This window comes from Rattus rattus, chromosome 16 (genome assembly GCF_011064425.1).
Source record: "Rattus rattus isolate New Zealand chromosome 16, Rrattus_CSIRO_v1, whole genome shotgun sequence".
Taxonomy (NCBI): domain Eukaryota; kingdom Metazoa; phylum Chordata; class Mammalia; order Rodentia; family Muridae; genus Rattus; species Rattus rattus.
In genome coordinates, this window is record NC_046169.1 from 14,883,211 (window position 1) to 14,942,672 (window position 59,462).

General features: G+C 42.3%; 5 protein-coding genes across 8 annotated transcripts; 2 read left to right on the forward strand and 3 right to left on the reverse strand.

The window, feature by feature from the left end:
- Positions 1-3,438: 3,438 nt before the first annotated feature.
- On the forward strand, positions 3,439-8,369 carry Dhrsx (dehydrogenase/reductase X-linked). The gene is made up of 7 exons (XM_032887217.1): positions 3,439-3,708; positions 5,087-5,194; positions 5,790-5,858; positions 6,322-6,423; positions 6,884-7,094; positions 7,700-7,907; positions 8,149-8,369. Exons 1-7 carry the CDS (start codon positions 3,468-3,470, stop codon positions 8,341-8,343), a joined length of 1,134 nt encoding a protein of 377 aa, XP_032743108.1. The 5' UTR covers positions 3,439-3,467; the 3' UTR covers positions 8,344-8,369.
- A 315-nt stretch (positions 8,370-8,684) lies between these two features.
- Positions 8,685-13,993, reverse strand: Asmt (acetylserotonin O-methyltransferase). Its single transcript, XM_032887215.1, has 8 exons — positions 13,320-13,993; positions 12,680-12,839; positions 12,282-12,411; positions 12,067-12,135; positions 11,670-11,788; positions 11,052-11,195; positions 9,726-9,848; positions 8,685-9,236 (listed from the first exon to the last, which is right to left on the reverse strand). Exons 1-8 carry the CDS (start codon positions 13,398-13,400, stop codon positions 8,764-8,766), a joined length of 1,299 nt encoding a protein of 432 aa, XP_032743106.1. The 5' UTR covers positions 13,401-13,993; the 3' UTR covers positions 8,685-8,763.
- A 286-nt stretch (positions 13,994-14,279) lies between these two features.
- Akap17a (A-kinase anchoring protein 17A) lies at positions 14,280-19,016 on the reverse strand. 4 transcript variants are annotated; one of them, XM_032887210.1, is made up of 5 exons: positions 18,226-19,016; positions 17,003-17,814; positions 16,519-16,667; positions 15,629-15,878; positions 14,280-15,425 (listed from the first exon to the last, which is right to left on the reverse strand). In XM_032887210.1, the coding sequence occupies exons 2-5, from the start codon at positions 17,801-17,803 to the stop codon at positions 14,493-14,495; spliced, it is 2,133 nt and encodes a 710-aa protein (XP_032743101.1). In that variant the 5' UTR covers positions 17,804-17,814; positions 18,226-19,016; the 3' UTR covers positions 14,280-14,492. The 4 variants fall into 4 exon arrangements, with proteins under 4 accessions (XP_032743101.1, XP_032743098.1, XP_032743100.1 ...); XM_032887207.1 differs by having other exon boundaries at positions 17,003-17,879; XM_032887209.1 differs by having other exon boundaries at positions 17,003-17,879; positions 18,135-19,016.
- Positions 19,017-19,220: 204 nt separating this feature from the next.
- LOC116885899 (probable bifunctional dTTP/UTP pyrophosphatase/methyltransferase protein) lies at positions 19,221-21,992 on the forward strand. The gene is made up of 7 exons (XM_032887218.1): positions 19,221-19,422; positions 19,528-19,659; positions 20,941-20,988; positions 21,160-21,224; positions 21,305-21,366; positions 21,470-21,578; positions 21,689-21,992. Exons 1-7 carry the CDS (start codon positions 19,330-19,332, stop codon positions 21,858-21,860), a joined length of 681 nt encoding a protein of 226 aa, XP_032743109.1. The 5' UTR covers positions 19,221-19,329; the 3' UTR covers positions 21,861-21,992.
- On the reverse strand, positions 21,989-27,454 carry Il3ra (interleukin 3 receptor subunit alpha). The gene is made up of 12 exons (XM_032887216.1): positions 27,277-27,454; positions 27,042-27,172; positions 26,586-26,752; positions 26,372-26,492; positions 26,105-26,237; positions 25,327-25,520; positions 25,028-25,143; positions 24,904-24,933; positions 24,706-24,817; positions 24,143-24,251; positions 22,195-22,261; positions 21,989-22,098 (listed from the first exon to the last, which is right to left on the reverse strand). Exons 2-12 carry the CDS (start codon positions 27,100-27,102, stop codon positions 22,042-22,044), a joined length of 1,167 nt encoding a protein of 388 aa, XP_032743107.1. The 5' UTR covers positions 27,103-27,172; positions 27,277-27,454; the 3' UTR covers positions 21,989-22,041.
- Positions 27,455-59,462: the final 32,008 nt, after the last annotated feature.

Here is a 59,462-nt window from a genome sequence, read left to right on the forward strand (position 1 = left end):
ATTAAAGGCACAAAATATTTTACAAAAAATTTACCATTTTTTGGAAAATAATCCGGAAAATATAAAGACACAGAAAATATATCAGCAAAAATTTCATGATTTTCTTGGAAAATAATCGTCAAAATATTGAAGGCACTGAAAATATTAAAGAAAAAATTGACAATTTTTTGGAATATCATACTGTAAATATAAAAACACAAAAATATTTCAGAAAACATTAAAAGATCTTTTTGGAAAATAATCCTCAAAATATTAGAGACACAGAAAATATTTAAGGAAAAAAATTGATGATTTTTGGAGAAATCATTCTATACATATAGAAGACTCAAAAAAATTTCAGAAAAAATTTAAAGATTATTTTGGAAAATAATCGTCAAAATATTGTAAACACAGAAAATATTTAAAGAAAAAATGACAATTTTTTGGAAAATAATTCTGAAAAGAAACACAGACAATGTATCTGCAAAAACTTGATGATTTTCTTGGAAAATAATCCTCAAACTATTGAAGACACAGAAAATATTTAAGAATAAAAGTGATTTTTGGGAAAATCATCTTAAAATTATAAAAGACAAGAAAATAATTTTCAAAATATTAAAGAAATGTTAAATATTTTTAAAAAATTGTCGATTTTTTTAAAAAAGAATCATCCTGAAAACATAAAAGACACCAAAAATATTTATGAAAAAATTAGAAGAATTTTTTTGGAAAATAATCCTCAAAATATTAAAGACAGAAAATATTTAAGAAAAAATTGAATTTTTAAAAATCATCCTGAAAATATAAAAGATACAGAATATATTTCAGAAAAATTTGAAGTTTTTGGGAAAATAATCCTCAAAATATTAAAGACAAAAAATATTTAATGAAAAATTGATGATTTTTGGGAAATCACCTTGCAATATAAAAGTGAAAAAAATATATCAGAAAAAAATTTCAAGATTTTTTTGGAAAATTATCCTCTAAATATTAAAGACACAAAATACTTAAGGAAAACAATGGCAGTTCTTTGGTAAAACATTCTGAAAATATAAAAGATACACAAAATATTTAAGAAAAAAATTAGATTTTTTGGAAAATAATTCTCAAAATACTAAAAACACAGAAAATACTAAAGGAAAAAATTGATGATTTTTGGGAAAATCATATTTTTAGAAATTTCCCCCCAAAATCTTTAATTTTATTACCAATGTTTTCTGTCTCTCGTATTTTCAGGATGATTTTCCACAAATCTTCAAACTTTCCTGTAATATTTTCTTTCCTCTTAAATTTCCTGGATTACTTGCTTACAAATCTTCAATTTTTTCTGAGGTATTTTCTCTGTCTTTCATATTTTCAGGATTTTCCCCCAAATCTTCAATTTTACTACCAATGTTGCCATCTTTTATATTTGCTGGGTTATTTTCTCACAAATCTTCAATTTTTCTGACGTATTTTCTGTGTCTTTTACATTTTCTGGATTATTTTCTCACAAAACTTCAATTTTAATAACAACGTTTTCAATATTAACATGTTCTCCAACATTTTCCACATATCTCTAATTTTTTTCTAAAATAGTTCCTGTGTCTTTTATATTTCCAGAATTTTTTTCCCCAAAATCTTCAATTTTTTTTTTTTTTTTCAGAGCTGGGACCGAACTCAGGGCCTTGCGCTCACTAGGCAAGCGCTCTACCACTGAGCTAAATCCCCAACCCAAAATCTTCAATTTTACTACCACTGTTTTCTGTCTTTCGTAGTTTCAGGATGATTTTCCACAAATCTTCAATTTTTCCTGTATTATTTTTTGTTTCTTTTATACTTCCTGGGTTATTTGCTCACAATCTTCGATTTTTTCCTTAAGTATTTTCTTTCATATTTTCAGGATTTTCCCCCACAATCTTCAACTTTATTATCAATGTTGCCATCTTAATTATTTTCTGGATGATTTTCCATAAATTTTCAATTTTTTTCTGATGTATTGTCTGTGTCTTTTATATTTGCTGGATTATTTTCTCACAAATATGCAAGTTTACTAGCAATGTTTTCAGTCTTTACTATGTTTACCATGATTCTCCACAAATCTTCATTTTTTTCTGAAATAGTTCTTTTATATTTTCAGGATTTTTTTTACCCAAAATCTTGAATTTTATTACCAATGTTTTCCGTCTTTTGTATTCTCAGGATGATTTTCCACAAATCTTCAATTTTTCTTGTGACATTTTCTGTTTGTTTTATATTTCCTCGATTATTTGCTCACAAATCTTCAATTTTATCTGAAGTATTCTCTCTCATATTTTCAGGATTCCCCCTACAACACACACAAAATCTTCAATTCTATTACCAATGTTGCTGTCTTTCATATTGTCCAGATGTTTTCCATAAAGCTTCAATTTTTTTCTGAAGTATTTTCTGTGTCTTTTATATTTGCTGGATTATTTTCTCACGAATCTTCAGTTTTTTCCTGAAATAGTGTTTTGTTTTGTTTTGTTTTGTTTTTGTTTTTTTAATTTTCAGGATTTTCTCCCAAAATCTTCAATTTTATTACCAATATTTTCCGGCTTTGGTATCTTCAGGATGATTATCCACGAATCTTCAAACTTTCCTGTAATATTTTCTGTTTGTTTTATATTTCCAGGATTTCCTCACAAATCTTCAAATTTTTTCTGAAGTATTTTTTCTGTCTTTCATATTTTCAGGATTCCCCACCCCCAAATCTTCAATTTTATTTCCAATGTTGCCATCTGAAATATTTTCCCCAAATCTTCGAATTTTTTCCAGAAGTATTTTCGATGTCTTTTATATTTTCTGGATTATTTTCTCACAAATCTGCAAGTTTAATAGCAACGCTTTCAGTTTCCACTATGTCCACCATGATTTTCCACAAATCTACATTTTCTCAGAAATATTTCCTGTGTCTTTTATATTTCCAGGATCTCCCCTCCCCCCAAATCTTGAATTTTATTACCTATGTTTTCTGGCTTTCGTATTTTCAGTATGATTTTCCACAAACTTTAATTTTTCCTGTAATATTTTCTGTTTCTTTTATACTTCCTGGATTACTTGTTCACAAATCTTCATTTTTGTTTCTGAGTATTTTCTTTGCCTTTCATATTTTCAGGGTTCCCCCCCCCTAAAATCTTCAATTTTATTACCAATGTTGCTATCTTTCATATGTTCTGGATGATTTTCCACAAATCTTCAACTTTTTTCTGAAATATTTTCTGTGTCTTTTATACTTGCTGGATTGTTTCTCACAAATTTTTAAATTTTTTTAAAAAGTATTTTCTGTTTCTCTTACATGTGCTGGATTATTTTCTCACAAATCTCCAAGTTTAATGACAATGTTTTCAGTCTTTACTATGTCCACCATGATTAGGACAGGACCAGGCATTCAGGTGCCATTTCCGGTTTTCCCGACGCCTGGCGACTACATTTCAGTTTTGTTTCCTGGCCCAGGAGGCGTGGCCTCGGTGACTGACAGCCGCGGAATGTCGCGTGCGTGGGACGAACGCGGAGGCTGCATTTCTGTTTTTTCCCCGAGACCACTTCCGGTTTTGAGGGGAAATGGGCGCGGCCTGCGCAGGGTCACATTGGGGTCTGGGGTCGGTGGGTGTGGCCGGTCCGCCATGTTGGCCGCTTTGTGGGCCGCGCTACGCGTCTATGCCGTGGGCGTCGCGGTGACGATGGTGCAGTTGCTGCGCCGCCTGCGCGGGGGCTTCCGGCCTCCGGGTAAGCCGGGGTCGCAACGGGGTCGGCGAGGGTCCCGGCGTTGCGGGGTCACAGCCCGGGGGTCGCGGGAAACGACGGAAACACACTGGGCCTGGCTCCCGGCGAAACCGGAAGTGGCTCGTTTGGGATCATCCGGGTGTTTCTGGGTGCCTTTGGGCGCACGGATGTATCGGTGGGGGGGGTCACCAGGGTTAGGGTGGGGTCACGCGGGAATTTCTGGAAACAGCGGGGACCGAGAAAAAGGCGGTAACCTTGTTAGCCCCGCCTCCCGGCGGAACCGGAAGTTGCATTTCTAGGGTTATGGGAGGTTCCTGGCGGTGTTTCGGGCCTGGGAGAGGTCACTGGGAGTCACGCGGGATCTGCGGGGTCGACTGTCCGACCCCTGAGCCCCAGGGACCCGATAGCTCCTTGGGTGGAGACAGGACAGTAAGTCCCACCTCTGCTAGGCAGCTATGAATATTTAAATAATAAATTTGCATATTATAATATTACTTTTCGAAAATCAGAAATCTCTTTTATACCCTGGTCCCAGGTGATGTCACTTCGATCCGGCTTCGAACTTGATTAATGTTCGTCAATATTAATGGACCCACAGCTCGATTTTAAGCCAGTTTATAGTGACATCATTCATGAATAGTAATAAGCGGCTCTGAATATCCACACTCCCCCTCCCAATGGGCGGATCCTGAGCGGAAGCCCAAGGCCCCGCCCAGCACCCAGGGCTTCCATAGGAGCCCAGGGCAGACAGGACGTTCCCTCCCCTGCTCAGGCTACACCTACAGGAAGTCCTGCCTCCCACTTCAGTTTTCACACTGGACACAAAGCCCTGGCCTGCGCTGCCTGTCACTAGGGGGCGGGGCTTAGGTCTCTGACCCTTATGTTTAACTGCTGGGCTTACCACCATGTTAATGAGTTCATTTGCATAGCAGCTTTGTGAATATTCTCGAGCTGATTTGCACATTTACCGGCTGATTTGCATATTTAAATGACCCGGACAGGGTATTGGCAGGGGAAGCCCGATCCGGTGGGATCAGCGCAGCTTGGTGTGATGGTGGCCTTGTTGCCGACCCCAACATCGCCCTTGGGCTGACATCGCACTGTACTGAAGTCCTGCCCACCCACTGTCTCCTCACCCTGATGTCACGATTATCCCGCCCCTCCTGACCCTGTTCCTTCCTGTCCTCGCCTCTCACCAAGACCCCGCCCCTCCTGGTGACCCCACCCGTAATGGCTCCACCCATGCTTACACACACACTCACACACACACACACACACACACACATACACACACACACACACCCCTATGTGGCTGATCCTGCTCCAGCCTCTCCCCTCCCCTCCCACTGGCCCTACTCCTAACTCCGCCCCCTCTGCCCAGAGCTACCCCTGCAGACGGACCGCGTGGCCATCGTGACTGGGGCAACCAGGGGTGTCGGACTGAGCACTGCATGCCAGCTGGCGAGGCTGGGAATGCGCGTCATCGTGGGTGAGATGGAGGGCCTAGGCTAACGGGGGGGGGGGGAAGTGGGTGAGTGGAGTGGGCTGGACTAACAGGGATGAGGAGTGGGGATAGGGCAGCCTGTGCTAATAGGGGCCATGGGAGGGTGGCCTGGGCTAATGGTGCGGTCCAGCCTGAGCTATTCTGGGTTAAGAGGGCACAGCTAGGGTAACTGGGAGTTAGGCTAAGCGTGGCTGTCTGGGACAGCATGGGAAGGGAAGGAAGGCCACCTGGTGCCACCCTGGTGCAGTGAAAATAACACGGGCCAGCCTGGGCTACTCCAGGCTAATATAGGCTGGCCTACATTATCCGGGTCCAACCTGGGCCACCAGGAGATGAAAGCAGTCAGGCCTGGGCTTAGTCACCCAGGGAAACCTGAAGTCGCCCCCTACCTGTGGCCTGACTGGGTCCATCCTGGGCTAACCCTGGGACAATGGGAGGAGGGCGGTGAGCGTGTTCCAGCCTGGACTACCCTGGGAAACCCAGGCTGTCCTGGGGTAACCTGATGTAACTGGGTCCAGCCCCGGCTACCCTGGAGGGGCGGTGGCCATCGTGTTCCCCTTCCCTACCCCATCTCCCGCAGCTGGAAACGATGAGCACAGAGGCCATGAGGTTGTTGCCAGGATCCAGGAGGAGTCTGGACCTGAGAGTGGTAAGGGGTGGGGCCTGTGGGGTAAGGGGCGGGGCATTGGGGCAAATGGAAGCCAGGGTGAGGCATGGGGTAGGTGGGGTTTGGGATGGTGGGTGGGGCCAAAGGGACAGTTGTAGCTTGGGTAGAGCATGATATGAGCAGGTCTTATATTGGGCGTGGCCTAAGGCACAGGTGAGGGGGGCCTTTGATGGGCGTCTGTGGGACCTGGATCTAGGGTTGGGGTTCCGGGACAGCAGGGGAGATGGGGTCAGGTAGAGACTCCTTAGGCCTTGTATGGAGGTGGGGCTTGCACGTGGCGTGGCCTTTGGGATTAGGTGGGCGGGGCTCAGTGTGGGCGGGGCTTCGGAGACAAGTGTGCATGGGAGTTGGGGGGACGATCCACAGGAGGGCGTAGCCGGGGCATCCATCCGCCCCACAGGAAGGGACATTATCCCGTGACCCCGCCCCTGGCACCCACTCCCAGCCCACTTCCTGTTTCTGGACCTGGCTTCGCTGTCTTCCGTCCGCAGCTTTGTGCGTGACTTTGAGGCCACAGCACTGCCACTGCACCTGCTCATCAACAACGGTGAGGGCAGGGCCTGAGGGGCAGGGCCTGGGGTGGGGGACAGTGCTGACTGGCTTCTGATATCTTCACTGGGCCTCTGACATCGCCCAGCTACATGGGCCAGAATCACGCAGGCCACATTTGCATATGCAAATCAGCCTGTGACTTTTAATTGCCAACCAGCAAATCAGACCGTTAATATGCATGGAGAAATCTTATCAGGAATATTTCCAAATGTGCGCAACACCCTGTTTTGTGGATTTTTTTCCACGTGGGTGAGACTACCTTTTCCCGTTTCTGTCCATCCCGGATATGTCACTTCCAGGTTGGTGGGACCTGGAAGAACTTTCTGTGGGTGTATCTTCTTGGTCCCATTGATTTTTTTCCTGGTGGGCAGGACTTCTTGTCTCCTGTCTCTACTCGTTTCCTGTGAGCCTGCCTCCTGTGTGACTTGTCCTTGACCTCACCCCACTCCCTGCAGCCGGTGTTATGCTGGACCCGCGTGGCAACACCAAGGACGGATTCGAGCGCCACGTGGGCGTGAACTTTCTAGGCCACTTCCTGCTGACTTCCCTGCTGTTGCCGGCCCTGCGGGCCTCTGGGCACCAGGGACGCAAGTCGCGCGTTGTCACTGTCTGCTCCTCCACTCACTGGGTGGGCCAGGCGGATGTGGCCAGGCTGCTGGGGCAGAGGTGAGCACTGGGGGAAGGGAGGAGAACTTTGCCCAGAGAGCATGCCCTCGGGGTTTGTCATAGCTGCTGGGGCAGAGCATGGCGGAGTTGGCAGGTGCGGGGCCTGGGTGAGGACAAGGCCTGGGAGGTGCCCCAGATGACATCACTTCTTGTTGGTTGGTGAGGTGGAGACGTCTTTCCTGCATCTTCTCCAGGCCTGGTAAGGGCCAAGATGTCCCCACACTTATTGGGGTGATTTGCATGCTCAAATGACCCAGGTAGCCATTTTAGCTCGTGCATATTAATGACTTGATTTGTATATTCAAGAGAGGGCGGCCATTGTGGTGAGTGAAGGGTGGACAGGTTGGTGATACTACCCAGGTGGTGATTGACAGGTGTTTGGGGCTATGATGTCATCACAAGTTTAACAGGTGGGTGGGGCCCAGGGCATGACTGACAGTTTGGTGGGGACATGTCATCCCATATTTGACAGACAGGTGGGTGGGACCCCAGGCTGTGGCTGGCAGGTGGACTGGGCTGAGATGACGCCCTCCCCATTCTCTGGGTGGGTGTGTCCTGGCCACCACTGCCCTGGGTACCACCCTGACCCAGACCCTGCCCCACAGCCCTGCCCCCTGTGCCCTGGCTGCATATGCTGGCAGCAAACTGGCCCTGGCTCTGTTCTCCTTGCGGCTGCAGCGCTTGCTCAGTGCCCTGGGCGACCCCGTCACTGCCAACATTGTCGACCCAGGCGTGGTCGACACCGCACTCTTCGCCCATGCTGGGTGGGGCACCCGCGCAGTGCAGCGCTTCCTGGGATGGCTGCTGTTCAAGGTGGGTGGTGCCCAGACCCTACAAACCCTGTGTGACTCCTGTGTTGCACCTGTGGCCTCTGTGTGACCCACGACCCCAAGGACCGTCATGGCCTTTCATGACTCTCATTGACCCCTAGTGACCCCCATTGGCCCCTAATGACCTCATTGACCACACCATCAGTGGTCACACTGATGAACCCACTATGACCCCAAGTGGCCCCACAGTGATCTCCGCTGTTCTCTACCCCTCTCCCCTGCAGACCCCCGATGAGGGGGCTTGGACCTCAGTGTATGCAGCAGCATCGCCCAAGCTCGAAGGGGTCGGAGGTCGCTACCTGCGGGATGAGGCGGAGGCTGAGGTGCTGGGGGCTGCGAGAGACCTGGAGCTGCAGGGGCATCTGTGGGCAGAGTCTTGTAGACTGACTGGCGCAGCCTGGGTGGCGGTCGGGGAATAAAGGTGTCATCTTCCTGCTGCCTCAGATCCTCACTCTCCTGACGCACTAGGGTAGGTGGGGCCGTGACTTCATCCCCATGCAGGCACAGGCATCGCCTGTCACTCACCTGGCCTAGGAGCCCGCAGAGCCTTTCCCGAGATGGACCTACAATGTCACCGCCCTTCCCAGAGATACACGGACAAACGCGCAGCTGCGTTTATTGCCCCCTACCCCACCATTACTGTGACATCACTTCCTGCCTAAAACTCACTGACTCCCAGCTGTAATGTAACTGTCCAGAAGTCATAAATTCCCACCCATGATGTCACTTCCTGTCCCAAGTCACAGGTTTCGGTTATGGCGTCACTTCCTGGCCAAAACTACTCCATTCCCATCCGGGACATCATTTCTTGCCCAGGATTCCCTGCCCTCAGTCCCCAGTCACTTCCAGTCTCCTTGCTTGAGGGTGCCACTTCTGGGTTCATTTCCTGCCCCGCCAACGTCACTTCCTGCTCGTGGGGCGCTGACCTCTGATTCCAACGTCTCTCCTTGTAGCATGATGCCACTTCCTGTGTTTCCAGTGCCACTTCCTGTCCCTGCAGCATCACTTCTTGCCCCAGGGACATCACGTCTTATACCTGTGACAAAACTTCCTGTCCCCGAAGTGTCACTTCCCACTCCTGTGATGATCCCAGGGTGGGGTCCCCGCCGGGCCAGCATGGCATGGTATGGCCCACCAGGGCGCCGCAGCTGTAGGCGGGGGAAGCCTGCACGAGTGGCCAGGTTGCGGTAGTCGCTGGCCTGGCGCTCCCACCCCTCAGCCTGCAGCATCATGTTGAGTGACAGCAGGAGCGACCGCAGTGGCCCAGCCCCGCCCTTGGCCAGCACTGCCTCCACCAGCAGCAGTGCACCACCTGTGGGGTAAGGGATTCGGAGCTCGCGACTCTGTGACCTTGGCCTGACCACTGTGACCTATGTGACACCCCATGATCCCTGTGACCCCCCAGGTGACATCAGCTTGACCTCTGTGACTCCCGCAGCCCACCCCAGCCAAGACACCCCCTAACCCCACCTGTCCTGCAGGCCCTGTGACACCTCCCCCCAACCCCGTGATCGCTAGAACCCCCAGGAATTCCCCCATGACCCCCAACACCACCTGGCCTGCAAGCCCTGTAACCTGCTGTGGCACACTGTGGCCCCATGACCCCCTGTGACCCTGCAGTGACACCCCTTGATTCTACCTTACTTGCAGGCTCTATGGCCCCCTCGTAAACCCTGCGACCCCACCGTGACCCCCACCCCAACTGGCCTGCAAGTCCTGTCACCATGACCCTGTGACCCTCCTCCTGACCCCACCTGACCTGCAGGCCCCAGAACATCCTTGTGACCATCTGGGGCCCCACCTGGCCTGCAGGCCCTGTGCAACCGCCCCAGCAACTCCACGCAGGCGCCATCAGCCCAGTCATGCAGGACCCGGGCAAGAATGAAGAGGTCAGCGCGGGGGAGGCGGGACCGGAAGAAGTCACCTATCGGTGGTGCCCCAGCATGTTGGAAGGGGTCCAGGGGTCGACAAGGTCAAATATGAAAGCAGCTCATTAGCATAAGTCGTCATAAAATAGCATAAATAGATTAGCATAAAATTAGAATTCGAATAGGCCAGCGCAGCAAGGCTAGGTTGCAGATTTGCATAAAGCTAACATAGGTTAACATTAATTAACATAGAATTCGTCCACAGGAACTGGAGTAATTTCAGAAGCTGGCTTGATTTGCATGAAATTAGTATATTCATGGTTGAAATGCCTGGAGGGAGCACAGCAATGAATCAGGGGCTTGGTTGGCATTAAATTAGCATAAATCTGCATGGGTTGGCATGATATCAAGACTGACAGGAATGATGATTTGCATGAAATTTGTGCGAATTAACATTGATTGAAATGGACTAAGCACGCATTTTCAAAATGAGGTTCGGCCATGATTTGTCACCTGAGTTCACTCGCATAAAATTAGCATATGCATAAGGGTAGATCTACATGAAGGGAAGGAGCCAGTGGGGATGATTTTCATAAAATTAGCATGAGTTAGCCTGGAAACGAGGGAGACTGGGAAGAGCTCCTAAGTGCAAATGAAACAAACCATAGCATGGAATTAGCACATATTAGGATCAACCAGATACTGTGAAGCAGCAGGGCTTATTTGCATAAAATCAGAATAAATGAACATTAATTAGCACGGAATTAACTTGAGTTATGGACAGTGGATCTCATTTGTGTGAAATTAGCAAAGGCATTAGCATTAACATTCAGGAATAAACCAAGGAAGATATCGGCATAAGTTAGCATAAAATTAGCACAAGTCAGAACAACAGCAAACTGGTGTCAATGGTTAGCAGAACTTATCATAAATTAGCATAGAAACTGCACCAACGTGCTCGAGCTGAACAAGGCTGTGAAGCAAAGTATAGCAGAGCTGGGTTGCATAAAAGTAGCAAGTATTTGTTGACCGACATGGGTGGGGTCAACACAATTACTCAGCCCCATGCACAATAAAACAGCTCACTGGAATAAAGTAGTATAAATTTGCATAATTGTGACGACAGAAAATGACATCACAGGAAATATTAAGAGATGCACTCCATGGTCCCCCCCCATGGTCCCAGTCAACCTCCAGTCCTGACCAACTGCAGGCCCCGCCCAGCTACATGCCCCGCCCCTCCAGCCCCGCCTACTCACCGGCGACAAACCTCACCCTGGGTCTTGCCCCTGGGGACAGGAAGTGGGTGCGGGCAGCGGCGATGACATCAGGGAGATCAAAGACACACACAGAGCTACCGGGATAGAGGCGGGCGGCCTCCTGTGCCAGCGCCCCAGACCCGCCTGTGGGGGGAGGGGTCGCCATAAGGTAGTTGTGCACACTACTGGAGATGTGGGACACACCCACCCGTGAAATCATCCGGGAGACTTAATGACCTCACTTCCTGTTCATTAACACTGAGTGACAAACATTTCCGGTCTGTAGTGGTTCTCTGATGTTGTCATTTCCTGTTTTTAGGGTTGAATTGTGGGCGGGCCCTGATGACATCATTCCTGTCATTACAGCACCAGTGATACCTCTGGTGATGTCACTTTCTGTCACTAATGTCTAGCCAACAGGAACAACAGTAGTGGCCTCACTTCCTGTTCTTTGGGCCACACCCCATCATGACATCACTTTCAGTGTCAGGGACTGTATGACTGGCATGTCCCACCCACAGCAAGATCACTTCATGTACCCAGTTTCCGACCCCAACCCTGATGATGTCATCCCTGACATCCCACCCCTGACATGGGCAGAGTGGGGTCAGGGCTCACCGCCGAGGTCACAGATGACCCGGAAGCGTGAGAGGTCAAAGGCTGTGAGGACCCGTTCCCCGCATAGACTCCATGTCTCCTGCAGGCCCCTCATGAACAGCAGGCGCTCAGGCTCTGACCTGGGGGTGAGGCGAGGGTTGGGTGCCAGTGTCAGGGTTGGTAGGCAGGGATGGTGGGCAAGGTCAGTGGGCCGGGCTGGGACTGGTGGGCGGGTTCGAGAGGCGGTACCCGGCCTGTGGGAAGGGTCGGTGGGTGGGGTTGTCGGGCAAATCTTGGGCCGGTGGGCAGGGCTGGGACTTGTGGGCAGGGCCGTGCCCAGGGCAGGGGTTATGGGAAGGGGTAGGGGTCGGCATTTGGGGCTGGGCTCTGTGGGTGGTGCCAGGTAGGGTGGGGGCACCTGTAGATGGCCGCAAAGGGATCCTCAGCGGAGATGCCCACGGCCCTGGAGTACTGGTTCCGCCCTTCCCTGTGTGGGTGGGGCCAGGACATGTGACCTTGTGACACATCCTGATCCCGCAGGACCCTGGTTTTACTTTTTTGACCTCGTATGACCCCACCATAGCCCTGTAACCCCAGGTGACCCTCAGGTGATCCCCACCCACCCGCCCGCACCTGACCCCGGCAGCCAGGTGGGCCCAGCAGCCGTATGTTGTGCCCGCCAGGTAGAGCAGCATGCAGCGTTGAGACTGGGGGCTTCCGCTCACCAGGAATGTGGATGACAGCTCAGAGTTGGTGTAGGAGCCTGAGGGGCGGGGCAAGGAGCGGTGGCGTGGCTGTCAATCATCAGATCTAGGTCCTGTCCCCTCACCCGTCACTATAAGCCATGCCCTTATCCTTACAATCATGTCCTAAGCGCCACCCTAAGCCGTCAATCACACTCCCAGGCTTGGACCCTCTCTGTCACACCCGAAGGCCCGCACATAGTCTGTCACTCACACCCAGGCCCCACACCTCATATCTGACCTTGCCCCCACCTCAGGCCCCTTCCCCACTCAGGCCATGCCCCTCACCGTCCCCGGCCCCTCTTAGTAGCCCCAGCCTGGTGCAGGCGTCCATTAGCAGCTGCGTTCCCCGCGGACTCCACCCCCCAGTCTGTGCCACCGCCTCCGCCGCCACCGGGCCTTGGGCCGCAAGGTCGAAGATGCCCAGATCCAGGGCAGCAAACAGCACCTGGGGATGGGGTGGGGAGCGGGGTCAGTTGTCATGGGACAATATGTCAGAGGTCAAGGTGGCCCGGAAAAAATGCGCCATATGGTCACCATACAAAGGAGGGTGGGGTCAAAGGGTCGTGGGGCACAGAGGACGAGATTGTGGGGTCAAAGGTTGGGACATGCAAAAATAAAGGATCAAAGTGAGGTCAAAGGTCAGGACGGTGGGCTGGAGAGATGGCTCAGTGGTTAAGAGCACCGACTGCTCTTCCAGAGGTCCTGAGTTCAAATCCCAGCAACCACATGGTGGCTCACAACCATCTGTAATGGGATCTGATGCCCTCTTCTGGTGTGTCTGAAGACAGCTACAGTGTACTTACATATAATAAATAAATAAATCTTTAAAAAAAAAAAGGTCAGGATGGTGACTGTGGGGTGGGGTGAGTTAAAGGTCGCGACCCCACCCCCAGATGACCCCCGAACCCCCACCTCTTCTGGGTACCTGGGAGACCATGAAGCCGTGGGCGAGGCTCATAAGGACTTGGAAGTCGCGGTCACGCTCGCCCTCCCCGCCCGGTGCCATCTTGCCTATCCTAGCCTCAGGCACAACTGCCCTGGCCCTGGGGCAAATCTAAATCCTTTAAACTGGGGCTGGAGTGGGTGTCAGCTGCTGATCCGGATCAGGCCGGCTAGCCAGGTGACGTTACTTCTGTGTCCAGGGATAAAAGATGTCAGCCCTGGGCGCTACCACTCTAACCTCTGACCTTTCCTGTCCCCTCCCACCTGCATCATTTCCTGTTGTCCTCAGGGTGGGGTTATTGACCACTTCTGTCTCCTGTGACGTCAAATGACATCATCAGTCCTGTCTGACTCCTAGTGTTCGGGCCTGGCATTCACTTCCAGGGATAGCAGCTCCACCCATTGACACCTGACCCTATCACAATCCTGAAATGCTAGAAGTCCCGCCCCACTGGGCGGTCTGTGGCATGAGGCAAGAAGCCCTGCCCACGAAGGTGACATCACTTCCAGTTGTCACATTGCACTCCACCCACGGTCAATTCGGACAAGTTCACCCCCAATCTATCCCTTCACCAGAGGCCACGCATACACACATCGCTCACGCTAAGACCCACCCATAAACCCGACCTTGCCTATCTACCCAGGCCCTGCCAACACCAAGCCTTTCTCCTGGCGCAACTCACAGTCCAGTGATCACTCAGACTCGACCACGCCCACTACCGAAGCCCTGCACACCAGGCACAGGTCCAGGGAGGCTTCCAGACACATGGGATAAGCCTTGCACAGCACTTGGGCACCGGTCACCCACATACCCACACTTAAAGTGAAGCCTAACTAAGCCCTGCCCACCATGGCTGATCTCATCCCTGGTTGACATCCAAGACTTCCCCACTCCAATTGAGGACTGTCCCCACGACCCCAGACAGGATGTGATGCGACAGGGTCACACATCTCCAACTCCAGGCGTTTATTGAGCATGGCCACACACTACGCCACTCATGTCACACCCAAGTCCCGCCCCCGAAACCGAAAACTCAACTCCGCATTCAGAGGTTTGAAAAAATACATAATGGCCGCCAGGGAGCCTATGACTTTCATAGTCCTTGGGGCAGGACTTCTGGGTCATCTAGTAAGTCCCATGATTTGGGCAGGTCGGTCACCGGCGCCGCGGGGATCGAGACCTCGAGCGACCACGGTCCTCACGATGGCGGTGTGCGCGCTTCCGGTCCCGCCCACCGCCGTCCTCTTCCTCGTGGGGGCGTCGCCGCTCACTGCCATCACGGCTTCTAGACTGTCCTGAACTGCCCCCAAAGTCACGGGAATGCCAGGACGGGCGGGACTCAAGGCCACATCTTTCCCGGTCACTACAGGAAGTGGGCATGGCTTTGAGCTTGGCAGATGAACTTTCGGTCTCATTGCTAGCACTTACTGTCGCCATCTTGGCCACACCACTTCCTGTTTCGGGGCCGCCACTTCCTGTCGTCACATTTTCCGTCCACGTCTTTGCAATTGGGTCCCTCCCTGGGCCACCTGTCCCTCTGGCACCATTTCCTGTCTTTGCATCACTTCCTGTCGGCAGGACACCACTTTCTGTTTGTTTGTCCGCACCTCTTGGGTCCCCAGTACCACCTCCTGTGGCTGGGACCCCACTTCCTGTCTTTATTTTCTCATTTTCTCTGTCAATGTGGCCATTTCCCGAGGTAGCCATATCACTTCCTGTCTTCATATTCTCCCTTCCATCTCCCCTGATTTCACTTCCTGTCATTGTCTGGCTTTGTCCTGCCTCCCCATGGCCACCCCCCACAGCCATCTTGCTGTTCCCAGCCCCCACAACGTCACTTCCTGTCCCGGCCCCGCCCACTAGCCGCCCCAAGCCAGGCCCCCGGGCTAGCAGCAGGGCGAGGAGGCGATGGCGGAGCTCACGCTCCCGACGTTGCAGTCCCAGTGCCCGCCGCTTCTCCTCTTCCACTCGGCGTAGCTCTGCCTCCCTCTGACGCCGAATCTCTGCCTCCTGCTGGCGCCGAAGCTCTTCCTCCTTTGCGTGGCGACGTCGTTCCTCGCTCTGCTCACGCTGGCGGCGTCTGGCGGCCTGTGGGGAGCAGGGTTGTGAGCCTAAGCTCCACCCACTGGGTAACTTCCTGTGAGCCAAGGATTCCAGAAAAGACTAAGGCAAGCACACACTTCCTGTTGGTCACTTGAGGCCCTGCCCACCCATGCCCATACCACCTCTGACTGAGGCAACACTGTAATTCTGCTCTCCTCTGACTCTGCCCACCCATAAGGCCTGCTTACTTCAGCGCGGGCAAGCAGGGCAGCAATGAGCCGCACAGACTGCAGGTTGCGCTGGGCGAGCAGTAGCCGACGGGGCTCTAAACCTTCCTCCTCCTCGCGCCCCAACACCGGCTGGGGCTCTGCCTCCTCCTCCTCCTCCTCCTCTCGACGTCGGCCTCGTCTCCTCCGTGCTCGTTGCCGTGCCTCTCTGCGCCGAAGCTTCTCCTCCCGACGCCGTGCCCGTTGTTGCTGCTCTGCCTCCCGCTGCTTCCTGGTGGTTGGGGGTGGGTGGGTGATGTCACTGGGCGTGACATCGTGTGATGTAATCGGGTTGGTGTCACTGGATATGACATCATTCAAGCAACGTCATCAAATGATTTCATCCCAGGCTGAAGGTGATGTGATAGGGGGCGACATCATAGGAATTGACATCATCTAATGACTTTGCCCCAGACAGGAAATGAGTGTGGGATAAACAAGTGAGGTTTGCAACTACTGAATGAGTGACAGGTGGGAGGGACCAGGAGTGTAACAAAGAGAAAGTGAGGGGTGGTGATGTCACTCTGTCATTCATATGGGTGACATTCTTATTAACACATTTAACATGAGATCGTACCATGATATATGATATTGCATCCTAGTGACATCACCCCTTGATGTCATATGGTATGATGTCATACAACACAATGTCATTTGGGATGATGTCACCTGAATGATATTGGCCAGCAATACCATTCAGCATGACCTCATACAAGACCTGATGATGTCACACAGCATGATGTCATCAGAGTAAGCTCATCAGGGAGATGTCATTATCAACAATGTCACGTGAGTGATATAATCCAAATGATTTCCCAGTGACATCATCCCATCGATCCACCCACCAGTCACCCTGCCTCAGACTGGCTCACCGCTGGCCTGCCCGCCGCCGCGCCTCATCCTCACGCTCCTTCCGCTTCTGCTCTTCACGCCGCTGCTCAAGTTCCTGTAGTTTCTGCCGCTCCAGCTGCCGGCGTCTGATCGAAGCCTCGCTCAGGTGCTGTGTGGCATCTGATGTCACCTGCAGGGGAAGGAGCACAGTGGGGAGTGAAGAGGACGTGGGGTAACATCACAATGCCGCCCTGTGATGTCATGTGGGTGACCTTTGATCTCCGCGACGCCACCCCGCCCCCTTTGACCCCTGTGACATCATTGAAACTCATCATGATGTCATGGACCCCGCCCCTCATCTCAGGCACTGCACTCTACCCGAGGAACCACCCACCTCTCCACATGCAAGCGCCAAGGAGTTCCATGTGCCATTTACATCTGGTGCCCCGCCCCTACTCTGTCAGTAATAGCTTAGTCTCCGCCCACAAGATGTCAATCCACTCCAGGTCCCGCCAAACCCCTCACCTTGATGCCGCAGGCCACAGCTTTGCCGTCGGTGCCCCTAAACATGAGCTTAGCACCACGCAGGGCAGCCATGGCACGGGCGTAGGCATCACGCTCTCGGTACTGAACGTAGGCCTCGAAGCGGAGCCGCCCGCCCCCGCCCCCGCCATGGCTGCCGTCCTCACCAAGGTAAGGGTCCAGCATGGGAATGTCCACATGGCGGATCTCACCAAACGCCCCGAAAGCCTGGCGCAGGAGAGCCTCGCTGGGCCTCTCTGCTGAGGCAATGCCACCAGGGGAAGAAATGCCTCCAGCCTCATCCCCGCCACTGCCCCCACGGGGCGCAAACCAGCGGCAGGGTAGGCCCTGAAGGTGGATGGTGTCATGAGGGTGGGCGGGGTCATCCGTGGGCGGGGGCGTGGCCTCAGCGGCGCTTACACGCAGGCCATGGGGGAGGCCGCTGAGCATCATAGTCTTGCCGTCCAGGCCAGCGAGCGCGGGACGCACAAGCGCCCGGTTCTCGACCTCGCCCTCAAAGCGCACGACCTCTGGGCCGCCCCGGGCCAGGCGCAGTGATGACAGCGGCGCTCGTGCCCCCTGTGCCATCGCCCGCAGTCCCTCCATCACCTCCCAGTTTGACACTGCGCGACTTGGCGCACGCGGGGGCGGGGACGTCGAGGAAGGCGAAGGGGGCGGAGCTGGGGGCGGAGGGGGCAGCGACACCGAGATTGTCACCCGCGCGATTGGCTTCAGGTACAGGCCCAGCGCCGGGCACAGGGGCACCGCCTCCGAGGGGTCGTGCACGATGGTGGCTGAGGACATGGCCAGCAAGTCTGGGGGAGCGGGGATGGTGCAGTGATATCAGTATGTAGTGATGCTCATGGTGACGTCACAACATCTGAAACACGCACACAAGGTCATGACATCAGAGAACCTTATGATGAGAACACAGCTAAGGCTATGCTCACCTGACTCCAAGGAACCAAACCCCGCCCCTCCTCTCAAATAAAGCCACGCCTCTGCCCCAGGTTCCGCCCCAGTCCTACATTTCTCCTGCTAGGGCCCCATCCCATTTTCTAGCCGGAAAACTCCGCGGAAGCAGCACAAACAGGTCAGACCCAGTCTACGCGAGCCCGGAGCGTTCTCCGCTCACCTCCTCTAAGCTCCACCCCTGTGCTCCGCAGCGGCCTCGTCACTCTGCCCCGTTACCCTTCGTAGCCATTCCCGGGGCTCCCGTGACGCACCTTAGCTTCCGGTGCCCAGACTCTAGTCCTCGCCACCGTCTAAGGCCTTTTGGTAAAGTCCCCGCAGGCGTTTCGTTCACGGCCGCTGACAACTGATTTTCGCAGTTTAAATGGCCACTTCCGGTCCCGGTCACCTCTGATCCGGGATACGGGAAACAGGGATCACCAGCAGAACCAGCGGCACTCAGCGCGCACGCGCAGCTTTTTGCTCTCGCTCCCAGTCACAGGAGGTTGCGGCTCCTTGGTCAACAGGGCGATAATCCTATGACCAAGGGGCTCACCGGTGACGTCAAATACGATCGACTCCCTCCCGTTTCCTCCGTGGCGACAACGTCTGTCAGCCGCTTTCAACCGCTCTCCTGTAGCGGGAAAGCGGAGGAGCACAAAGGGAACTTCCGGTACCGCTCACCTCTGACCCCAGCCTCAAGAAACAGCAACAGCAGCAGGGCGCGCATGCGTAGAAGCTCTTCCGCCTCCCAGTTTCCTTTTGCGCTTAGGCTCCGTGACAGTGGCCTGCGGGGTCAGCACTGGTGACCCCTTCGTCGCCTTCGCTCGAATGTCACAACAAAGCAACTAGGCTCAGCAAAGAGCAGACTCTGTCCGCTATGCGTGAGGTCATAAACTATGCGACTCGTAGTCAGCGAGCGCGGCCCGCGTAGCGCGGCGGGCAATCCCGTGATTCCTAGCGTATTCATGTGTGTGACGTCCGCCCTGGCGCGACCCCCGTGGCAGTGACCGTGCTTCCGGGTCGTCCTTTCCCGGTTTTGACGGAGGCGACAGGGGGCGGGACTTCCCGAATTGATTCCCAGGGCTCTGCGTGGTTCTAGGGCAAGTTCCGGCTCAGATTTTCTTTAAACGGACTCGAAAAGGGGCGGGACTTCCGCCCATCATACTGATTTTTACTTTTATCTAATACCGCATACGCCCTCTTGGCTGCGCTTTTCCTAAATTTCGCATGCCAAGAGGGAGGGGCGGGGCCTGGGCGAATTCCGGAAATTGCGCAAAAAAAGCCACCATTCACGGAACACGAAGGGTGGTGCCTGGGCTGCGGAGTCCCCCAGTAATATCGGTCAGGTCTGGTAACCCCGCGCGACTCTGGCCGCCATGGCACTGAAGCCGCTCGCCCCGCTCCTGCGCGGTTACCACGTGGTCCTGGCGAGCGCTTCGCCAAGGCGGAGGGAGATCCTCGACCTGGCGGTGCGCTTTCCGTTTGCCGGGTCACTGACAGGGAGGGAACCGGAAGTTGGTGGGCGGAACCGGGAATCCCTAAAAATGAGAGTGTGACGTGACCACACCCCACAGGGCGTGGTTTTCGACGTCATCCCCTCGCACTTCTCCGAGGTCCCGCCCCCGGAGCACATGCTCCGCCCTCAGGACTTGGTGATTGCAAATGCCAAAGGGAAAGCCTTGGACGTCGGAATGCGCCTAAGCCAGGTGGGGGAGGCCCCAGTAGAAAGTAGACGGGGGATTTTATGTTGTGGGGCGGAGATTCTGGGCCCAGGGCTTGGTTTCAGCCTTAGCAGGAGGGCCTTCTGGTTTGATGGCGTAGCTTTCAGTTTGGGGTTGTTGCCTGTTGTTGTGGGCGTGGGTTTACGACCTGGGGCGGGGTTTCTATTAGGGGTGGGGCTCCCGGTTTTGGGGCGTGGTCTCATCCTTAGGGGTGAAGCCTGCAGATTGAAATTCTAGTTTGGGACAGAGATTCCAGTTTAGGTCAGAGTTAAGGGCTAGGGGGTGTGCCCTGTTTTCTGATTCTGATTTGGGGCGTGGTGTGAGCGTTTTGGGGAGGATCCACAGAGTTGGGTCCTGGATTTCTGTTTAGTTACTGACTCTCCAGGTCAGTGTGGGATTTCATGGTCAATGTGCGTGGCCTTTAGGTTGAAGGGTATGGGTCTGTTTTAAATGGGGTTTTCATAAGTGGTCGGAAACTCGACGTCAGGGGCGTGGTTCAGGGATTGCAGGCAGAGTCTGCGGTTGGAAGGCATGGCTGTCATGTCAGGAAGAGGTTTAACAATTAGTGGGCGTGACCTTCAGGTTGAGGCAGTGGCTTCTTGTCCTGAGAATAACTTTAAGGTAGGAGAGTGTTTAGAGTGCTGGGGCTTAGCTTATGCATAAGAGGCGGGTTTGGGATTCAGGGCAAGGATCGTGGGCGGGGCTTCTGGTCTGGGACTGGGCTTGCGTGCTAGGGCTGGGGTTTTGGTGTTGGGGTCAGAGCTCCTTGAATCGGCAATGACTTCCAGGTCAAGGTAGGGTGTCTGTCTTTTAGGGCCAACTTGTGGCTTGTGGGCATGGTTTGTTAGGGGCGGGGCCGCCATAGGAGAGGCAGTTTTGTTTTGTTTTGTTTTGTTTTGTTTGGAGCTGGGGACCGAACCCAGGGCCTTGCGCTTCCTAGGCAAGCGCTCTACCGCTGAGCTAAATCCCCAACCCCTGTTTTGTTTTTTTTAAATGAAGGCGGGGTTTCAGACTGTTCCGTGTTAGGGGTGGGGCTCCTGGTCAGGTGGAGGAGTTTCCTGGTAAGAGGCATAGATTTGAGGCCAGGGGAGTGGATTCTGATTGTGGGCGTGGCTTCACCTTAAGGCCCTGGCCTTCCCTTTCCTGGCTCTGCCCACCTCTTCCTGCTTGGTAGGCAAAGCCTCCCATTTTGGGGTTGGATTTTCCCTGTCAGGGGCGGGGTTTGCTCGCCCATCACTCAACCATGGCCCTGCCCACCAACCCCAGGCTGACCCGGAGACCCAGCACCTCATCATTGGAGCTGACACCATTGTGGTGAGAACCTGGGGGCGGAGGCGCTGCGTGCAGTAGGGGGTCACAGAGGGCAAGGGGGTGGGTGGGTAATCTCAACCCCTCCCTGACACCCTGGGCCACTCCCGCATTCTGGCTGCCTAATGCACAGGGCAACCCTGCCTCCCCAAACCCTAACCCTTCCCCCCCCCCCAGGCCATGGAGGGGCAGATCATGGGGAAGCCCTGCGACCGTGAAGATGCACTCCGGATGTTAACCAGGTGGGCGGGGCCTCCCTGGGGTGCGTGGCCAAACCCTGACTCCAGGCACTGACCCTACACCTACTGGGCCCCACCCCCAGGCTGAACGGTCGTGAGCACAGTGTCATCACCGGTGTCGCCATCATCCTTACAGGTGGAGCAGGTGACCCCAGGGTATTCGTGGGGTTTCTGGGGATCCCAGTGATGTTGTCCGGGTCCTGGGGTCATGACGTCTGTTGGGGTGACCTGTGAACACCCTGCCACAGGCACCCGCGACACAGAGGTGGTGGTGGTCTTCCACGAGGAGACGCTGGTGACATTCTCGAAGCTGTCGGATGAGCTTGTGCAGGAGCATGTGGAGGGCGGGGAGCCCTGGTGAGCCACACCCCGACTCCGCCCATAATCTCCACCAGTCCTCTGACCTTTGACCTCAGCTTCTAAAACTTGACCCCTGACATGACCTCTGCCACCCCCCTCGCTTCCAGGGACAAGGCGGGCGGCTACGGGCTGCAGGCGCGGGGCGGAGCGATAATGGCAGAGGCCGTGCGGGGTGACCCCCTCAACGCAGCGGGGCTCCCTCTCAACCGGCTCTGCCGCGAGCTGGGGCGCCGGCTGCTGCCTTTGGGACCAGGACAGGAAGTGGAGTCACAGACATGAAGTTATGTCATCACAGCCAAGGTGACAGGAAGTAATGTTACAAACAGGACCCCTGTGTGACCACCCCCACTCCCGACCCAACCCCCGCCCGGGTCATGGTGTAATAAAGGCCGATAAGGTGGACAGAGTTTCTCAGAGTGGCAAGGGGTCGGTTTATTGGGGTCCGTGCTGGAGGCAGGGCTCAGTTGTCTGTCAACAGCGTCACCTCGCAGTCCTCAGGTGCCTCGACCCATGTAACCTGCAAGGCAGACAGGTCATACTTACCCGTCAGTCACTCAGCCTGGACCATGCCCCTTTCCAGGTCACATCCCCTCCCTAGGCCCCACTCCTTCACCATCTCTGGCCCAGGTGGGACTCTCATCCTTGGGATGGGTGGGAACAGACGGCTCAGCAGCAACTTCCTGTGGACAGAACGGGTGTGGGGACATGCCAGTCATGTTGACATCTGCACAAATTTGTTACTTTGCATGAATTTAATGTCATTTGCATGAATTGGTATAATATGTGGGGGGCAGGCCAAGGTCCCGCCTACCAAGCCATCACTCAATGGGGAAACTGTCAATCACAATGGGGGAAATGACATCACGGTGCTGATTTGCATACAGACTTGCATGCAAACCGGCCAGGTCCCACCTCCCCTGGCATCCATCTTCACTGCAGCTGTCACCCACAATCTTAAGATGATGTCATATGGCGAATTTGCGTGCATTTGTATAAAACATTCAATTTCCAAATTTGCACAGAAAGGAACAAATCTGCATGACTTACATAGAGTTGCTTAAATTTGTGTGGATTTGTGGGTTGTCAGGTAGGATAATGTATGTCGCTGTCAGAAGCGTAGGATGATGCCATATTGATCTGAGTAAATGTGCATGAGATTTGCATAAACTTGACAGCCTTAGTGTGGGTTTATAGAATTTCAAGTGGGACAGTATGTGCAGTTGTCAATCTCAACTGTGCTATGGGGCCTCATTTGGATAGATTTGCATGAAAGGCAAAGATTTGGCAAATTTTCACGAATCTGCATATATTTTCACAATGTTGGTGAGAATTTGCATGTATTTGCTGTTGGGCTGACGTCATAGAGCATATTTTCATAAAGACGTCTAAAAATTTGCCTGAGATTAGTGGAGATCTGCATGAATTTCCACAAAGCTCTCACGGTTGGTTTGGATTTGCATGCAGCCAGGCTCTGCCTCCCAAGCATCAGAGAACCTGTATCTCAGGTTGTCAGTCTGATGATATCATTTGAAGTCATTTGCATAGATTTACATAAATCTGTCCAATTATGTTGACTCTGAATGTTTTGTGAATTGGACAGCCTTGGTGTAAATTTGCATATATTTGCATGAGTCTGCCCCTCCTCCTGAGCCAACAGTCACAATGGGATGATGATGCCAAATCCAAATTTTTGCCAAAGGCCAAATTTGCATAAAATTGCACAAGTCCACATAAATTTGGAAGAATCTGTCAAATTCTGTGTATTTGCCAAAATTTACATGCAGGCACCCAGGCACCGCCTCCCAGCCATACTGAAATACTGAAATGTTTCCACCTGTCAATCATACTGTGATGATGTCATAGGACTTACAAATGTGTGCATATTAAAAGATGCATAAATGTGTATAAATCTGCATGAGATTAGTGCAAATCTGCATAAATTTCCACAACGGTGCCCAGGTTGGCTTGGATTTGCATGAACTACATGCGGCCAGGTTCCACCTCCCAAGGCTGATAACATCATTTGTGTTCATTTGCATAAATTTTCATAAATTTATCCAATTAACAAAGCTACTGGACTGTAAGTGAAGCTGTGTGAATTGGGACAGAGTAAACGTGGATTTGCATAAATTTACATGCAGGAATCCAGGCCCTGCCCCACAGCTCTCACTTGATGTCAGAGTAGTACACTTGCAAATATGTGTGTTAAAATATTTATAAATCTAGATAAATCTGCATAAGATCAGCGCAGATCTGCATTAATTTTTACCAATCTCATGGCCTTGGCATAGATTTGCCTAAATTTGCATGTGCCTGGACTCTGCCTTCCCAGGCATCAGAAATATTTCAGCTGTCATTCACAGCTGGGGGTTGACGTCATACCACAGACCTGCATACATTTGCATAAATTTTACAAATTTCCATGAGTTTGTACCAAACCAGAGACACTCTTGGAATGTGATTTTGACTTCAACCCTCACCCACAGGGGCAGGAAGTGAAGAGGCAAGGAGTAGAGCTTCCCACCCCCCCCAGACCCGCCCCCTGGGTGCAACATTATCACCTCCAGCACAGCAGCAGCACAGCCATCACTATGACCACGGCGCCCGCGCCCGCCCCCGCCAGGAGCAGCGATGTCATCGGGGTTGCCAGTGTCGCTGTGGGGCCACAGTCTGCACGGGGACAGGAAGTTGAGGGTGGATTCCCACCCTGGAAGCCCTGACTGGACGGTGGTTGGGCGGGGTTTGTCTGACATAAGAAATGACGTCACAGTAGGAAAACAGAGTTGATGCCATTGGGGAAACCAGGAAGTGTCATTGCCAGGGACAGGAAATGAGGGCGGAAGATCTCAGGGGCCATATTGGGAGTGGGACTACAGTGAGGTTGGTGCAAGGCCTTGCCAACCAGGATGTGAGGACACTGGGTAAACCAAGCTGGTTGGGGGTGAAAACAGAAACATTGCTGGGACAGGAAGCGAATTGAGAGCCAGCAAGTGATGTCACAAGAGACAGAAAGTGAGGCACAAAACAGGAAGTGACGTCCTTCAGAGAGGCGGTGAGTTTGGAAATAGGAAGTGATGTCATCTAGCAGAGAGGTAGTGGCTCTGGGCAGGAGGTGGGGCCTCACCCAGGCTCCAGGCCTTGCTCCAGTCGCTCTCCACGCCCGAGTCCCGGGCTGTGGCCTTGACACGCACAGAAACTGCGTCCAGGGTCGGGACCTTGAAGTCCCTCTCGTATACCTGGAGATGGCCAGAAGCGACATCAGCGGGTGTGGTCAGACCCCGATGCCCCACCCCCACCCGGCCCTGCCTCACACCTGACTTACCTTCTCAAACTTTGGCTCTGTCTGTGAACTCTGGGGGGGGGGGGTATCAGGGGAGCAGGGCATCAGCAATCAGGCACACCTTGGGAGGTCCTGTCCCTCCCCCCAAGTCCTGTTCCATACCCACCTGGTTGATCTGCAGAGTGAACAGGAAGGCGGTCTGGAACCGGCTCTGAGGCGCCCACCTCACATGGGCCCCCGTGCTTTCGCATTCAGCTGTCAGCACAGGCGGGGCCAGGACCTCTGTCGGGAGGGGGCAGGGCAGGGATGGGCGCGCAGTGGGGCCACATTCTGCACTCCATGGTGTAGAGTCGGCCTGCCCTGCCCCGTACCCACTGACCTGCCCGGTGTCTATGTTGCAGGTATTCAACGGTTCCCACCATACCCCATCCCACCCACCCCGCATTGTGCGCACTATAGGCTCACCCACGGCAGCCATGTCGATATCTGCGTCGGTACAAGACACGGGCGCATGGACCCCATGGGCGCCACCACTGCCGTTCACCGTCACTGTGATGAGGGAGGCCAGGGTCCCAGCCTCACCCACCACACAGCCCACGCGCGACCCTTGGGCGTCAATCTCGTACCTCGGGCACTCACGGTCGTGGTCTGGGCTGTGCCTGTGGAGGTTGGGAGGGGGCAGAATGTGGGGATGAAGGGGCATGGGACGTGAAGTCAGTGAGTCCCAACCACACAGGAAGTGACCCCACCCACAAGATAACGACAACATCCACACAGGAAGTAACAACATTCACAGGGAAGTGACATCATAACTCCATCCCATACTGAAAGTAACACTACCAAGTCCCAAACACACAAGAAGTGATACCACTCACAAAGGAAATGATGGAAATTAGTCCCGCCCATACAGGAAATGATGTTGCTAGGCAAAGTCCTGGCCTCAGAGAGACAGGAAGCAACCCCAAGTCACAAAGGAAGTAACCCCAACGTCACAGGTAGCCCTCACAGGAAGTGACCTGATAAAGAAAGGAAGTGACATAATCCACTCAAAAGTGACATGGCCCAGACAGGAAGTGACATCACCCACACAGGTAGTGACCCATCCCACATACAGGAAGTGTTGTCACCCACAAAGGAAGTGACCTTGCCCACGCAGGACGTGACAACACCAAAACAGGAACTGACCCTGTACACAAAGGAAGCGATCCCCTCCTGATCCCGCCCCTGACATCCCTACACGCACCTTGCATCTCGCAGGAACATTCTGTATCGCACATCCCGCGTTGCCCCAGGGCCCCGACCCCAGCGGCAACTCAGCCAATCCACGTCGTGCACCCAGCAGTGCAGGTTGCGGGCGGCAGCCGCCCTGTTGGGGTCTTTGTGGGGCCAGGGGCCGGAAAAGACACAGAGGTCAGAGATCATGCATGGAGTTAGGGGGTAAAATTCGGCGTCAGAGGTCAGATGTGGTGCATGGTAGTCGGGGTCACTTGAGTCAGGGGAGGGGCCTCACCACGGGGCTGGAAGCGCAGGTGGGCCGCATCCTTTTCTCGCCCCTCGGGGAAGACAGTGAAGTTGGTTACGTGGCAGTGGGAAAGGGCAGGGAAGGAGCAGGAATGACCTGCAGGGTCCGCCTGGGGGCGACAGGAAGTGGCCAGGGGTTGACTGACAGCAACTGCTCCACCCACCCTGGCCCCGCCCACCCTGGCCCCGCCCCACCCACTCACCCGCACAGGGTCCCGCCCCTCCTTTCTGCACAGGAACCTGGGACCCAAGGCCCCGCCCTCTGCCCTGGTCCCGCCCCCGCCCCACTCCCAGGTCAGCCTGCGCTGGGCGGGGTCGATGCTTAGGTTCCTGATGGGCGGTGCCAGAGGTGGGGCCTCCATATGGACTCCTGTGGGGGAGTGGGGGTAAGGAGGAAAGGATGAGGTCACCGCTAAACAAAGAGTGTGGCTGGTGGGATGTGCTTGGATGGAACTGAAGGCCTGGATGGGCCAAGCTAGGATTTGACCTCAGATTTTGCTACTTCCTGTTTCGTCCCTACTTTCTGTCCATGCCCCGCCCCCTTCTTACTGAGGCCACGCCCCTGAGCTCACGTCCAGGGTTTTCTCATCACTTCCTTTCCTGAGTCCACCGACTCCGCCCACCCCGCCCCAGCCCCGCCTACTCCGGTCCACGCCTACCCCGTTCTGACATCGCCTCGAACATCGTAACCGACAGCAGCAGCCACACTCCGGCAGCCATGATGGCCGTGGGAACCGGATCCGAACGTATCTGTCCAGGGGTGGTGGTCAGAGTCAGCCTCACCCTGGGCCTGGAGGGTCCGAGGGGAAGAGGCGGGGTCTCAGCGCTCGGACACGCCCTGGATCCCGGCCACGCCCCTGTGAGGGTCACTTCAGGTTTGGGGGCAGAACTTACTGTTATCTTCCGTTCCTGCTCTCAGTGTTCCCTGAGACACAGAGTGACCACCGCCTGACCCCGGACCCCAAATCCACGCACGGACCTCGCTCGCTCTCTGCCGACCCCAGCAGAGTCCACAGAGCTCAAAGCCCAGGTCTAGCCGCGACCCTGTGACTCCGCAGGCCCCGCCCCAAGTGGCCGCATCCAGTGTTGAGCAATTATCCGTGGCTGTCGCCTGGTCAGGGAGGGCGGGGCCTGCGTAGTCTCTTGGGTAGTGGGGGATTTGCGGGTCGCCCAGGCCACGCCCCCCGGCCGCGCCCTGGGGTCCGGAAACGAGAAACCTGCACCGCGGCATCCATGTTGTGGGTGTGGCCGAGCGCAGGATACGCCTGGGTTGCGATCATGATGTGGTCGCCGCCCTGGAGCTCGGGTCGCTGAGGCAGTGGGATGGTGCGGAGCACCGGTAGTTGGGGTATGGTGAGGAAGTAGGGGGCGGGACTTCCTGACACAGCGGTGATTGACAGCCCTGGAGAAGGGCGATCACAGCACAGTGCAGGTACAAGACTGCAGGTTCAGGGCAAGTACAGGGCTGCAGGTGCAGTTCTGGAGGTAAAGGGCTGAAGGTGCAGGGTTGCAGATATAGAGCTGCAGATACAGGCCTGCAGATGGAGGGTTGTAAGTGCAGTGCAAGTTCGAGGGTCGCAGGTGCAGAGCTGCAGGTACAGGGCTGCAGGTACAAGGCTGCAGGTGCAGGTCTACAGATAAAAGGCTGAAGGTTCAGGGTTGCAGATATAGGGCTGCAGATACAGGCCTGCAGTTGGAGGGCTGTAAGTGCAGTGCAAGTACAAGGGTCGCAGGTGCAGGGCTGCAAGTACAGATCAGCAGGTATAGGGCTGCATGTACAGAGCAGTTGCAGGGTTGCAGGTGCAAGACTGTAGGTACATACAAGCAGGTTCAGGGTTGCAGGTGCAGGGAAGCAGGTACAGAGCAAGCAAATACAGGGCTGCAGGTATAGGGCTGTAGGTGCCTTGCTAGGACAGGGCTGGAGGTATAGTTCTGTAGGTACAGGACATCAGGTGCAGGGATGCAAGTACAAAGCATCAGGTACAGGGCTGCAGGTGCAGAGCAAGTGCAGGGTTGCAGATACAGAGGAGCAGGTGCAGGGCTTCAGGTGCAGGGCTGCAGTACAGGGCAAATACAGGGCTTCAGGTTCAGGGCAAGTATAGGCCTGCAGGTGCAGGGCAGCAGGTACAAGGCTGCAGGTACAGGGCTGCAGGTGCAAGGCAAATACAGGGCTGCAGGGGCAGGACATGTACAGAGCAGCAGGTGCATGGCTGTAGGTTCATAGCTGCAGGTACAGGGCTGTAGGTGTAGGGCTACAAGTGCATGGCTGCAGTTATAGGGCTGCAGGTACAGTGCTGCAGGTAAAGAGAATCATGTACAGGGCTGCAGATGCAGGGCAAGTACAGGGCTGCAGGGGCAGGGCAGCAGGTGCAGGGCAAGACATAGCTGCAGGTGCAAGGCAGGTACAGGCCTGCAGGTGCAGGGCTGCAAGTACAGGGCTGAAAATTCAGGGTTGCAGGTGCATGGCAGCAGGCTCAGGACTGCAGGTACAGAGCAGGAGGTACAGGGCTGCACGTACAGAGATGCAGGTGTAGAGCAGCACGTAAAGGGATTCAGGTGCAGGGCTGTAGGTGAAGGGCAGCAGGTGCAGGGCATCAAATACAAGGCTGCAGGTGCCAGGCAGGTGCAGTTCTGCAGTTGCAGGGCTGCAAGTGCAGTACAGCAGGCACAGGGCAAGTACAGGTGCAGGGTAGCAGGTACAAAGCCTGCAGATGCAGGCAACAGGTACAGGCTGCAGGTACAGGACAAATTGCAGGGGCTGCAGGTGGCTCAGGGCTGCAGTACAAACAGTAGAAGGTATGGGGCTGCAGGTGGGGCTACAGGTGCAGGTCAAGTGCAGGGCTCAGGTTCAGGCCTGCAGGTGCAGGGCAACAGGCTCAGGCTGCGGTGCAGGCAGGGGCAAGGCTGTGGGTACAGAGATGCAGGTGTGGAGCAACACGTACAAGGATTCAGGTGCAGGGTAGGTGCAGTTCTACAAGTGCAGGACAACTACAGGGCTATAGGTGCAGGAAAATAATTCTGAATATAATAGACACAAAATGATTCAGAAAAAATTTGAAGAATTTTTTAGAAAATTATCCTGACATAATAAAGACAGAAAATATCGAAGGAAAACAATAAAGATTTAAAAAAATCATATTGATAATATAAAAGACACAGAAAATATTTCTTAAAAAATTTGAATATTTTTTTTTGAAAATCATCCTGAAATATCAAAGACTAAGAAAATACTTAAGAAAAAATTGACAATTTTTTGGAAAAATCATCCTGAAAATATAAAAGACAAAATATTTCAGGAAAAAATTGAAAACGTTTTTGGAAAATAATCTTCAAAATACTAGATGCACAGAAAATATTTAAGGAGAAAATAAAGATTATTGGAAAATCATTCTGAATATAAAAGGAAGAAAATATTTCAGAAAAAATTTGAAGATTTTTGGGAAATCATCCTGAAAATATAAAAGACAAAATATATCAGAAAAAATTTGAAGATATATTTGGAAAATGATGGTCAATATATTAAAGACTCAGAAAATATTTCTGGAAATAAATAATGATTTCTTTTGGAAAATAATCTTGAAAATATAAAAGACACTGAAATATTTCAGAAAAAAATTGAAGATATTTTTGGAAAATAATACTTAAAATATTAAAGGTACAGGAAATATTTAAGGATAAATTGACAATTTTTGGAATAATCATTCTGAAATTATAAAAGACACAGGAAATATTTCAGAAAAAATTTGAAAACTTTTGGAAAATAATTCAGAAAATATAATAAACAGAAAATGTTTCAGAAAAAATTTGAAGACTATTTAGAAAATCATCCTGAAATATCAAAAACAGAAAATATTGAAGGAAAAAACTGAAGATTAAAAAAATCATCCTGAAAATATAAACGATACAGAAAATGTTTCAGAAGAAACTTGAAGATTTTTTTTTTTAGAAAGTCATTCTGAAATATTAAAGACAAAATATTGAAGGAAAAAGATGACGATTTTTGGAAAAAAGTCATCTTGAAAATATAAAAGGGACAAATTTTTTTAGAAAAAATTTGAAGATTTTTTGGAAAATCATACTGAAATATTAAAGACAAAATATTTAAGGAGAAATTGACGACTTTTTTTGGAAAATCATCCTGAAAATAAAAAAGACATATAAAATATTTCAGAAAAAATTGGAGAATTTTTCTGAAAATAATGCTCAAAATATTGAAGACAGAAAATATTTAAGGAAAAATTGAGGATTTTTTGGTAAAATCATCCTGAAAATATAAAAGACACCAAAAATATTTCAGAAAAAAAATTGAAGACTTTTTGGAAAGTCACCATAAAAAGAAAGACACAGGAAATGTTTCAAAAAATTTGAAGATTTTTCAGAAAATTATTCTGAAAATATAAAAGTTACAGAAAGAATTTAAGAGTTTTGAAAATCACCCTGAAAATACAAGAGAAACTGAAAATATTTCAGAAAAAATTTGAAGATTGGTTAGAAGGTCACCCTGAAAATATAAATGACACAGAAAATATTTCTGAAGAAATTTGAAGATTTTTTTTGGAAAAATCCCCCTGAAAATATAAACTACACACAAATATTTCAGTATAATTTGAAGATGTATTAGAAATAATCCTGAAAATATAAAAGATGCAGTAAATATTTCAGAAAAAAATTAAAGGGTTTTATAAAATTATTCTACAAATACAAAAGATACAGAAATATTTCAGAAGCAATTTGAGATTTTTGGAAAATCATCCTGAAAATATAAAAGACACAAATATTTCAGAAAAAAATTCAAAGATTTTTAGAAAATAATTCTCAGGAAGATTAAAGACACAGGAAATATTTATGGAATTATTGATGATTTTTGTAAAATAATTTTTTTAAAAAGATAAAAGATACAGACTGTATTTCAGAAAAATTTGAAGATTTTTTTCTAAAATAATCCTCTAAATATTAGAGACAATATTTTAGAAAACATTAGAATTTTTTTTGGAAAATAATACTGTAAATATTAAAGACATATTATTTGCAAATATTTAAGGACAAAAATGACGATATTTTAAAAATCATCTTGAAAATAAAAAAAGACAAAAAAATATTTCAAAAAAAATTTTGAAGATTTTTTTAGAAAATCAACCTGAGAATGTTTAAGACACAGAAAATATTTCAGCAAAAAATTAGAAGCTTTTTTGGAAAATATTTTTCAAAATATTTAGACATAGAAAATGTTTAAGGAAAATAATTGAAGTTTTTTAGTAACATCATTCTGAAAATGTAAAAGACACAGAAAACATTTAAGAAATAATTTGAAGATTTTTAGGAAAGTATTTCTCAAAATATTGAAGAAGAAGCAAATATTTAAGGAAATAATTGAAGACTTTTTTTGGAAAATAATCCTCAAAATATTAAAGATACAGAAATTAAGGAAAAAATGACAATTTTGGGGGAAATCATTCTCAAAATATGAGACAAAATATTTCAAAAATTGATTCTTTTGAAAATAATCTTTAAAATATTAAAAACACTGAAAATATTTTGGAAAGTTGACGATTTTGGAAAATCATCCTGAAAATGTAAAAACACAGAAAATAATTAAGAAAAATTGAAGATATTTTTGCAAATAGCTAAGATATTAAGAACAAAAAAATATTTTAGGAAAAAAAAAATGACAATTTTGGAAAATCATCCTGAAAATATAAAAGATACAGTAAAATATTTCAGAAAAAATTTGAAGATTTTTTTTTTTTGGAAAATAATCTTCAAAATAGTAAACACAGGAAATATTTAAGGAAACAAATGACGATTTTGGAAAAATTATCCTGAATACATAAAAAACAAAAAGAAAATACTTCAGAAGAAATTTGAAGATTTTTTTTTTGGACAATCATCCTCAAAACATAAAACACAAAGAATATATTTATGAAAAAAAATCGAAGATAGTTTGGGAAAATAATGCTCAAAGAATTTAAAAGACACAGAAAATATTTCCAGAATAAGTTGAAGATTTTTGGAAAAAATCGTTCTGAAAATATAAAATACACAGAAAACATTTAAGAAAATTTGGAGAACTTTTGAAAATAATCTTGAAATATTGAAGATAAAGGAAGTATTTAAGAAAATAGTCGAAGATTTTTTGGTAAAAATGATTCTAAAAATATAAAAACAAACAAAATATTTCAGAAAAAGTTGAAGATTTTCTTGAATATATCCCTAAAAATATTAAAGACACTAAAATATCTCCAGAATATGAATTTTTGGAAAATCGTCCTGAAAATATAAAAGACATAGAAAATAATTCAGAAAAATTTGAAGATTTTTGGAAAATCATGCACAAAACTATAAAACACACAAATATTTCAGAAAATAATTTTGGAGATTTTTTTTTGGAAATTTATGCTCAATATTATAGACAAAAGAAAAATAGTTAAGGAAAAAAGTGTTGACATTTATGAAAAGAATCCTGAAAATATAAGAGACAAAAGCAAGAATTGCAGAAAAATTTGAAGATTTTAAAAAACAAATAATTCTGAAAATATTTAAGGAAAAATTGACAATTTTTGAAAATAATACTGAAAATATAAAAGCACTAAAATACTTCAGAAGAATTTCCATTTTTTTTTTAAATAATCCTCAAAATATTAAAAGACACAAAATATTTAGGAAAATAGTGGAAGTTTTCTTAAAAAAAGCATTCTCAAAATATAAAGACACAGAATGTAAGAAAAATTGCTTGAGTTTTGGAAAAATCATCCATTAAAAAGACAAAAATAATTCTAAGAAAAAAATTGAAATTTTTGGGAAAATAATGGTCATAAATTAAAAAGATACAGAATATATTTAAAGAATATTGACTATTTTTTGGAAAAAAATCTGAAAAATATAAAAATACAGAAAAATATTTCAGAAAAAAACATTGAAGATTTTTTTTGGAAAATAATTCAAAAATATTAGAGATGCAGAAAATATAAAAAAGGAAAAATGTCCATTTGTGGACTCATCCTGAAGTTATAAGAGACAGAAAATATTTAAAAAAATATTTGAAGATGTTTTTTTGGAAAATAGTGCTCAAAATTTTAGAGAAAAATATTTAAGAAATAATTGAAGATTTTTTAAAAATAATCTTAAAATGATAAAAGAAACAAAATATTTTTTAAAATTAAATTTTTTTCAGAAAATATTAAAGAGAAAATATTTAAGAAAAATAAAATCATATTATTGAAAATCATCCTGAAAATATACAAGAACCAGAAAATATTTCCAGAAAAATTTGAAGATTTGTTTGAAATAATCTTGAAAATATTAAAAGACACAGAAAATATTTTAAAAATATTTTGTAGTTTTTATGGTAATAATTCTCAAAATATTGAAGACAGAAAATATTTATGGAATAATTGATGTTCTTTATTAAAAAATCATCCTGAAAATATTAAAAAAGATTATGTATTTAATAAAAATTTTCAAAGATTTTTTTTCCCAGAAAATAATACTCAAAATATTAAAACAGAAAATATTTTTAGGAAATATTGACTACTTTTTGAAAAAATAATCCTGAAAATATTAAAGACACAGAAAATATTTATGGAAGAATTGATGATTTTTGGTAAAATAACCTTGAAAAGTTAAAAGACACAGAAAGTATTTCAGGAAAAATTTGAAGATTTTTAAAAAAAAATAATCCCCAAAATATTGAGGACAGAAAGTATTTTAGAAAACATTAGAATATTTGTTTTTGGAAAATAATCCTCAAAATATTAAAGACATAGTAAAAATGACAATTTTTAGAAAAAAATCTTCTTGAAAGTATAAAATTCACAGAAAATATTTCAGAAAGAATCTGAAGATATTTTTAGAAAATAATTGTCAAATTATTAAAGAAACATAAAATATTTAAGGAGAAAATGAAATATTTTTTGAAAAATCATCCTGAAAAAACAGGACACAAAAAGTATTTAAGAAAATAATTGAAGTTTTTTTTGGTAAAATGATTCTAAAAATACAAAAAAAAAAAAAAAAAAAAAAAAAGACTATTTAAGAAAAAAATCCTCAAATCAAAGACATAAAATTTTAAGGAAAAAAATGACGATTTTTTGGAAAAAAATCCTATAAATATAAATGACATAGAAAATACAACAGGAAATATTTGAAGTTTTTTAGAAAATATTGAAGTCACAGAAAATATTTAAGGAAAAACTTGACGATTGTTTTGAAAATAATACTGATAATATAAAAGACAGAAAATATTTTAAAAAAATTGAAACTTTTTTAAAGAAAATAGTTCACAAATAATAAAGAAACAGAAAATATTTAAGGACAAAAATTGACCATATTTTGGAAAAATCATGGTGAAAACATTAAAGAAACAGAAAATAGTTCATAAAAAATTTGAAGTTATTTTGGAAAATCATCCTGAATACATGAAAGACAGAAAATATTTAAGGAAAATAATTGAACTTTTTAAATCATTGTGAAAACTTAAAGGACAAAGACATTTTTCAAGAAAATTCTTTGAATTTTTTTGGAAGTAATCCTCAAAATATTAAAGACAGAGAAAATATTGAAGAAAAAAATGTAGATTCCCTTTTGGGAAAATATCCTGAAAATATAAAAATCATAGAAAATATTTCAGAAAAATTCGAGATTTTTCAGGAAAATAATCATGAAAATATAAAAGACACAGAAAATATTTCAGAAAAAAATTGAAAATTCGTTTGGAAAATAATCCTCAAAATATTTAAGGAACAGATAATATTGAGGGAAGAAAATGACAGTTTTTTGGAAAGTCATCCTTTAAACATTAAAAACATAGAAAATATTTAAGAGAAAATTCAAAGAATTTTTTTGGAAAATAATCTTCAAAATATTAAAGTAAAAAAATATTTAAGGAAAATAAGTGATGCTTTTTGGTAAAATCATTCTAAAAGTACAAAAGACACAGAAAATATTTAAAGAAAAATTTTAAGATACTTTTTGGAAAATAATCCTCAAATTTAAGACGCAGAATATTAAGAAAAAATTGACAATTAAAAAAACCCTGAAACTATGAAAGACTCAGAAAACAAATCAGAAAATATTTGAAGATTTTTTTAGAAAATACTCCTAAAATATTGAAGACACTGAATATATTTAAGAAAAAAAAATTGATGATTTTTTTGAAAAATAATCCTGAAAATATAGAAGACAGAAAATATTTTTAAAAAAATAATTTTTTTAAAGAAAATAGTCCCCAAATATTAAAAAAACATGAACTACTTCAGGACAAAAATTGACCATTTTGGAAAAATCATCCTGAAAACGTTAAAGAAATAGGAAATATTTTAGAAAAAATGGATGATTTTTGGGAAATCACCCAAAAAATATAAAAGATAAGAAAATAAGAAAAAATTTGAAGGTTTTTGGGGAAAATAATCCTCAAAATATTAAAACACAGAAAATGTTTCAGGTATAAAATTTACTATTTTTAGTAAAATTATTCAAAAATATAAAAAGGCATAAAAAAATATATCAGAAAAAGTTTGATGATATTTTGAAAATAATTCTCAAAATATTAAAAATATAAAAACTATTAAAAAAATATATCAGAAAAAAAATTTAACAGGTTTTTCAGAAACTAATCTCATAATATTAGGAGCAGAGACAATATTTAGCCGAAATAAGGCTGAGAGGATTTTTCAGAAAATAATCTCAAATATTAAAAAGACAGAAAATATTTATGGAAAAATGATGATCTTATATGAAAATCATCCTAAAAAATAGAGAAGACATAGAAAATATTTAAGGAAAAAATTATGATTTTTTGGAGAAAATCACCTAAAATACCTTACACAGAAAACATTTCAGAAAAAAGTTCAATATTTTCAGGGAAGTAATCCTGAATACATAATAGACAAAGAAAATATTAAGGAAAATTGGCGATTTTTTGGGGAAATCATCAGTAAATATAATAGACATAAAAATTTCAGAAAAAATTGAAAGGTATTTTTTTGGAAAATGTATCAAAATATTAAAAAGCTAATGAAAATGTTTTGAAAAAAATATGAAGATTTTTTTGAAAATCATCCTGAAAATATAAAATACAGAAAAAATTTAAAGATCTTCTTCAAAAATAATTCTCAAAATGTTAAGGACACAAAAAGTTTCAGAAAAAATTTTGAAGATTTTTTTTTTTTTCTAAGCTGGGGACCGAACCCAGGGCCTTGCACTTGCTAGGCAAGCACTCTACCTCTGAGCTAAATACCCAACCCCAGATTTTTTTTTTTTTTTGAAAATAATCACCAAACTTTAAGTCACATAAAATATTAAAGGAAATAATTGATAATATTTTGAAAACATAATCCTGAAATATAAAAGACAGAAAATGTTCATAAAAAAGAAAAAATATTTTTGTAAATAATCCCAAAATATTAAAGACACAGAAAATATTTCAGAAAAAAATTCAAAATTTTGTGGAAACAATCCTAAAAATATTGAAGTATTTCAGAAAAGTTTGATGAGTTTTTTTTGGAAAATAATCCTCACAATATTAAAAATAACAAAAATGTTTAAGGAAAAGATTGACAATTTCTGGGAAAATTATCCTAAAATATTAAAGACACAGAGATGGTACAGAAAAATGAAAAATTATTTGAAATAATATTCTCAAATATTAAAGAGACAAAAATATTTAAGGAAAAAGGGAACGAAGTTTTGAAAATCATCCTGAAAGTATAAAAACAGCAAATTTTGAGAAAAAAAATTCAACGTTTTTTTCAAGAAAATAATTCTGAATATATAAATGACAAAATATATTCAGGAAAAATATATTGATGTTTAAAATCATCCTCAAAATATAATGAACACAGAAAATATTTCAGAAAAAAATGAAGATTCTTTTCGTAAAATAATCCATAAAATTTAAAGACACAGAAAATATTTAAGGAAGACATAAGTAATATTTTTGGGAAATCATACTGAACAATAAAACACACAAAAAATTTCAGAAAACAATTAGAAGATTTCTTTAAAAATAATTCCCAAAACTTAAAAGACAGAAAATTATTTAAATAAAAAAAATTGACACTTTTCAGTAAAATCATCCTTTTGAAAATAAAAAATAAAAGAAAACATATAAAAAAAAAAGTTTTTTGAAGATCCTTCAAAATAAAAAAGACAAGAAAATATGCCAAATATAAAATTGACAAATTTTGAAAATCATCCTGAATATATAAGACACAGAAAATATTTGAAAAAATAGCATTTTTCAGGAAATCGCATTTGAAAAATATATAAAGGTTCAGGAAAATACTCAGGAAATTTGCACTTTTTCAACACCTTTTAAAGAAAAGGCAGAAAATATTTAAGAAAAATTTGATGATTTTTTGGTACATTATCCTGAAAACATATAAAAGACACAGAAATATTTCAGACAAATTTAAAGTTTTTTAAAAATTCCTCAAATAGAAAGACACAGAAAAATAAGCTTTAGGGAAAAATGATAAAGCTGAATATCATCTAAAAAGATGGGTATACAGAAAAGTTTCAGAAAATTAGAAATTTTTTTTTGTAAAATAATCCCAAATACCAAAAGATGCAGGAAATATTTAGAAAAATTGATGACGTTTTTAAAATAATTCTCAAAATATAAAGACACAGAAAATATTTCTGAAAAATAATTAAAGAATTTTTGGAAAAGAATCCTCAAAATATTAAAGACACAGAAAGTATTTAAGGAAAAATGTCTATTTTTGGGGAAATAATCCTGAAAATATAGAGACGACAAAATATTTCAGACAAAATTGGAAGATATTTTGGGAAAATAATCTTTAGAATATTAAAGACACAAAATACTTTAGAAAATTTTTTTTGGAAAATATAATCCTCAAACACAGAAACTTCTTAAAGAAAATATTGATGATTTTTGGAAATATCATCTTAAAAAGGTAAAAGACACAGTAAATATTTCAAAAAATTAAAAGAATTTTTTGAAAATAATCCTCAAAATACTAGACACAGAAAATATTTATAGAAAAATTGATGATTTTTGGAAAATAATCCTGAAAATATAAAGGTTACAGAAAGTAATAGATAAATTTGAGATTTTTGAAAATTATTATAATATAAAGTTAAGAAATATTTCAGAAAAATTGGAATTTTCTTTTTAGTAATCTCAAAATACCAGAGACACAGAAAATATTTAAGGAAAAATTGATGATTTTTGGAAATAAATCCTGAAAATATAAAGATACAGAAAATAGTTCTGAAAATATTTAAGATTTTTTTAGATAAATAATCCTCAAAAAGATAAAAAGATACAGAAAATATTTTAGAAAACATTAGAAGATAAAGAAAATAATCCTCATCATACTAAAGACATAGATTTATAGATGATGACAAAGATACATATTTCTGAGAATTTGAAGATGGGGAAATAATCTTTAAAATATTAAAACACATAAAAATATTTTTAGAGAAAAATTAGATGTAAATTATCCTCAAAATACTAAAGATGCAGAAAATATTTACAGAAAAATTGATGATTTTTGGAAAATAATCCTGAAAAATATAAAGATACAGAAATTATTTCCAAAAAATTTTGTATATTTTTTAGAAAAATCATCCTAAAAATATAAAAGATACAGAAAATATTTCAGACAAAATTAGAAGATTTAAAAAAAAGATAATCCTCAATATATTGAAGACACAGAAAATATTGGCATCAGATTCAAAAGATTGAGAACAATAACTAAACTAGGATGACAACAATCAGTATTGAAAGTCAATATAAAGAAAACAGCCTGAACAACAAAGCAATAATGACAGAGATCTAAGGAAAATTATGACCAGGAGATGTTTTCTTACTCAGTGAAGAGCAGAATAAATTGATATATTTTTATATTTGATTCACAAAGGCTTATAAGTTGTGGACAGCTCGACACACATATTTAGTTTCAGAACTCTGGAGAATGATGAAGGCAGATATTGGCTGACAGCAGCATGTTCTACATAATTAAATCCAGGACAGGCAATTATTCAAACAAATAAAACAGAAAATATTTTAATATTTTATTACTGAGCATGGTATATAATGCTTTGCTTAGACTTGATATTTTGTCTCCTAATGACTGGTAGCTCATAGAAATGATAATAATCAGCATTTACAACATGTGCTTGATGCTGAATCTAAAATTATTTGTTGACTATAGATACAAACAGGCATATGTGGGCAAGGATTCCATAGTATGTTGTGAAGCTCCTGGTGGTAGGTCGTGAAGAGGACACGGGGAGAGGAATAAACTTAGATAGACAAGAAGACATTATGAGTTAAGAATCATAAAATCATGGCCATGAGACTTTTTGTATTTTAGTTAAGATAAGCTCAGATGGAACATAAGAAGTGACAACTCAGAATTATTGATAGGATGTTAGATTCTAATCTGGACAGATATCTATGCAGACTTAATTTTGATAAAGGCTAACTAAAAATTAAGTTACATGTATTTGTCCAGGAATTAAATTATGAAAGGCTGGATAGAAAAACATGATTGAAATTAAATATTTTCTAAAATATGCATAAAGTTATATAACAAAAATTAAGGAAAAAGCAGGCCTTGTAAGTAAAGAGCAGTGGAAAGAAATATACAGGAGAGAACAAGTGGAAAAGGCAGGAGGAGTTGTTGCTATTGTATACCTTAAACGCTAATTGTGAAAAGTTTTATAAGGTTGACAAGCAATCTAAAATCCCATGAGCTTACAAAACTAGGTTCATACCCTATAGATTTCCCAGAACCTCACCTATCCCAGGTTTCTGGTTACTCCAAGAGATCCCCAACATGGATTGGTGTTCTTATTCCCAGCTCTCTCCAACAGACCCTCTCCCCACACTTGATCACTGTTTTGATCACTGATCCATGAACAGTTCACTCCTTCAGTCTGCACCAGTGCCTTTTTTACATATGATTGATAATAACACAACCTCTCTTGGTCCCTACTTATTCCTAAGTTATTTGAATCTGAATAGTGTTGAGTGATCATCATATATTTTTTTAGTAATATATACTAATATATGAATACCTCCGATACTTGTGTTTTGGGTCCTTTATTATCTCACTCACCATCATATTCTCTAGTCCTTTCAATTAGCCTTTAAATTTCTTGATGTCTTTCTTTTAATGGCTATATAATAATCCATTGTGTAGATGATCCCAACATTCTGACTGTATTCCACAGCTGAAGGGCCTCCAAGATTTCTGCAGTTGAGACTTTAAAAAAATAAAGGTGCTGTAAATATTGTTGAACATATGAACTTTTGTTACAGTTGGGCTTCTTTCTGGAATCAGTCCAGGACAGTTAAAAATATCTAAATCTCTTTTTGAATTTTCTTCCTGTAATTGAACACTATGTTCTGAGATGAAAGACACCTTTTAAAATTTAGTAAATCTTAAGTAGCAATATAACTGAGCAAATTTCTAACTTCTATATTGTTAAAATTTACTTTCTACTGAAAATTCCTAATTACTCCTTAGTAATTTTTAAGTTCCATCTTGGCTGCTCTTAACTCTAATTAATCAGTCTCCTTGGCTATGTTCTCTTGTCACAGAACCAAGGCTGCCCTCGTTGATTCTCTAATACATGGAGGCCCTTGTTACTCAGATGAATGTACAATCTTATAAGCTGTGGCAGCTCACTCTTTCCTTCTCCTTTTTCATGATTACTAGAACAGGAAACCTAAACCCATCTAAGTTTCTTCTTGATAGCTATTGGCTGCTGGCCACTTTATTTACCTGTAAGAATTAACTGGAAGCTGGGTACCTCAGTGTCTTATGTGTAGACTCTCTTGTGTAAACAGCTTAGAATATCCAGATTAACATTACAATAAAAGCAATTAGGCCAACCTACTGCATTTTTCTGTTTTGTACAACTGAAAAGCTTTTATTTCTCAGATAAACATTGAATATAAATACCAAACTTATATAAATTATCAGATATAATATATAATTATGATGTCTAGTCCACCATATATAGCAATTTAGATTAAATATTTTATCATCTATCTTACTTGAATACTCTGTCACTTTTTTCTGAAAGGTCAAAAGATGGCTGCACCAGAAGAGGTGCATGATCAGATCCTACTACAAGTGGTATCATCCATCTTTACATCATTTCTGCACTCAACTGCGTGGTATTTTATTTCATTGCCATCTGAAATCTATATTTACCTTTTTAGGATATCTATTTTTTTTTAATCTTTAAACAAATTATTTCATTTGTAGAGTCTCTATTTAGTATTTAACTCTCAGTTTGAAAAAAGTAATTAAGAATTACCTGAAACTTAGAAGTTTTATCGATGACTTATAAATTAAAAGAGAGCTGATTGTCTGGGAAGGGTCCCAAATTATATCATTGAATCTCTGATTTTTTTGTCTTCAGCCCATAACATCTGACATACCTGTAGAAGATGGTACAGCCATTCTCAAACTCAGTTCTGGTGGTTCCTCAGAAATTGGACATAATTATATCTGTGGGCCCATCTATACCTCTCTGGGCATATACCCAAAAGATGCTCCAATATATAACAAGGACACATGATTCACTATGTTCATATCATGTATTATAATAATGCAGAAACTGGAAAACACCCATGACGCTCCTTCTTCAACAGAGGGAGATGGAATTTAAAAAAAAATGTGGGTACATCTACATAATGATACTACTAGGCTATCAAAAACAACAACTTCAAGAAATTCATAGGCAAAATGGACATTTTAATTAGAAAATATCTGAGTAGTGAAATCAGACTCAGGGTGCACAGGTGTGGTATGTACTCACTATTAGTGGAGTATTAGCCAAAAATATATTTTCATTGTTGTATTCCACAGAACTCAAGTTTAGCAAGCTGAAGGATCCAACGAGGATGCCTCAATCGCACCTGGAAGGAGACAGGATACCAGGGCAGGGGTGTGAGTTACTTTTGTCGGAGAGAGGTCAAGGGGAGGGGAAAAGGACAACATGATTAAATATTGGTCTATGGAGCAGAAGAATCAGAGTGAAGCCCTGAGGTAAATCAGAAAAGAAAAATGAAAACAGGCAACCTTGGGAGGTGAAAGTGGGGTGACTCACTGATGTACCAGAGACCTAGGAGGTATTAGATGCGAGGGACTCAGAGGAATGGTTCTTGTAAAATCACTCAGCACGAGGAGACCCTCCTGCAGAAGACAGAGTCAAGTAGAGAAATAGGGTTGCCGTTTCACAATCAAAATTCAATGGAACTGGTCCTGTCTAAAAAGACTTTAGGGATAGTGAAGAGAAGACTCTTTGAGGGAAGAAGGTCCAGTGACTGGCCCACATTGGGATCTAGCCCCCTGGGGATTCTTCAAAGCGAAACTATTATAGATGGTATGGTGTTGTATACACAGGAGCTAACATGGGCTGCAGCCTCAAGAGCCCAACAAGTATCTAAAGAGCCAAACGCAGATACACAGCCAATAGTGCAAAAGAACAAATTTTATATTTGAATTATGGAAAAGACTGAATAGAACATGAGGAGGATGGCAACAACATAGGAAGACCAAGTCTCAACTAACTTGGACCTCTGAGATTTCCCACACCGATCTCCAACTGGACATATTCTACTGATAAGTCCCCACTATACATATACTGCACAGGATTTCCTGGTGTGGATGAAATGAAAAATTAATAACCATAGAAGGACTTGATTCTCTGGGCTGAGAAGGTCTGGTGATCTAAGGATGACATCTTTGGGAAAACTGGGAAGAGAATAGATGAATTGTTGAAGAGTAGAACTGGAAGAATAATCACAGCGGGAGGTAAAAAATGATTGAAGAAAAATAATAAATAAGTAGATAAAAATTACTGACTTTGTAATTGGAAGGTCATGATAAATAAAAGTAAATCTCATTAAAAACAAAACAAAATGAAAAAACAAAAAAAAAACCAGATTGTCATCATATATGAATAGCATGCAAAAAAAAATCTGGATTTGAAACATAACTTTAAAAAATACAATGTATTGGGAACATAGTAGCTTACTCTTTCAATAGATTGGACTTAGGATCTAATAGACAGCAGCAATTATGTTAAAAAAATGATATAACAAAAACAGAATCAAAGAGTTCAAAGCATTTATAGAACTCAACATAACTTATGAATTAGATAAAAGTCTCACCTGTGCTGCTCTCTGAGAACCATCTACCATCACTTTGCAAATTGTTGTAAATGTGGTCATTTACATCAAATTGAAGTTGATTGCAATCATTATAACAGATCTGACATAACTGGAAGGGTAGGAATCAATGATTGAATTATGAGACATTATAATTTGGAAGAATATGAACCCTAAATTGAAACATATCACATCATTAATTTAATCATTGTAATGTTATGACTGAATGGAATTAGTATCCTGATGTAATAATTGGAAATGTGATAGGTAATTGACAGGATATAAAAAGTCATCAATATAAATATTGATATGCCTATATACCTCTCTTGGGCATATACCCAAAAGATGCCCCAACATATAACAAGGACACATGCTCCACTGTGTTCATAGCACCTTATTATAATAGCCAGAAGCTGGCAAGAACCCAGATGCCCTTCTACAGAGAATGGATCCAGGAAATGGGTACATCCACAATGAGTGCTACTCAGCTATCCAAAAAACAAATGGCATAAAATTCTCATAATTAGAAGTGTTTTAAAATCATACATATTGCATTGCAAGACAATAAAGCCAAAGTTGCTGTATCATCATACTAAATTGGTATAGCATTGTCCATATAAACATACAAAAATCTAATTGGAAGAATATGATATCCAATTAAAAAAGTATAATATCGAAAGACAGAATACAATACCCTCAATGTAAACATTTTTGACATTACAGTTTCTTTTATTTTTTTTTCCCATTCTCAACTCCGAATATCAAAAGGCTGAGGAAGCCTTGAAAAATTAGGACAACACATTTAGTCATACAAAATAGAAATCAAAAGAACCCTGAGATTCTTCCAAATTAACCAAATGACTTAAATAAAAATGCAGGTAAATAACAGAGAGGGGGTAGAACATGGAGAAAAGGATTATCACTCTCCATTGCTGGTTGGGGACTACAGGTGGGAAAAAACCCCATGTTCAAAAATCAATCTGGATTGTTTCCAGATACCAGAGACATAGTTCTACCTGAAGATACCCTATACCTCTCTTTGGCATATACCTAAAGATGCCCCCAACATATAACAAGGACACATGTTCCACTGTGTTCAGGCAGCCTTATTTATAATAGCCAAAGCTGGCAAGAACCCAGATGCCCTTCACAGAGGAATGGATCCAGGAAAATGTGGTACATCTACACAATGGACTACCTAGCCATATCCAAAAACAATGGCTTCAACAAAATTCATGCAAAATGGTTAGAGTACACAATATCACCTGGGTAGAGGTAACTCAGATACAAAACCCAACATACATAGAGAACCACTGATAATTTGGTATTAGTTCAAATACTGAGAATACTACAGATAAAACCAACAAACCATATGGAGCTTGCTTAAGAAGGAAGACAGAATTATGGATGCTTCAACCACATAGAGGGGAACAGAGTAATCACCACAGGTAGAGACAGGAAGACTTGGGAAGAGAGAGAGGGGGAAGGTGCAGGAGCGACCGGATCAGGCGATGGAAGGAACAAAAGAGAAGTAAAGGATGAGCAAATTCTATACAACATGTAAAACATGTAAAGTGGAAAGTCCAGGAAGCAAGAGGCCCAACAGACCCAGCAGAGAGGAGGATACACACTGAAAGGCACAAGAAGTAAGACTGACCCTGCAGGGATCACCCTAGGATAGGACACTGCCACCTGAAGTTGAACTTGGGGCCATTCACCCAATCTTCGAAATTGTTAAGTCAGAAGTATTTTGGCAAAGTAAAGACAGACAAAGTGGAACAGAGACTGCTGAAAAGCCATCCAGAGACCACCAACTATGGACAAGATCCAATTTATGACACCATGCACAAACACTATTTCTGATGCCAGAAGTCCTTGCAGACAGGATCAAGATTGGTTTTCTGAGAGCTTCTACCAGCACCTGACCTATAAGGGATGCAAATACATGCAATCGATAGGGACTGAGCCCACGTGAGCACAAAATGAAAGAACCAGTGGAAGGCAGCAAAGAAGCTGAAGGGGCAATGTACCCAGAAGAATGTCAACTCAATCTCACCACCAGCCCTGTCTCAGAATATGTCTCCCAACAGAGTAGGCAATTGAGGTAACATGCTCTCTATAGCATATAGCAGGGGATGCCTGTCTGACATCAATGGGAGCACGTCCTGGGTCCTGTCTGTTTTGTCTTTATCAGCATAGGAAGAGATTCTAGAACAGTTGAGGCTTGGGCGTGGAAGAAACACAACTCACAGAGACAGTAGCAGCAGGAGAGGTACGCTAATGGAAAGTGCAGAGATGCAGGTGACCCATTGGGAAGGATATGGTCACACACACAGTGACACACAGGTTTCCAAAAAGGACACACCTACTCCAAAGAGGCTACAACTCCAAATAGTGCTACCCCTGGGCATATTCAAACAACTATATTAGGCTTTAGGTTTGCACTGATCAGCTGGTTCAAACACATGAGTCTATAGGGTTTATATAGGCTAGCATAATGCAGATCACATTTCTCCAATTTCAGAAGTTCATATTCTATGCCTTCAAACAATGTATAAGTCTTTATGAGATAGGTTTGATGGATTAACTTCTGAATCTATAGAGTAAAAAAAACCATGCATGTTACGATATATATCACGCTAAATATTTAGATGGAGCATTACTATTCAAATTGTCAGTGAGGAAATACAGGCGGGGGAACTAGGTAAACTCAAAAGTAGTATGCATAACTTCTTCATCTCTGATAAAATGTTTCATATTCTGCAACTCTTTTTCACCTTTGTTGACCGTGCAAGAAATTTCTCCTGGTTGTTTCTCCCTACTGTTAGCAGCCTTTGTATGTATGTCAGCGCCTGATGTCTAATACTGGGTATTCAAAAGCAATCAACATTGCGGCACTGGTTCCAGAGTCCGGGGGTCCACCACCTTCTTGGTTACTTCAAAGGCTTTGGGCTGTGGTTGATGCATTTTTATTGAACCATGGTTGCAACTCTGGGATGAAGCTCCACGATTTTTGGTTAAAAGATCATCAAGTGGCTCAGATTTGTTTGTGAGAATTGAATAGATGTTTCTTATTTTGTAGGATTGATAATTTTTAGGATTTTATCTGATTCTGATTTAAGCTAATAATTGGTATCTTCATCAATATCATCCATTTAATTGTTTTTTTGTTTTGTTTTTTATTCAGTTCTCAAAGATAGACTTTTTAGTAGGATCATTTTTTTAATTTCCTGTGTCACATATGGCTCTCTCTTTTCATTACACTCATAATTTGAAAACTGTTCTGTGCTCCTCTGGTTAGTGTGGTTAAAGCTTTTATCTATCTTTTGATTTTCTCAAACCAGTCTTCATTGCTGGACTGTATACTATCTTGTTTTGGTTGATTTTCAGTCCTGAGTTTGATTATTTTCATGCACCTTCTTGGGTGCATTGCTTCTTTTTGGATTAGAGCTTGCAGTTAAAACAGGCTAGTGTAATGAACTCTTCAATTTCTTTACAGAGCCTGTGGCTTGAGATTCTCTTAGTTCTTCTTTCAGGTCCTGCCAATATTGACATAAGCCAGACTTCATTTGATTAAATTTCAAACTTTTTTTACTCTATTTTACTTCATTGAAAGGCATTGAGTAGATATTTGCTGGGGCTTCCATGGTAAGGTGGGCCTCTTCTGGTTGTTTTTTGTTATAGTTATTGAATAAAACCCTTATCCATGGTAAAAGACAGGGAAAGCATGTGATACCTGAATGTTCTTGTATCTGTTGTAAATTTGTTTTGTGCACATTTATGAAATAATTTTGAGGAGGTGGTGCTGAGAAGAAGGTAAGGCTTTTATTTTAGGTGTGAAATGTCTATAGAGATTTTGAAAATCATTTGTTCAGAATTTCAAGTTAGTTTGACTATCTATGATTAGGGGTTTCACAGATCTGTCTACTTGAGAATAAAAGAAGTCCTCACTATTATTATGCTTCAATATTATGCCTGTACTATTGAGGTTCAGTGAGGTTCAATGTGCCTTGGAGCCGAGTGAATTTTCTTCATGAATGTGTGTGTACTTGTATTTGGAATATGGACGTTTCAGAATTGAGAGTTCATATTCTGGTGGATATTTAAGAGTATGTCATTCTCCAATTTTAGAAAATTTTGAAAGTCTATTACATTGGATAATGAAATGGATACTTGGTATTGTTTCAGACTATTTATGATTGAAAATGTTTTCAAACTACTTTGAGGTATCTTCTTCGTCTTGTCGCTGAGGTGTGTTTCCAAAGCAACAAATTGCAGGGACTTTAAAACTAGTCTGTTAGACTAACAGTATCTTTTGGAGGAATTGAGTCATTTGACGATGAGAAACACTAGTATCCACTGATCATTACAATCTGTTAATTTTACTGTTAGAAGTGGAACTATTTTGTAAATTTTACCTTTGGGTTAGGGTGAAAAGAATAATTTTTGCTTTTCAGAATAAAGTTACCTTTCTTCAGGTTGAATTTTCCTTCTGGTTTTGTAGGCTGGATTAGTGGACTGGGATAAACCACCTTAATGTCAACTTCATAATCCCAAGGAACAGAAGCTGTTGAAAACCCCAACAAAAAAAAAAAGCTAAGCCAGGTCATCGCAGAATGAAAGACCAGGTTAGACCTTCAAAGAAGAAGGCTTTATACCAATTCTTCCTTCAAACTATTCCAAAATAGAAAACAGAAGAAACATTACAGCAGTTCTTCTAAGGACAGAAACCTGGTTTATAAAATGACCTAATAAAATAGAAAGCTCATTGAATTTCATGAAACACATGCAAAATATTCAATACAATCCTGGCAAACTAAACCAAACAGTTCTACTAAGACCCAGGTGCAGAAGGCTGGAGAGCTGGCTCAACAGTTAAGAGCACTGACTGCTCTTCCAGAGTGTTCTGAGTTCAAACTCAGCAAACTACATGGAGGCTCACAACATCTGTAATGAGATCTTGTGCCTCTTCAGTGTGTCTGAAGACAGCTGCAGTGTACTCATATATAATAAATAAATCTTAAAAAAAAAAGACCCAGGCATACCTAAAAAGACACCCAACACACAATAAGAATACATGCTCTACTTTCAAATCAGAAATCATTATAACGGTATTGAAGCTTGAAATAACTCAGCTGTCCATCACAGAGGGAATAGAGTAGAAATGTCATACATTTCATACAGTGAGTACTATCGGAAGCATTTACCTATTGTTAAAACAAATGACAAAATGGATATGGAACTCAAATTGATATACGCTTATAGAGGTAACCAAGCCCAAATGCAGAAGGATTGATTAGGTGGATATTAGGGAAGAAGAAGGAGGAGGAGGAGGAGGAAGAGGAGGAGGAGGTGGAGGAGGAGGAGGAGGAGGAGGAGGAAGAAGAAGAAGAAGAAGAAGAAGAAGAAGAAGAAGAAGAAGAAGAAGAAGAAGAAGAAGTAGCAGAAGAAGCCCCAACACCCACAATTCATAAGAGACCACAGGAAATACAAGAAGGAGATCACACCAAAGCATGGATGCTGCCCTGTACTCAAAGGGCAAAAGAACTGGGAAGAAGAAGGAGAGGACTGGGGCAAGAGAGGAGAAAAGGGCCAGACTCAGGAGGCGGGACAGAGAAGGGGAGAAGTACAGAGGATCAGGGATTAGATGAGGTGTGAGCAGTGGGGGAGGAGACCGAATAGTCACTAGAAATCTGAGAGATGTTAAGGAACCAAGAGGAACCCCAAAATAATAGCCAACATACCCAACAAAGAAGATAAAACATGAAGTGGGACAGGTATTGCCTTTATTGAGGGATGGGGTACCCAACTCGCCTCAAAAACAGCACATGCCTTCAAAAGGGAAATGCAAGGACAAAGAATGGAGCAGAGACTGAAAAGAAAGCCATCTTGATTTTCCTGTTTGGATCTAATATGCCATCAATAGACACCACAATGGGCTATTTCCATGCCCATATGCTTGCTGACAGGCACCTGAAGAAGGCCTTCTGAGGTTTATACAGAGCCTGATCAATGGTATTTGATGCATGGCCAAATATTGGACTGAGTAGGAATCCTAACAGAGAAGAATAAGGATTGAAGGAACTGACGGGGTTTTGTAACCATAGGGATCAACAATATCATCCAACCAGGACCCCTATAAAGTTCACAGGAAACACCAAATTAGCACCACATGGAGGGACCATGGCTCTATCTGATATTTAGTAGGAGTATCGCTCAACAGACATCATCAGAGGGCAGGCATCTGCTTGTCCTGTGGAGGCTCAATGTCCCAGAGTAGTAGAAAGATAGGACACTGAGGCATGATTGGGGGTGGGGTTATGGGGACACCTACAAAGAAGCAGTAGGGCAGGGAATCTTATAGAGGATTGCTGAGGGAAATTGGGAAGCTGCACGACATTTGAAACACAACAATTAACGACCTCAAAACAGTGCTGAAAGAAAAGTCCATATGTTTTTCAAATCACAACACTGTTTTATCCACTTCTGGCTATTGTCATAAAGCCAGAAACTAAATAAGGAGTAATGTATTTAGTATTTTATAGTACTTCATTAAAATATATATTAAATGATTCTGTATATAAGATTCATCAAAACTACAAAATATCACTATTTGTAATATAATCTCAGATTTTTTTAACATATATATTTTATATTAGTTTCTTATTTATGGGTAGGTACAGAGATTTGGAGTGGATAAAAGGCAGCCTCTGATATATTCATAGAAGGCACAGGACAATGATGGTAGACTTGAGAAAAGTTAAGGTTTGCTAAATTTGCCACTGACCTGGCTTTCTCCTCTGAACTCTGATAATCAGATTCAAACATATTCATAAATTCATTCATATAAGTTAGATTTTCTAATAAATTCTCTTTAACTAAAAAGTGCTAATTTTACTTTAATCTACATTTTCACCCTGAAGATGAAAAACAGTTTTGGATCATATCGTATTTGTCTCTCATCTTCCAGTATATGTACTCATGCTTTGAGCATATTAAGGATTCTTCTGTTTCCAAATATACCATCTTTTCTCACCTTATTCATATGACATTTTGACTTTTTGATTGATATAAGATGCATTCATACAACACATAATACATGCAGAAGGACATCTGGATCAGTGGAACATTCCTTCGTTGGTAAAATTTTTATAGATACCTTAAAATTCAATATTATTACTTATTATAAATGGACATAAACTGAATAGTTATAGCTCCACCTGATATACACACTCACCGGATGCTTGATCCAATCAAATGAATTCATCTAACTTATTTTCAGAATCTTTTTGCTTCTACAACAAAATCTAGATTTCTAAATTTAGGTAATGAAAAATGTTATTTTATGTAATGGGAGATTTAAAGTCTCAAAACAAAATGAAATTATATAAAAAGTTTCACCCAAATCAACGTAGAATTAGAAAATAAGTGATGAACCAAGAAGACTATACATATTGGTGCATTTATTTCTTAGTGCTTATTAGTAGTAAATCATACTATTTCCACATGATAAAACTCATATCCAGAAAAGATACACTGTAAGGTAAAATCGTTCTGAAGAAGGGCAAAGATGTTTATTTCATGTAGAAGGTGAAGTAACATTTTTAAAATAGACATCATAGGTGAAATAGTGTGAGAATGGCACAAAAGAACAGAACACTTAAGGATCTTTTTCTTTCCCAGAAATATCTCTACCGACAAGCTTTCTTAAAAAATACTTGAAATACCTCTAGAGATGACTCATATTTGATACTAAGCCTACTTAGAGGAATCATGTAAATGCTATGTATGTTCAGACACAGAGAAAAGTGGATCTATGGAATCATATTGAAAATAAAAGTTCAGTTTGATCAGAAAAGATTTTAATATTAGAGTATAGATGTGTATATATAAAATAAAACACTTTTCAAGAAAACTGTATATGGATCTAATTGGTTATGTATGTACAGAATGTAAATATACATATATCATAAAATATTATTATATTCCATCAATCAAATCTCGGGTTGATAATAGGAATTCAAAAGTATATATATATTTATGATAAAAAAGAGAAATTGGGAAAATACTCCTCGAACTGACTTGACAGTAGGCAAATGTCTTCGAATGATTACACAAATGGTAGCACAATTATCAAGTACATTTATATAGCTATTTTTAAAGGGGTACAGTTATAAGCTGAGAACTCTGAAAGTGTTAAATTATAAATGGCTGTAAATCAGGGGGAAAGGTATGTTCTCACATATCATTTGTAAATACAAAATAATCAAGACTTGAAATATCATTATACCTGTGAGAAACAAAGAATCAAAAAAGCAAAAGCATTATTGTTGAGGAATCCTAACAAGAAATAGAACACTAATCCATATTTTGTACAGTCAAAATTATACTTGAAAGCATCACTATGATACTTTTATAGATATTTCTTCATTTACATTTTTAAATATTATCCCCTTCCCGGTTTCTCTTTCTGTTGATGACCCTGTCCCTTCCGATCCCCATCCCACTTCTATGAAGGTGTTCCCTCCTAGCCACTCATCTTTGCGCTGCCTCCTGTCCTGACATTGTTTCTACACTGGGAACCAGTCTCTGCAGGATCATGCCCATCTTCCCAGTGTGGTGGCCACCAAGGCAATCTTCACACCCAGGCAGCTAGAGCTTACAGACCTGTCCATGTGTATTCTCGGAGTAGTGTTATCCCCTAGAACCTTGTTGTTTGGCATTGTTGTTCTAAGGCTGTGAGCTGTCAGCTCCTCTGGAACCTTTCTTGTTCTCCAGCAGGACCTTGTTCTCGTTCAACAGTGGGTCAAAAGTATCCACCTCTGGACTGGTTACCTTCTGGCTGAGGCCTCCTCAGTGAGACACAGACTATCAGCCTCCTGCAAGCATACACACTTTTTGGGTGATCAGCAATATTGTCTCGGTTTGTTGGTTGATCCAGGTATGGGATACAGTCTCTGAAACGGTCATTCCTTCAGTCTATGTCTAAACTTGCTCTACATTCCAATTTATGAGCATTTTAGTTCTTTGGCAAAGCAATAAATATTCACCTGGTTGTCCTTTCTGAGTCACATGCGGGTCTGTGGATTGCATCGTGGGTAATTCAACCCTGGGGCTAAAACTAATTTTATCAATGAATTTGCACACTAAGGTGTGTTTTTCTGTGATTGTCGGATTTCAACAGGATGATATTTCAAGTTCCATCCACTGCCTACAGAATTCATGTTAAAGTCATTCTCTTTCTGACAGCTCATATTACTCCTATCAGCAGACATACCATTTCCCGGTGTCCATTCCCTCCAAGGAAGAATGTTCTTTCCACCTTCACACAGGGGCAAGGCTGCTGTGAACATAGTGAACATGTATTCAAGAAAGGACATCTACAGTGAGTACATACCCAGTAGCCAGGGGTCTTGGTATTACAGGTAATTTTCTGAGGAAACCCTAGCTTAGTTTCCAGAGTGGTTGTTCCAGCTGCAATCCTACCAATAATGGAGGAAAGTATTTTTCACCTCCTTCACCACACCTGATGTCACTCTGAGCTTATCTGTAGCCATTGTAATCAGGAGTAGAATCTCAGGTTGGATTTGCATTTCCTTGATGACTAAAGATGGAGTATTTATTTAGGTACTTCAGCCATTTGATGCCTTCCCTCATTGAGAAATTTTAGAAGTGTTTAGCCTGTAATTCCATTTTAAATACAGTTATTTTATTCTCTGAAGCCCATCTCTGGAGTTTTTGTATATTTAGAATATTAACCCTCTATGAGATGAAGGATTGATAAAGACCTTTTCCAACTTTTGGCTGCTATTTTGTTCTAATGATGGCCAGTATCCTTGTCTTTGGTATGTTTTGCCATCATAGAAGCTCCATTTGTAGATTCTTGATTGTAGAGCATGTCATTTGTGTTCTGTTCTAGCCTTTTCTTCAGTGCCTATGTTTGAGACTCTTCCATTCTTTTCTTGTATTAGTTTGATTGTCTGTTTTATGTGGTGGTCCTTGATCCCAAGGGGTCAAATAGGTGACGGGAACTCAGAGATGTTGATTTATTCTGATGGCTAAAGATGCTGAGGAATATATGTTTATTTGCTTCTGTCCATTTGATACTCTTCAGTTGTTGAGGATTTGATTTAGCTCCACTTCATTTGAATAGGCTATTTGATCTAATTAAGTCTAACTTCTTAAGTTCTCTCTGTAGAAAATCATATTAATATCTAAGTATGCAGGATTGATAAAGATCCTTCCAAATCTGAATTTGATGTAGATGTACAATGAATGCGCTTGACTGCTTTTGTAGCAAGAGGGAAAATTGTATTATAATAACCCTTACAACCCAATCTAGCAGGGGAGATCATTACATTTGCATCTTTTTTTGATTTTTTCTTGAGTTGAAGTTTTCAATAAGACTCCTGCTTCTACCTCATTCTGGTTAGGAGTCACACCAAGGTATTTTATAATATTTCAGGATTATTGTTGGAGGATGTCATTTCAAATTTCTTTCTGAGAATGATTATCCTTCAGGGCTCATAATGATATGTTAATTTACAGCTCCAGCCACTTTGCTTTTTCATAGTGTTTTGTTTTCAGTTTAGGAGCTCTAGTGAATTCAATATTTAAGTCTATCATCATGTTCATCTACAAATATGCTTGACTTCATCATTTCAATGTACATGTTTTTTACCATTGTGTTTTTGTTGTTCCAGTTTGGATGCAGGCATATATTGATTAATAGAAAGGGCAGTTTTGGTCTATCCTTCCTGATTCCATAGTGATTATTGAAAATTTTCTCCATTTTAGTTTGATGTTGGCTATTGCTCTATATTGTTTTTACATATTTAGGTATGGGCTTTGCACCTTAATTTTCTAATAATTTCATCAAGAATGGTGCTGAATTTGATAATATTCTTCCTCAGTATCTAATGATGATCTTTTTTTGAGTCTATATAATAGATTACATTGATGATTTCTTTTTTATTTAACCATCCCCCACTGACACTGGGAGATACCATTTAACTTATTGTGAAATGATCGCTTTGATGTATTCTTTGAATTAGGTTTATGAGAATTTAACTGAGTATTTTTGCATTTGCCTATGAGTGTTCAATCAGTTCTTTGTAGGTTTGTGTATTAGTAGGTTATACACTGTGACTCAAAGAACAAGTGTAATATCTCACTGTTTGATTTTGTAATTGTATTGGTATTAGGGTATTCTTTGATGGTCTGATAGAATCTGGTGCTATTGGAACACATCTGAATCCTGGGGGCTTTGTTGTTGTTGGCGTTACAGTTGTTGTTGTTGTTGTTATATGTTGTCTTGTTAGAGATTTCAAACATTGCTTTTGTTTCTTTTACGGACCATGAGGCAGACTTCTCCTTACCATGGACAGAACAGTATTTCAATAAATAAGGCAGACTTGGGGTCTTATTATTAAAAGGAACGGAAAGCCTTTTTTCTTATGCGTAAACTCGTCTTGATCTATGGTTTCAGAAGAATTAAAGGGTAGGCTTTTTCTTTCCTTCTATGCAACAAAGACTGTGTCGTATTTTCATCCATGGGGTGGCCCGCTTTAAAGTCTAGTACTGATGTAATTGCTTCGTTTTGTGTAGGTTTCAGATGTACTCTCAAGTTGTTAGTGTATGCTAGCTCAAGATTCTTTTTGGTAGCACTCAGGTCTATGAGTTTTTGATTAAGAAATGCTTTTCTTATATCCCAAAAGTTTGGGTGTTTTGTACCTTCATTTTCATTAATTTCTAGAAAGTCTTTAATTACATTGTTTATTTCTTCTTTGATATTTCATGTTACCTTTGTGTAGACTGCTGTTTAGCTTCAGTGTGTGTGTGGGTTTCTATCATTTTGCTGTTATGGAAGAGAGACCTTAGTCAGTGATGATCTGAGGGATGCATAGTAATATTTCAATTTTCTTGTACCTGTTAAGGCCTAGGTTTTGCCCAACTTTATTGACAATTTTGGAGAAGTTGCAATGAGTAGCTGAGAAGAAGGTATATTCTTTTGTTTTGGGATGGAATGTTCTATAAATATCTGTTAAAGCCCTTTGGTTCATAACTTCTATTTCTTTTACTATATCTGTTTAGTTTCTGTTTTCATTATCTCCTCATTTCTCAGACTGGGTTGTTGAAGTCTCCCACAATTATTGCAGTCTATCTTTGGAGCTTTAGTAAATTTTATTTTATGAATATGAGAGCTATTCAGAATTGAGAGTTCATAGTGGCAGATTTTTCCCTGGAGTGTGAAAATGTCCTCCCTTGTCTTTTGACTTAACATTTTGACTGAAAGTAAATTTTGTTCAATACTAGAATGGCTATTCCAGCTTGTTTCTTGGTAATAATTGCTTGGAAATTTTATTCCAGGCTTTTACTTTGAGGTAGTGTCTAGCTTTTCTGCGTACAGGAAATGGAGAATCCTGTTTACATATCCAGTCTCTTAGTCTATTTCTTTTTAGGGAGTGGAAGTGTATCCATTGCTGTTAAGAGATATTAGAGAAAAGTGATTGTTCCTTCCTGTTATTTTTGCTGTTTGAGATGAATTATATTTGTCTGGCTATCTTCTTTTGGGTTTGTTAAAAGAAGTTTACTTTCTTACTTTTTCTAGGGTGAAGATTCCCTCTTTGTGTTGAAGTTTTCCATGTACTATCCTTTGTAAGGCTAGACTTGTGAAAAGATATTATGTAAATTCGATTTTGCCATGGAATATCTTGGTTTCCCCATCTATGATAATTGAGAGTGTTGCTGGATATAGTAGTTTGTGCTAGAATTTGTGTCCTCTTAGCATCTGAATTACATCTTCTCAGGATCTTCCAACCTTCATAGTGTCTGTTGAGAAGATTGATATAATTCTTATAGGTCTGGATTATATATTACTTGACCTTTTTCTTGTAATGCTTTTAGTATTCCTTTTTTTTTTCTCTTGTGCATTTCTTGTGTTGACTAATGATGTTAGGAGAAATTTCTTTTCTTTAACAATCTTTTTGGTGTTTTGTAGGATTTTTGTATGTTCTTAGGCATATCTGTTTTGAACTTAGGTGAGGTTTTTTTCTGATAATTTTGTTGAACATATTTAATGGCTTTTAAGTGGGGAATCTTAGCTTTCTTTTATACCTATCATCCATATGTTTGGTTTTCTCATTGTGTCCTGGATTTTCTTGATGTTTTGGATTAGGAGCTTTTTGCATTTTGCATTCTCTTTGACAGACATTTCAATGTTTTACATGTCATCTTCTGTCCCTGAGATTCTCTATTCTATGTCTTGTGTTGGTGATGCTTGTGTGCATCCTGATTTCTTTCCTATGTTTGCTATCTCCAGGACTGTTTCTCTTTGTGACTTCTAATTGTTTTTATTTCCATTTTAAGATCCTGAATGGTTTTGTTTAGTTCCTTTACCTGTTCTGTTGTGTTTTTCTGTAACTCTTTAAGAGATTTCTCTGTTCCCTCTTTAAAGGCCTTTGCTTGTTTACCTGTATTCTCCTGTATTTCTTTAAGGGAATTATTTATGTTATTTTAAATCCAAATCTTGCATTTTCAGTGTCTTAGGGTATCCAGTACTTGCTTTGGTGAGAGAACTGGGTGTGGCTGGTACCAGAGGTTTTGGCTTCTGTTACTTAGGTTCTTGCATTTTCCTCTGATCATCTTGTTGTCAGGGATGTTAGATGGTCTTGCTGTCTCTGACTTGAGTGTGTCCTTTTAGTGGGCCTGTGATCTTTAGAGTGAGATCTCTCCTGGGTGACCAGTTCTTTCTGGGTATGGATTGGGTCCAAAGGGCTGTGGGACAACATCTTTAGGTCTGTGATCAGATGGAGACTGAAAAGTCCTGTCCCAGACTAGTCCTTGGTTTTTGTGTCCTGTGACTCCTGGTGGGTCCCTCTTTGGACAGTTAGTCAAGCAAAAGTGGGGTCTCACTTGTGAGCTTAGAGCTGAGAGTGCTTTTCAGAGACCTACTCTCTCTAGGCATGTTTTGGATCTAGAGGTATGTTAGACAGACTTAACTCTGGGTAAAGATGCAGACAGGAATGGCCTGTACTTATAAACTTACATGTGGGAATATCTGTTTAAAGTCTTTCTCATATTCAAGTGTGAGAATACAAAGTAAAATTCATCTTACAGGTTCCATATTTCATGAAAGAGAGTTCTCAGTATCACAACTCTCAGAAGTATTTATTGCATTTATGCCACTGTAAGATTTGTACTAGTATATCATTTGGTTTTTAAAGAGTTAATATACTTCACTTTTTAAAAACAAAATATATGATGTTCACAAAGTAGTAAGGGTGTTAAATGAGAGGACATGTTTTAGTGTGTGTAAAAAATATTCAACTATAATCTATAACTCTTTATTTCAAATTTCATTTTTGGGAAAAAAGAAAAGAGCATGCCAAATGACTGAGTTTTTAGTGAGAATCCAGGAGGACCCTTCCCTGTAATGATTTGTATTGGAAAAATGTGATAATAACTGTTGTTTGTGAAATGAGTGTGAACCGCACCTCATGACATAGTATTGGCTGTGTGAACAAAGTCTACTTCAATAATACATTCTGAAATTCAAGTATACAAATGGCATTCCTCTTTCTAATATCCTTGTCTTATTTAACATTTTATACCACATTTCTCCTAAAATATAACTGTGGCAAATATTTCTGGAAAATAATAATGGTCATTGCATGACTAGATAATAGCTTTGGTATCTGTTAGGAACAACTTCTCTGGCACTGGCCATTCAACCAAGTCTTTTTGGGCCAAGAGTTTCAGGAAGTTTAGATTACTGTCATTACTTGTTCTGTGTACTTTTTAGCCAAGTCCTGAAGATTAACTTGACCTAGGAAATAATTGAAGCAGAAAAGTTTTTGATAAACCTGAAATTTTAATAGTTTAGAGAATTGAAGACAAAAAATTTAAAGGGACACTGAGCCTGATCACTAAAATGGGATATCTAAATTAAATATATGGAACAAAACAATGGATGAATACTTGTGTCTACTGAATTAAGAGCAATGATGAGAGTCTCTGCAAGTGGCAATGTGTAATTGACGAAATTTTCATCAGAAATATTATGTTGAAATCTGATAGATATGTAGAGTAAAAGAGAAAAGATGTATTGACGACTTTGGATTTCAAATGGGTATCATTAAATTTGTGAATTGACATTTGTTGAATAATGAAAAATACTGATTTGAATATTTGGTGTCAACTGCATATAGAAATTATTGTAAAATTACTAGGAAATAGCATTTGAGATTATACATATGCATTTTAGAACTGTAAGAAAAATTAACATTGAATATGGAGAAGCATTTTTAAAGCTCTGTACAATCATATTCAGATGAGCTCAACAAACTGGAGAAGCAAATACACTCAATTTAGACAAGCAAAAGTATTAACATACATCTGTCTTGTTTAGACCATAATGTTTTGATGAATGTTTTGTAACCACTTGCTCATGCCCAGATGACTTGTGATTTTGAGGTCTTTCCGAACTTTAAAATTAATATAACTTCAATTTGCATGCATATAAATTTAACTCTATGTGTGCATTGAGTTGTCTGGTGACATATTTGCAAAGAAATTTTTGAAAAAATAATATATTAGAAGAAAGAATGAAAGGATATGATGTAACAAGGAAGGGTGTAATTAATAAGGTTGAATTCAGTGTCAGGCAGAAAACATGTTAGCCAACTCTAAATGCAGCTGCATAACAATGGTTAGGTGACTTTCAGCTTGTTTCTGCATCTTCCCTTGTCAATATGAATTCATGGCAATCCAAACTTCACATTCTCCATACTGTCAAAACACTGTCACTGTCCCTTGCCAGCAAAGGTACTTATCACCTAGGATGAAATTTGAAGCATATTATGACATACATACATCTTGACATATGCATTAGGTCTTGCTTTTGTATTTTTACATACATGTGTAG

What these genes read in the sequence shown, in the direction of transcription:
- Il3ra (XM_032887216.1), bottom strand. Translation starts at nt 27,102, where the DNA reads ATGGCTGCCGGAGTGTGGCTGCTGCTGTCGGTTACGATGTTCGAGGCG. An exon ending in TCACTCTGCAGATCAACCAG is followed by an intron (nt 24,934 to 25,027) that starts GTGGGTATGGAA and finishes CCCCCCCCCCAG; the next exon opens with AGTTCACAGACAGAGCCAAA. An exon ending in GTGCTGCTGCTGTGCTGGAG is followed by an intron (nt 22,262 to 24,142) that starts GTGATAATGTTG and finishes TTCTGTCCACAG; the next exon opens with GAAGTTGCTGCTGAGCCGTC.
- Akap17a (XM_032887210.1), bottom strand. Translation starts at nt 17,803, where the DNA reads ATGTCCTCAGCCACCATCGTGCACGACCCCTCGGAGGCGGTGCCCCTG. An exon ending in CGGCGGCGGGCAGGCCAGCG is followed by an intron (nt 15,879 to 16,518) that starts GTGAGCCAGTCT and finishes CCCAACCACCAG; the next exon opens with GAAGCAGCGGGAGGCAGAGC. An exon ending in CCCTGCTTGCCCGCGCTGAA is followed by an intron (nt 15,426 to 15,628) that starts GTAAGCAGGCCT and finishes TGCTCCCCACAG; the next exon opens with GCCGCCAGACGCCGCCAGCG.
- Dhrsx (XM_032887217.1), top strand. Translation starts at nt 3,468, where the DNA reads ATGTCGCGTGCGTGGGACGAACGCGGAGGCTGCATTTCTGTTTTTTCC. An exon ending in GGAGTCTGGACCTGAGAGTG is followed by an intron (nt 5,859 to 6,321) that starts GTAAGGGGTGGG and finishes ACCCACTCCCAG; the next exon opens with CCCACTTCCTGTTTCTGGAC. An exon ending in GCCAGGCTGCTGGGGCAGAG is followed by an intron (nt 7,095 to 7,699) that starts GTGAGCACTGGG and finishes CCTGCCCCACAG; the next exon opens with CCCTGCCCCCTGTGCCCTGG.
- Asmt (XM_032887215.1), bottom strand. Translation starts at nt 13,400, where the DNA reads ATGGCACCGGGCGGGGAGGGCGAGCGTGACCGCGACTTCCAAGTCCTT. An exon ending in CCCTTTGCGGCCATCTACAG is followed by an intron (nt 11,789 to 12,066) that starts GTGCCCCCACCC and finishes CCTCACCCCCAG; the next exon opens with GTCAGAGCCTGAGCGCCTGC. An exon ending in GGTCATCTGTGACCTCGGCG is followed by an intron (nt 11,196 to 11,669) that starts GTGAGCCCTGAC and finishes CTCCCCCCACAG; the next exon opens with GCGGGTCTGGGGCGCTGGCA.
- LOC116885899 (XM_032887218.1), top strand. Translation starts at nt 19,330, where the DNA reads ATGGCACTGAAGCCGCTCGCCCCGCTCCTGCGCGGTTACCACGTGGTC. An exon ending in GGGAGATCCTCGACCTGGCG is followed by an intron (nt 19,423 to 19,527) that starts GTGCGCTTTCCG and finishes CACACCCCACAG; the next exon opens with GGCGTGGTTTTCGACGTCAT. An exon ending in CATCCTTACAGGTGGAGCAG is followed by an intron (nt 21,367 to 21,469) that starts GTGACCCCAGGG and finishes ACCCTGCCACAG; the next exon opens with GCACCCGCGACACAGAGGTG.